This window comes from Limanda limanda, chromosome 1 (assembly GCF_963576545.1).
Source record: "Limanda limanda chromosome 1, fLimLim1.1, whole genome shotgun sequence".
NCBI lineage: Eukaryota > Metazoa > Chordata > Actinopteri > Pleuronectiformes > Pleuronectidae > Limanda > Limanda limanda.
In genome coordinates, this window is record NC_083636.1 from 29,293,854 (window position 1) to 29,354,801 (window position 60,948).

The following is a 60,948-nucleotide window of genomic DNA, read 5'->3' on the forward strand; positions in this document are numbered from 1 at the left end:
GAGACGGCATTTCACCTGTACCTGCATCTCTTTTCTGACTTCCAGTAAAATATAGGATTCAGTATGAGTGTCTTTTATTTGTTTATGAAGCTTTAAGCCTCCCAGCCACCTCTGACAAGTTCTTCCAGGCTGTTTCTTTGTTAAAGCAAAAGGCCCGGTCGCACAGACGCTAATGCGAAGCAATCACGTTCACTAAAAATGAGCTCCACTCGAAGCTACACTGCGATTCGCTCTGCGTCAGAAATAGTTTTATTCGGCTCATCTTAAAAAATGATTAATCAATCAATCGAGAAAGTAAAATAAATTAATCTGAATTAAAAACCATTGAAGAATCATCTACTAACCTAATTTCAATCTTTTTTTATTGCTCACATTTATCTTGGATCTATCTCGGTGGCTACATTTCCCAGAGATTAGGAATGTTACGCTAGCGGCTAATGCTGCTAATGTAAACTCAAGCCACCTTCAAGCAGAGATGAGGATAGGGTTAAGATAAAATAAGATAATCCCTTATTAGTTCCACCATGGGGACAATTTGCTATGTTACAACAGTAAAGGGGTTAATAGAAATAGGAAAAATAAAAAATAAAATAGGAAAAAAACTCCGTACCATTTCCTTTTCAGCCAAAACTTAAGAAGTGACGTCAGAAAAAATCATCACATTCATGCAAAAGCTTTGAATTACTTGCACACACAGACTTTGATATGTCAAATTGTCATTCATTTGCTTTAACATCATCTAAATCGCTAATCGAATCACAAATAGCTGCCGGACAACTTTATATTGATCATTTAGCCACGTTCACTCAAGCCTGAAGAAGATGCCGCGTCCAGGACCTGTGATCTCTCGCAACGTGTTGATGCTGTGTCGTCTCACTGGTCTGACTTCCATAGAAGGTTGTAGCTGGGAAATTGAGGCGGCGTGCGCAAGGCTCATGGTTGTGCTCTGCTCAGCCGTACAGTCAGTTCCTCAGTGAGGTCTGATAAACACTGGACTGTAATCACTCCCATATGTGGCTGCATAGCTCAGCGAAACCCGGCACAGTTCAGCCAATGCGCACAATGCAGAGCACCAGGCTCATTTAGACAGAAAAATAGACTCAAATTACTAGAAGAAAAAAAAAAAAAGCTTGATTACAGCCCTATGCAAACTTTCCCTCTTTGACGGGAACATCTGCTTCCATTTAGGGCTTTAAGACACATACCTTTATTAAAATGCACTGTGCCTCGCTTTGGGAAAACTTGGAGGCTGGAAAAATATTCCCCCATTATAGTTGGCTGGAAGAAAGCCAGCGTGCTGAACTGGGTATCGGCTGAGATGTGGCCAGCTCCAGCTCGGCCACATGTGTACAAGACTCATACTGGCAAAGTGAAAGTGAGTGTGTGTGTGTTGAAGTGAGTATGAAGGTTCAGAGGAAGTGTGTGTATGTCTGTGTTAGTGTGTGTGTGTGTGTGTGTGTGTACAGTGTGAGCTGCTTCACACCAGCCCACTGCCCCCGTCATAACCTTCATGCGAGATCCAGGAGAGACGCAGGAGGAAATGGAGCCCGTGAAGGGTTACTGTTGTACATTTTTACCCTGCGGTTTTTTTCAGGGAGGCCGGCCAAAAAAAACTCCCCTCGGTTTAAGAGAGGGAGCAACATAAACAAGTCGTGAAAGAGATGGAGGAGCAGTTTAAAAGTACCTGTGGAGGAATCAAAGACGGAAATAGTTTCAGTGGAGGTTGTACTGGCTCCAAAGAAGTTGTCGATGTGGAGACTCTGTTTTGGGAGTTTCACCAACTGTACACAGGCCTGCGGCTGCAGTATAGTAGAGGGATTATGTTGCATGCTGCTATTTGTCCATCTACAGGGTTTACTTTGGCTAAGAAAATGCAATGCAAATACTGTATAAGATACAGGTGCACACACACACACAAAACAAACTAAACACACTTTCCATTTTTCCACCAGACAGTCTTTTAATTCCTCTCACAGTTTTTTATAATTTATCACAAACTGTTCGAAATGCCTCGGATTATTCAGATAAAGAGGAAGAGCTTCAGTGTAACGTCGCCTCTCAGTGTGGGAACACCCGGTTAGAGAAGCCGCGTCACACATGTAGTAGTGTAAATATGACTCAGATATGTGTTTTAGATCAACATAACTTGTTAGAACAATGAGACTTGAAGCACGTTTCCAGAGGTGTGAAGCTGTGCTGAGGCCAGCGCTTCTTCCGGTGCCTTTTAATGGTGCCTGGTTAATGTGTGAGAAGGTTACTTTATTTCAAGCTGCTCAAACAGTTATTGGTGACTTGATTTGAAGGCGTGATAGATAAAACAGTGATAGATAATTATTTGACAGTTGTCTTGTCTGAGATAACAATGGGCTGGTTATGGCTGAGGACGTAGAGCAGGAGGTTGGTTGTTCAGTCCCCCAGCACTGAAGCACCTGAAGTGTCCTTGGGCAAGATACTGAATGGTGGCCAACAGTGTATGAATAGAGTTCTAGGAAAAGCGCAGTGTAAAGAACCGTAGAAGCTGTATGAATGTGTGTGAATAGGTGAATGCAACTTGTACTGTAAGTGCTTTAAGTGGTTGATAATAGAGGTAAGTGCTACATAAATACAGTTTCCATTTACACTGTCTCACAGGCTCAGCAATACAATCAAAATGATACCACTGTGGACTCTTATTGATTTGAAGCATGCGTCCAGAAGTGAATTACTTTTTTATGCAGTTACTACAATAGTACCTCAGTTGAAGGAAGTAGCTGTTAACTGTACCTAATTTCAAATTTTCAGTAACTTGCCGAAGCCAATTTTGCGTATAGTTAAAGGATCAATGTGTAGAATTTAGTGACATCTAGTGGTGAAGTTGCATGTTGAAGCTGAAGCCCCCTCACCTCACCCTCCCCTTCCGAACACGAAAGAGAACTTGTTAGTTTGTCCATAAGGGGCTACTGTAAAAAACATGGCGGCCTCCGTAGAGAGGACCCGCTCCCAAAGTAAATATAAAGGGCCCCTTCTTGGGTAGAGAAAAAAACAATTCATACAATTTAGACTATTACACACGAGTGAAAACATCGCTAGGATAATTTTATATTTAATAGATCTCTTTACCTAAATCTTACACACTGAACCTTTAAGATACTTGTGAGGACAAGTAAATGCCCGGTGATGAAGGAGTAAAATGAAGGAAAGCAGCAGAAGCTGAACTTTTAACATTCAAAGTTCACATCAGACAATGTAGATCATTTTGCAATTATTTCAACAATACATTGTAAATCTGCTATAATGGTGCAACACAGAAAATAGATTTGCAGGTAGCAGCTCTGTTAGCTCTTTACTTACCAGTGAGAAATATTACATCTCTAACAGATATAGATTGTTTGATGAAGATGTGGATTTCTAAATAAAATGAAATGAATAAACCAAAACAAAAGACATGTATCTGTGTTTTCCTACTGCACCTTGTAAAAGTACAATCCTAACAAAGCAGACCATTTATTTGATAACAGCTGACTGAGGGTCTGAGGTCTCAGATCTTAGATGCAGTTTTGTATGTTTCATCATTCCACAGCAAACACATAGTTTCATGTGGTCTTTATACAGTGTCAGAAAATGTAGTTCTCTGTTTCATGAACTAAAGTACTTGCTTCACACAGAATGATAATGAATCATACAATTTATTTTTTAAATTATTGAATTACGACAAAAATAAATTGAAATTGATTGTTTATATATTTTTAACAAACAATGTTTTAATACATTTAGTTTTATTTATGAGAATTACTCAAAAATGTACTTTATACACTTATGGCACCCAGTTCAACATTAAAAAACATTGTTAATGCATTAGAGGGTTAATGCAATTATAAATAACTAGAAAGTGCTTGTGGACACTGTTTAATAAACTATTTTGTTTCTCATTTAACTGTGATAAAAGTTCTACCCACAAGAGGGCAGACACTCCCTGTTTAAACACTATTCTGACTATATTGTGTCATACATAGATAAAGTGGATATAAATATGTGAATTAACAAAAGGTTTTGTCACTTTGGACCTTTTCTATATGTTAGTTGGAGCTTTGGATTTGTCAAATAGACCAAAGTGATGAGTTGCATAAAAAATACAGCAGTTCAAACAGTGAAGTAATGAGACGCCTGTTGCTCTGGTCATTCACGTTTCCACTAGGAGGAGTAAGCGCTGCAACATGTGTGGATCCAGTGCAGGGTTTCACTCAGACACAGACAACAAGCTCACTGTGTTTCCTTGTGTCCTGCACGAGGAAAAACCAAGTGGTAACGTGTACTTTCATCTTTGTACTCAGCAGTAGTCAGGACAAACGTGCACTGTCCCAAAAAAGTGCACATGAGCACATGCATTTGGCCGGAGGGCAGAGGGCAGCGTGGTGTCCAGGGCCGCTCTGGTCATCTCAGACAAAAGGTTAATTCACCTGATCACATTTAATGAGAGCGGCATCACACATGACACCGTGACATTTCACAGAGGCCACATGGTGACCCGCTGGCATTTGGGGCGCACTGGAAACAAAGGGGCCAAGGTCTGAATCCAAATCATCTTTTTGTGTGTTTGTTTGTGTGTGTGTGTGTGTGTGTGTGTGTGTGTGTGTGTATGTGTGTGTTTAAATGAATGCCAGTACAAAAACTAACAAAGCAGGACAGCTGATTGCTTATACCGTAGAGTACTTCTAGAGGTTTGAACACATCTGAACCAGTTGTAGATCAGAAGGAGTTTAGTGATCCCATACTTACTTAAGTACCTACACAGCAATGTAATAATACTTCATTATGGAGCTGTTTGTCTCAATTATTTCCATTATTGATGTTTAATCTGTTGTTAATTATTTATTAATTATCAGTATGCTTGTTTTATCAGACCAACATCTCTAAACTAAAATATATTCACTTTACCTTGTACATATGATGACAAATTCATCAAATCGTGACATTTGAGGAGCTCCAACTCCTGAATATTTAGCATTTTTTGTTGATTATTAACAAAGATTAGAATCTGTGTTTCTATGTTATTTGAATATTAAAATAATCCTACAATTACAACTATCATATCCTCAATCTCCTACGTAGGTCATAGAACAGGCTATCCTACATTGTAGGCAAATTTGTACTTTGCAAATACGGAACAGATAGATTTAACTTTTATTTTGCATACAGTTATTGTAATTCAGTGTGACTGAACAAGATCAATCTGTGAGTTTGTGGGACGGTTTCTGATCCTTTTTATGGGAAATATTGGATATTTTTACCCATGTTGGGAACCTTTGATTATATCTTTTACAAAGTATTTTATAAGCTCATTATTGGTCAAGTCTTAACCAGTAGCTACAGCTGAAATAAAATAGTTATCTTTAAAACGTAGTGGAGTGGAGTTGTAGGCTACTGTGTGATTAAGATCAATAGTTTATTTTTTAAACAGGTCCCAACAGTCTTATTAATCCAAATATAAATTCAATAGATCCAAATTTGCACTCATAAATATCAGTCTGCTAAAGATGTCAGATTCAACATTCATAAATTATTCTGTCAGAATTTAATGAAAACTTTAATAACGCTTGATCTTGCAATGTTAACTAAAGTGAAAAAACATTCCATGATCTGCTTCCTGATCGAAGTCTGACTAAAATGTTATTGGTTTTTCCATGAGGCATACCTTAACCTTCATCAAGTTATCCATCCTGATGTTTTGGGCATAATACAGGCATACAAATTCAGGTCTCCCATAAAAAACTAGTGTACTTGAGTAAATGTTTCCTTTCAGCTCGTTCACACTTTAAACTAAAAATGCTCTTGAACTCACCATAATACTGAGAGTCATTGTTATTTCTATAGTCCAAATCACAAATTTCGGACTCGGTTGAATCTTTCCATAATCAAAAGAAGTCATCTGTATTGACTGCAGCACCCCCCAGGGACAAATTATCCAGGGACAAATATTCATCAGAGAGAAGTGTTATCATGTCAGTCCTATTTATTTGCATGTTGCACCTGAATGTGTGTGACACGCAAAACCCCTAATGCGTTCACACTGCTAGTTTCATTACGCTGTTTGCAGCGTTGTTTATACTGTACGTGTTGTTTGCTCATTTGCACTCATCTCTATTTATAGCGATGACTACTGTCAAGACCCAGTGCGATATAGAGAAGCTGCACATCCAATCACGTCATACGCTTTCTCACACACACACAGTAACAGAGGCCTTGTTTATCCTACGCGTGGGAAAGGTGCTGTGGTCAGACACGGCTTACGCAGTGAGACTAAAGGGCCGGAGCGGCAGCTGACCACAGAGATGGCGGCGCAGCTCCGGGGGATTAGCGTGCTATTGACCAGGGGGCCGAGGATAACAGCCGCGAGGGCTCATGCATACACACATGCAGTTTGTGCACCTGTGCACCACAACAACCAATACTGGCACGGGCACATGGATTTGTAAACCCACACAATATAATGCTTACACCCACATTTATACCCTGAACTTTGAAGTTGCTGTTGTCTGGGGAATGCAGAGCCTGGGATAGTCAATCTTTGTCAGGTCTCACACACACACAAACACAGACACACACACACACAAACGCACGGGAATATTGAGGGCTACTGTTTAAATTCCACCTCCTAACTAATGACGAAGCCCTCGACAGTGAATGAACACTTTCAGCCTTTAATCAGCGAATGGTATATGAATCACACAGCAAGTTCTTTAAGTTAATCCAAGTCTTATCACAATGTAATTTTTGCTTTTCGTGCTTTTTAATTAGCTCTTATTTTACCAACCTAACCTGACTCTCCCTTGGACCCGAACAAAACAGCATTTAATGTCCAATGCTTGAAATGACAAGCAGAGAAATTAAAATATGAAGACATGACATGTATAATGTCCTTAAAATGGCTGTTTATACACAAACCCATGACGTCACATTGACCCTTTAGAACCAGAACAAGCACCCAGCAGCTTGGTGACACACTCGTAAATGGTGGTTGGTCATACGATGACACATAGCCATGTTGTCTAAACTGGGTTTGTCCATGAACAAATGACACGAACATGAAAAGGTCACGTCAAGTATTGTCGTATTATTTTGATGACTACGTCAGGAATCCTGCTGAAGTACTAGAAACTAATCAAACAAGTGGGTATGTTCAGATTTTATCTAAATCTTAATATCTGTTTCTTACCAGAACATATTTTATATCAGAACCAATCAGTTCCTGTTGTTTGGATGCAGGAAAGTAAACCAGCTAAAAGATGACTGATGAAGGAGATTTATTAACGGAGGCAGTATTGATCCTGCTGAGCCTATTTGACAAAGAAATCTGGATTTCCACTCTATCAGGGCGGCACAGTGGAGCAGTGGTTAGCCCCGTCAACTCAAGGCAAGAAGGTCCTTGAACCTGTCGCCCAAATTGGGTCTTTCTGTCTGAGGGTTGCATGTTTTCCCAGTGTCTTTGTGGGTTTACTCCAGATACAGCAGCTTCCTTCCGACAGTCCAATGACACGCAGTGTAGTATAACAATGGAGACTCCGAATTGTCCGTAGGTGCCGGACATTTGCCGGCGACCGGTCCAGGGTGAACCCCACCTCTCACCCAATGATTGGCTCCGTGGGATTAATTAGCCCCAGCCCCTGACTACTCTCAAAGGATTTTCATGATAGATGATGGATGGATGGACATAAAATAACAATCAAAGTCAGATTCTGTCTAAGTTGTCTTTGCTCAACTATACTATACTATACTACAATACACTCTACTCTATACATCTACTGATAGTCAACTTACCTTGCCAAGTCCAATATGGAATATACAAACAAAATTATATTTATTTTTTATTTTTAGATTCATTCATTGATTGGTTGATTGATTGAAGCCATCAGGAAACAGACACAAACACAAATGGCAAATCTTGTTTTCCATTGTGACGAATCTTCACCTGGACCAGTCACATTACACAAGTTCCTTCTCTGATAACAGTTTGGTTCTGCATTCAGGTTAATAGCTCCCAGGCCTCATCATCAGACATGTGTTTGAACAGGAAGTCTATCCTGTTCTAACTTCCTTTGTTCCAGGCTGACTTTAGAGGCGAAAAAAACCCAACTGAATATGCAAAGGGAATAGAGCTCAGTGCGTGTGTCAAAGTGTGACAATGGGAAGGTGTGTGACAAAATTGAGTTCATGCAACATGTATGAGTTTTGTGTTAGTGTGTGTTTACGTGTGTGTGAGATCAGCCTCAGGGCTCTAATTTGAGGTGGGGGTGTTCAAGTATCTCATCCTTGTTTGTAACTCGATACTGACGTGTGTTTGAAAACCCAGGTTTTATTTCCAGTGGTCTCTGTAGGGAACACTTTTTACTTTTCGCCCCTTCAGGCTGTAGCAGATTACCGCTGAATTTCAACGCAAGCTATTTTCAAGGGTAGTGTACGTTCAGAGAGAATAAGAGAGAAAACGCGTTGGGTGTCAGTAGCTTGAGGTGTTTTCCTTTAGCGTGCCGTGTCACAGAGGGGGGTTTCTGCTGATTAAAAATTGATGAGGAGCTGAGTGTCGTGTTGCCCGAGCTGAACATTCCTGCACTCTTTATTGTGTGTGTTTGTGTGTGTGTGTGTGTGTGTGTGTGTGTGTGTGTGTGTGTGTGTGTTTGTGTCTGAGCTACAGACATAGGCTGTGGCTGGACTGTTGCGCAGGTATCAGATTTACCTCAGCTCATGTTTCACCTGCTGTTCTTTGTGTGAGTGAGCAGAGAATCAAGAATTAGCATCCCTCCCTGACGTGTTAATACCACATTTCTCTGTTTCCTTCATGTGTCCTCCTCTGCACACTCATTACACATACAAGTGACAAGTATTACACCCTGAATTTTGAAGACCTTCAAAGACTTTCTCATGTCAGTCTGACATCTATTTGTACTTTTTTGGATTCTACCATCGATCTGTACTGAGAGGAGATCCCTTCTTTTTGTAATGTATGTGAACCAAAAGCTAACTAAGATTCAGCATTTCAATTTAAACATTAGTTTCAGTTTTTTTGGGATCAAATTTGGGACTGTTCTTGTTCAAAAATGCAAAAAAAAGGTAAAGTTATTCGAAAAAACCCCACCTCATAGGAAATACACACATCAATGCATTTTTGTGTAAAATTATCCCCCATCACTTACATTGGATTCTCATAGGGGTCTTTTCAAGATCCATCGATAAGAAGATTTACAGTGGCCTAAAACTGTTTTGGTGTTTTGACAGGTGGATAAGTGAATATGATTTTAAGATGAGCTTCAAGACATGTGTTCTTCTTGGGGGCCCTGGTAACAGGGTTTCATCTTTACCTGCACTAAAAACACATATTTGTAGAACGGTTTTACACATTATAACACCTTCCACATCCTAAATAACCCTATTTGTATTTCTGTTATTGGATGTTGGAGACAAACAGGAAGTTCGGTGACCCTGTGGTCTGACACTAAACTATCTCAGATAATATAACGTACATTTCTTTGTCTGTGAATAACTTTCCGTTGATAAATAGGAAGCTGCGTTTGTTCTACATGATTCATATAAAACAATAACCATTTCCTTATTTGGGTGTCATTACCACAGACTGAATAAATCAGGAAGCTTATTTTTATCATTGTTTTTATACTTTTACAAACAGTGTTTGTGTCTGTGCAATCTCACACAGACGAGTTTAGGTTTACAAAACACAAGAGTGGATGTTTCTATAATTCTGTTTCACTATGATGAATGGATCAGTGGCAGCAGTGTAGTAAATGCAGATCTCTGTGTATGCAGCTGTTTTTTTCAAAGACTGACCAGAAAGTGAAATAAGCAGAGAGTTCAACACTAGAAGATAAAAAACAAGATATATAAAAAAGTAGAACTCAACTGATGTATCAGTTTTACTTTCTTTTATCAGAATCGGCCCCCGAAAGTCCATATTGGTTGGGCGCTATAAGAAAGAGACAAGGAAGAGGGAGGTTATGTGAATGAATGACCTCATCACTGCACCGTCCTCCTGCTCAGTGGGATTATGGGTAAACCCCTGGGAGCACATAAGAGTGATTGATTGGTGAAGATCAGAGAGGCCAAAGAAAAGCAGAGAGAAACTTGGCACCACTCTCTACTGCATCATTTATGGAGGTTTATTAATCGTAATTAAAGACTTTTATTTATCACTATTTACATTTACATTGGAGACTGGATGGATTAAAACCTTTTACTAATTATAAATACAGAGGTGATATCTCATTAGAGCTCAAACCTATAATTATGAATGGTTTGATTACCAGCATTTGTAACTTAAATATGTTTTCGCTTCACTGACAAAAGAAACTTGTTAAACAGTTAAAGAAAAAACATTTTAATTGGTAATGCACAAATTAGTTTTTTTTCTTATTTTTTACTTGTTTATTTAATTTGTGTGTTACAAATTGAAGCAGTTTTTTTAAGTTGGTATATATGGTTGTGTACCTGGCAACCCCAATCCTCTTATTTATAAGTGTTCTAATAATTAAGCCAACATCCTGTCAACAGACGGATAGATAGATAGATAGATAGATAGATAGATAGATAGATAGATAGATAGATAGATAGATAGATAGATAGATAGATAGATAGATAGATAGATAGATAGATAGATAGATAGATAGATAGATAGATAGATAGATAGATAGATAGATAGATAGATAGATAGATAGATAGATAGATAGATAGATAGATAGATAGATAGATAGATAGATAGATAGATAGAATATCAAAGCTGATTTGTTTAAGATAATAAATTGCCGTGGAGGTTGAAAAGCTGCAGGCAAGTCTTCCTCTCGCCTCACAGGGGCGGGTCCAGGGGCGGGTCCAGGGTCAGGGTTGGGCACTGACCGCAACTGAAATTTAATTGGCCCCTGAAGGGTCTTTTTTTTTTCTTTTTTTTTTTACAAACTACTCACTTACAAATAATAACAATAATAATTGACCATTTTTTAACGCATTGTGCTCGAACAAGGAACTATTTTCAAGATATATTCGATGATGTGTGGCTTTGCTCAGAGCTGTGGCGCTATAACAGTGAACAGGGAATGACTTAAATATGCATCTCACTGAATCAGGAATTGTGCATCCTTGTTGGACTTGTAATTGGCCCCTCTGTGTAAATTCTGGCCCCTTGGTGGCTCCCAAAAAAAATCCTAGATCCGCCACTGCTGCCTCCTGACATCACTTAGAACCGTAGCTGCAGGAGGCTTCGCGTAATTGACGGTGATGTAACAGCAACTCAAAGAGGGGGACAAAAGACGATAAGACTCCTCTGCTCTGAATGGTGCCTTTTACTCTGCAGAGCCCCGAGCGACTGAGAAAAAAAAAAACGCGGTGACGTGTGTGTGTGTGTTTGTGGCGAAGGGGGGGGGGGGGTGGATAGAGGAAGTCATATAGGAGGAGAGAGGGAGAGAGGGGGGGGACAACTCAATAAGCACACAGCTCCGCTCCACCATCATGCTGTGGCTGTGACCGGTTGCGCGCAAGAGAGAGAGAGAGAGCCAGGAGGAGCCCGTGACGCGTCCGAGCAGCAGCCGCGGTCCGATCAGCTGTGGTCGGGGATGAACCTGCGCTCCTAGCCGGAGGAGGAACATTCTGCAGGAGGGACAGAAGAGGAGAGAAAGGGAGAAACAGACGCCGGCTTGTTGTTGTCGCCTTGTCCGCTGGACTGACATCGCATGGGGACATGAACAGTGTGGATCCAGCCTCTAACAAACTGTTGACTTTCTATCAGCGGTAAAAAAAAACAACAACACCACTCATGACACCCTGCTCTTCACCCTGTGTGTTTCCTGCATGATGCCACATCTCATCTGTTGAATGCAAAAGCTTCTCTGTCGTCGCTCTGTCATTTCCCTGCAGCACGGGCACATTTTACGCATAGACAAAAAAAGCATAAAGGCTGATAACACCTGCTCCTGCTTTACGCAGCGTTTTAAAGTGCAGTTATTACCCCCCCTGCAGTGGCTGTGCAGTGTTTACAGTGTTTGTGTGGAGTGTCACACTTGTGTGGATGTGCATCAAGTGCATGATTTATTGATCTTTATTTTTTCCATTTACTGCGGGAAGGCTGGCGAACTGAGCCGCCACTGAATCCACAAGTCCTCAGTGTGGAAGTATTGACGCTCCGCACAGACTCTGTCAGCCACAGCAGCTTTTTTAATTAAACCACAGGAGCTGCTTTAGTTTGATTCAACTGTTAAAACTAAATCATCCCTGAGCTGAGCTGTCTTCTTCTTCCTCCTTTTTTTTTTTTTCCCGGGACATTACAGTACAGCCTTTATGGAAAATCATGAATTATTCATGGCGTGCTTTTCAGTCTGAGGTAGACTGGAGGTGCAGGCAGCTCTGACAGCAGCAGAATATCGTGTACGAGGCAGAGCCTCCGGCTTTAACTGTGCAGTGGAGTTCAGACTTGGTCCAAGGTTCCTCTGCTGTTGCTCATTCAGCCTGTTTACTTTTGATGGATCTGAAAAGTGCCACCACTGCAGCAGCTCTTTGCCAGTTGTAAAGCAGCACCGTTCACTTACTGGGCTGCAGCGATACTTAAACACAGTCAGTGATGCCTGGAGCTCAGGTGCAGGTTTCCATGTTGTAGAGAGACGAGCCAAAGAAAAGTAAATGAGAATGAAATTCATTAAATGCTCTCGCCACGTCGCTCCCATGGTGGCATGATTTTGTTTTGGTTATTTGTCACTAAATGATTGTGACTTATTAGTTAAGTTGAAGCTGCAGCAGGAAAGCGGTGGCTTGGTGTTTACTGTGCATGTCGTGCACCCAGCAACATGTGTAGCTGTAACTGTGTGTGTTATGCGCAAGTTTTGGTGCATGCATCAGCAGAGTTTGACTGAAAATGGTTTGAATCCCAAATTGAACGATTATGAAACAGTTTTCATCTGCATCATTTAACATGTGAAGCTCGCATGTCTGCAGTGTGGGAGCTGCTGCAGAAAACATTCCACTGACATTTGAATTATTTACACTGTCAGATGCAGCTGCCAGTTGTGGATGGACTATATGTGTGAGGTAATTCTGTACGAGTTGAGGGGCTTTTTTTAAGCTTTTCATCGTCGCTCTCTGCAGTTCTTTTTGTTCTCCTTTTGACACAATCTCATAAAGAGCCACTTTATGGAATGATCTAAGAGTTTAAACTGATGAATGGATTGGCTTTTTCTTTTCCTGAGCACGAGGAGGTTTAGTATGATGGGCAGCAGTGTGATTTACTGTATACGTCACTTTTCAGTGGATGTGGAGCCTTTCAGTGGCCACTGTCCATTGCCTTATGTGACAGAAACCACAATTTGTAACCTTTCCCGTACTCCATTATCCCGAATATACATCTTTCCTCTGTCTGTTTCAGAGCTATTTATCTTTGGTCAAAGCTTTCAAAGTCTTTTCTTTTTTCTTTGGCTAAAAGCCATTATGCTACTGGAAAGCAAATATCGGAATTGTTCAGAGTTCGAGTTATGATTTCCAAACATGCGGCCATAGCTTTGACTGCAGGATAATGGTTTCAAGTGTGTTACATGTCACCACAGGGCGGGCCTGTGATATATATGTATTTGTATGTAGGCACAGTGTTGTGCTAAATATGGAAGTTACAGTTTAATCTGTGGGAAACAACGTTTAATGGCCAGCTATAGCTGTTTAAGGATATTATATATAACAATTCTTCATTTAAATGTCTGAAAATGACCTATGATATATATTTTGCTGACTTGACATTCTCCCAAATTTGTTATGTTCAAACGGATCCTGTTATATTCGAGGTAGCGGGACGTTTAATTTTAGTGGCCTTTTAATTGCGTAATATGAGCTTGACCCGATAATTTTCCCGTCTTTGCTGTAACTTCTTTGGCAAATGTTGTAAGACGAAAGAATAACACACTGCTAGCCAGTTAGCCTATTGTTGTTTTTATTCCTTATTTATTCCTTATTTATTCATTGCCATTTGTTGTATAACGTGAATAAAACATTATTACATTACCTCATCCATAGGGTGGCACAGTGGTACAGTGTTAAGTACTGACCTAGTTCGAATCCTGGTTTGGCCGGACTCTTTCTGTGTGGAGTTTGCATGTCCTCCCCGTGTCCGTGTGGGTTTTCTGCTTGGATCCGGGCTTCCTCCCAAGTCCAAACGTCTGCAGATTGGGGTTAAAGTAACTTTATATTGAAAGTTAGAGTGAGTGTGAATAGCTGTTTGTCTCTGTTTGTGACCCCAGCTCCCCCCCGCGAACCTCACAGGATAAGCATTATAGATAATGGATGGATGGAAGGCCCTCATCCATGAGCCAAGACTTGCGCCATAGTCTCCTCAGGTTTATTTTCATTGGCGGTAGTGGTGAAGACAACACCTCCCATGATCCCACGCTGCTTCATGACGTGAGGTCTAACTATGTCTTTAGTAACATTTACTATTTTAATTGGGCGACCCCTAGCAGCCATGTGAAGTTACATATTGTTAAAAGTCTTTAATTGAGTAGTGGACAAACAGGAAGTTCGGTCTGGAGTCGCTCCGTTGGCGAGAAATTATCTCCGAACAGAAGCTGTTCGGACCAATCAAATGGTCAGGGCGGGCTTTATACGATGATGGACAGATGATCAACAGTTACATCATCAAACAGCGCTTGGGTTGACTTTGTTTTCCACAAACATGCCTGCCGCTGGAGAGCTGAGATGTGTAGAAGCTGCCATTGAGTCTGTAAGTTCTCCGTGTATCCTTCAATTATTTTTACAACACCGGCAAAAATCGTTCTTCATCTTCTTCTTCTACTTCTTCCAGCGTGCGTGCAGTTGAGTTCTGTTGACAACAACTATGCGTCGCTCAACATACGTCACATACTACGTTGCTCTGATTGGTTGTAGATCTATCCAATTGAGCGAAGAGGCATTTTTTTTCCTGGTGCGGTTGAAACACGCCACAATCACAGCCCAATGGAGCGGTCTCAGACTCATATTCTGACTAGAATCATGAGTATGACAATGTCAGGCTGGGACAAACCAACATCATGTCTTAAAAAAGAAAAAAATATAAATTGGATATAAAATAGTATGATATCACTGCTCTCTGAGATTTATAGTATGAACTCAGAATTTACGTTTCAGTATTTGCAGTAAAAACATGACTGGTACAAATTTTAGTCCTTACTTTGGTTACAGTGTCACACTGATTATACATTTTTGAGTCTGCGTACACCGTACTTTACTGTACTTGAAGTCTGAATACGTCAGCCTCACTGCCTCACTGCCAGAGCTCTGATGACAGGTACACGTTCCTCATCAGAGGCACTCTACTCCCTTGGCTCTTTCACTTCTTTAATGGGTGTTAGCAAAGCTTGACTGCTGCTCTTCTTTTTGATCTGACAGACACTATCTTGTTCACCACAGACTGCACCTCCTGCATGTGCAAATTACCATGTGCACATGTACATTTAAACATCAACCGAAAGCCTCACACTCAGGAGAGCTTTCCAGACGAGCTTCACCGGGAGATGATGAGGTGGTTTTCTTTAGGAAGGATCGCTGGGTGCTGCCGCTAAATTATCCCCCTCCGGTGTACACCCCTCTCATCACCCCCCCTCAAGGCAAAAGGTGAAGGGTAGGAGAGATAGCCACCTGAATGCAGAGAAGACAAAGTGGGCACGTATTAAGGTAGAATTCTGTGATGGAGTCCAGGTTGTGATGGGGCTTCAGCAGACCCCACCCAGCTCACCGAAGCCGGCGGGCAGCGAGCAAGGAAGCGCTGATGGATACATCCTGCAGCACAGACACACTTTAAGATGTGACCTTTAAGATTGAGTGCACATTATGTATAAACAGTCCCGCAGAGAGGCAGGGAGAGAGAGAGAGAGCAACCTGACCAGAGAGGGAAGAGCTGGGGGGAGATGGCGTGGAGTAGGGGGATGTGGTCCAGAGAGGAGGAGGAAGCAAAAAGCATGCAGGTCATTTACACCCCTCAGACAATCATACACACATTAGATTCAAACAAATACACAATATATACAAAATAAAAACGTCAAAAAGCCTTTTTAAATTCTTCTACTTGGATGTTGGTTAAAAAGTGCCACAGGAATTTGTGACGGACCGTTACAGATTGCCTTGTGAAGTAAATTCATCCTCATCAAATTGTGTTGTGCCGTCAGAAACATTCACAGCCGCACATGTATGGCGGTATATCTGGGTTTTGTGCAGCAGAATAAGCCTGCTGTAGTAATGACACATAATCTGCCTCGTGTCTCTGTTCACGTGCGTGGGAGAGGCAGATGTAACGGTGAGGAGCGGGGGGGGGGGGGGCTGTGCAGTGAGAAGAGATGGCTGAACCAAGCCTGCGACCCGGTGGGTTTTGGCACGTTAAGATTTAGGTGCAATTTGACGTTTCTGCTCCAAATTTTTTCCAAAGTGAGCTCCAGTGCACAACACCTGTAGCTTTGTATCATTGTCTTGCCTTCTTAGAAACCTGCTGTTTAACTAATCACTCAAACCACCTTATTTTTCTTGACATTTTTCCAGTTTAACCAGCCTCCTTGCATGGTGTGAGAAATTGCTTTGGTGTACTGTACCTCTTGGCAATAATTCTGTAGATTTAAGTAGATTGATATTGCATTTAGTGTTAAAAAGAAATCAAATGCTACCAAGGAGCTGTGTGGCTGTGTGTGGATCTTTTTTTAAAATAATATCCCAGCTTGTTCGTTCTGTTTCTTCTTACTCTAAGATTTTATACTTTTTACAGTGCCATCTACTTAGATCAGGCTGGATCAATAGTAATAGAATCAGCATGACCGAAGATAAGAAGTGATATATGGGTTGTCCAGTGGTACATTGTTAACGTCGACCAGTTGACTGTCACAACACTGAGCCTAGACTCTCCAGAAAAGTGGGGTCATTGTGCTGCAAACTGCTGTGGTTGTAGCTAGTGTTGCTAAACGCCCCGTAAAAGATGTCTTCGTTCCATATTTTCACACGGGCGTCTTGTGTGACATAGATGTGGGAAACCCTCCTGCTCTGTGATCCCTCCGCCTGTCTCTCAAGGCACACGTCACAACCTACGAGAAGCATAGGTGATAGTGCTGCTTACAACGGTGGGATATACAAATTTTTGACTTTCGAGCGCAGTCCGCTGGCGAAAAAATATGAAAAGATTGCAGAAAAGCAGAAGATAGTGGGAAAATAAGTTTCAATGGCTGGGATCCTGAGGGGACGATGTCTACAAGGCCAACTGCAAAATCTGCCGCCGTTTTTTTTCTATTTGTCACAGAGGAATTTGTGACATTAAACAACATGCATCTGGAGAAAATCACAAGAGGAGTGCTTGGCTAAGGAGCACACAGGCAGCACTCTCAAAAAATTCTTTGTACCTCTGACATCTCAAGATAATTATTGTCATTCTTTGTGTCTGCATGTTTTGCACTTATTCAAGTTATATAAGTTCATGCCAGAGATATATATTTTTTTGCTTAAAATATAACTTAGCTCCTTATTAATGCATAGATGTAAGGCACAGATCTTGTCCCATGACAACAAGGGGGTCAACTGCTGTTTTTCCCAAACTATCAAACTTTACCGTCATCACTGCTACAGAGTAGGTTGTGTTTCCCCCTTGTCCGCGTTGTTTGTTGGTTGGTTTCTCAGCAGGATTATGTAAAGTCTACCAAATGCATTTCTACGAAACCTGGTGGAAGGATGGATCAGGTGCAGATTCAGATCAGAGAGACAGATCCAAGAATTATATATTATCTTCTTTAACATTGTGAGATTGGGTGTTTTTGACACTTTCACAGATTTCCCTGATTAGTTGCAGTTTGATTGATTTAAAAGGGAATGTTGGGCCTCGGGCGGATGTGTGCTCTTCTTGTTCTTAGAAATCGATTTGACAGAAAGGGATCTGTGTCTTTATTGTGAGCTTTTCGACAAGCAACTCAGATAAATAACAACGGTAATAAAGTGTTTTGTTGTAGAGATTTTTAGTGCAAATGGAATTTCTTTGTCAAGCATTTTATTCAATGTGACCCCAGAGAGAATTAGACTTGATTTGAGATTGTGTTCCTAATATAGATCTACGCTGCAAGTGGCTTTTAGGCCCATGTTAATATTGATATTTAGTAAAACGCCTAAGACGACTGTAAAGTTATTGTATTCCATTTTTAAACGTATGCATTTTGCATGTGTGCCACTTTCTTTTACATGTGATAGCGATTGTAATCACCCTGTGTGTGCGTTTTACTATTCGACCAGCAGTCAGCTCTCCCAGCCGGTCTCCATCTATCACTCGGCCATAATTCAATCAGGACCCACATCTCAATCAGAACTGGGTTGGCCGCCACTCCCAGCCAGTCACCGTGCCACCGCTGGCCCCGCCACGTCAACAGACACACAGACAGGAGGAGGGGGAAGAAAGAGAGAAAGAAAAAGAGAAGGGAAGGGCAGAGGGAATGAACGTAGCGTGAAGAAAGTGGTCATGAGCAAGGAGACGAAGTGAGGTTAAGGGACGGGAGGAAAGCAGATGCTGCGACTGCCCCTCATGTATGAGTGATGCCACAGTTTACCGTATATGTTTACGTGGTTTGATGGAGGCCATGTGTGTGACCGTGTGTGTTTGTTTTGCAGCTCAGCCTCGGAGGACCTGGGCTGCAGGCGTGGAGACTTCAGCAGGAAACACTATGGGTCGGTGGAGCTGGTGAGTCCCACCCACAACGCACTCAGCTGCTTGTTGCTCTCTTTGTGTCTCAGCGGCTCTGTCTGCTCATCTTCTCTCCCCTCCTCCTCCTCCTCCTCCTCCTCCTCCTCCTCGTGACCCCCCCCCTCCCGTTGCGCTCCCATCTTTCTCTGTTGACACTGGGTGGTCATCGGCGGAGGGGGGGGGGGGGGCTGATAAGTCATGACGTACTGGGCGTGGTCCAGAGATGTGCTTTTGCCAGAGATGGATCACAGCGGGTGCTCGTTCAGCGCCTCCAAAGTTCCCGTGTTGCTGATGTGAAGCTGCTGCTGCTGCTGCTGCACAGTGTGTGTGTGTCTTTGTGGTCGGTTACAAAGCTGTTGAGTCACTGTTGGTTTGAGGGAGCGTGCACGACGAGTGTTTATGAGCGTGTCGCTCCTCTGAGTCTGTACATCCTGATAGCCCAGAGGAGCAGGAAGTCCCGGAGTTGTGCGCTGCGATCGTACTTCCTACCAGAGACATATTATTGGTTTGTCGGCGAGTGCTTGCTCACTGCTTGTCCGACAGATTAGTGTTGAGGAGAAACCACATGCCGCCTATCAGCGCCAGCAGACTGACACCACACACTGTACTGCTGTCTGTGATGGGGGGTGGGGGGTGCAAGATAGAAAAAGAGAGATAGCAGTATCCAAACATTGTGGAGGGTGTGAGCCAGGATGAGATCAGGACTGTTTCCTCGTTTACACTTCACATGCTGTTATGACTCGGTGTATTCATGAGTCATGTAATGGATGAAAACACGATGATCACAGGTGTAATCATCCCAGGTTTGATGCTAGTTTCCCCACGTCTGTGTGGGTTATCATCAGGTTCTCTGGCTCCCGCCTCCCACAGTCCAAATATTGGGTTTAGGTTAATTGGAGACTATAAACTGTTCATTCATACGTGTGAATGGTTCTTTGTTTCTGTGTATTGACCCTGTGGTACAGTGACTCCATCTTCCCACGCCACCCTCAAAGGTGAAGAGGAATAGATGATGGCTGGATGGATATGAAATACAGCAATTAAAAACACATTATATAGCGTTAAGTGAGGCAAGCAGTGATTAATGAAAGTGTGTGAAAGAAATTTCTGTTAGATCTTAGACAAGTTTGACTCCAGATCATGTTTTGGATGTCTCAAGTCAAGTGGGAGATAGTGATTCAAAGAACGGTCTCCGTTATAACAGAGACTTTACAGCATAAACCAATTACCTATGACATTATAGACCTGTAATATGTAATCACATTTGAGTGTATGTATGGAGCGCTGCCAAATTTTGAGATCCATACTCTGTTTTAAGTCATTTTGATAATAAACATTTGCATTAAGAGGTTGTGTGGATCAGGAACACTTTGGGAAAACATATTTCGGTTTTTCTTATTTAAAACAGATAGTTTCTATCGGGTTTTCTTTTTGATCACATCCGCGTGCTAACATGCTCACTTTAAGATCCGCAGCGTGTTGATGTTTAGTTAATACTCCATTTACTGTATACATCATTTTTTTCTTTTCAAATTAGCAATAAAGGTTGGAATATCATTAATTTTGTACACATTCAAAACCAATGAGAGCAGAAATTTGGATGTGACGGCCAAGAGAAAAGTCAGAGGATGAAAGTTGTAACGATTTATTCTCTTCAGACAGTTTTTACTAAATTTCATCACAATCCACCAACAACATTTACATAACTTCAATGGAGAAAAATGTATGACATCATGGATGCACAAGAGGAAAAGCCACGGAGTCGGCCAAGTCATTAGGCTACATCATCAAGAGACTATAAATATCTCTATTTCCTAAGTAGGAATAAAAGCTATGTAAAATTCCAAAAATACAAAAATAAATAAATAGATAAGTAACATCCTATTCCTGATTCCTATTCTTGTTACATGGAAAAAGTCAAAAACAAAGTAGGAAGTTGAATTCACTGAATACACAAAGGAGTAAGAAAATCAATACAGTGCTGCTGCACACTCACACACTCACACACATTGGCCATCAGCCCATATAACATGCCCAACTCACTTCAGTCAACACATGTGAGGTTCCCACTCACGTCAGCTCACACTGAAACACACACAAACCCTGCATGACGGCCTCTGCTCTCCCAGGTAGAGACAAACAGCACCAACACACAGGCATCTCCCGCCCTGTGTGGTCTCCTCTATCCTCTCACACCTCCGCGGCCCACTCTCACAGGCTTAATTGTGCATTGCGCACTAGAGCTGAAGCCGACAGCAATTAAACCCATTTAATCCTGACACAGCAGCTCTGAGAGAGTGCTGGTGTTTTCCCACTGAATTGAATTGTCTTTACTCGAGGCCCAGAGAGGAAGGCGGTGACGAGTAGGGGGAGAGGTGGGCGCCAACTGGGTCTGAAGCTGTGTGCTGTGACACACAGGAAAATAAAGGCATGTTGATTCTGTAGCTCTGTGTGTGTGTTTGTGTGTGTGTGTGTGTGGGTGTGTGTCTGTGTGTGCTTGTGTTTGTGTGTGGTTTACTTGTACTGATACCTTTGTGAGGACCATTTTAAGAATAGACCTTACATATTTTTGATGGTTAGGAGGCTGGCAAATGCATTATCCTCACAAATATATAAGTAAATGCGTGTGTGTGTGTGTGTGTGTTTGTGTGTGTGTGTGTGTGTGTGCGTGTTTGTGTGTGTGTGTGTGTGTGTGTGTGTGTGTGTGTGTGTGTGTGTGTGCGTGCTTCTTTGCATGCGTGTGTGTATGTTAACGATTATTTGTCTCAGTTTTGTGTTGCATTGCATGTCGCAGTTTACAGCAATAACTGCAACTAAGACTAGTGCGTGTGTGTGTGTGTGTGTGCGTGTTTGTGTGTGTGTGTGTGTGTGTGTGTGTGTGTGCGTGCTTCTTTGCATGCGTGTGTGTATGTTAACGATTATTTGTCTCAGTTTTGTGTTGCATTGCATGTCGCAGTTTACAGCAATAACTGCAACTAAGACTAGTGCGTGTGTGTGTGTGTGTGTGCGTGTTTGTGTGTGTGTGTGTGTGTGTGTGTGTGTGTGTGTGTGTGTGTGCGTGCTTCTTTGCATGCGTGTGTGTATGTTAACGATTATTTGTCTCAGTTTTGTGTTGCATTGCATGTCGCAGTTTACAGCAATAACTGCAACTGAGACTAGTGCGTGTGTGTGTGTGTGTGTGTGTGTGTGTGTGTGTGTGTGTGTGTGTGTGTGTGTTGTGTGTGTGTCAAGAGGTTATAGCTGTCAGTCCTGCACAGTGACTGGTGAGCAGACGGCTCCTCTCCCACCTGCTTACCAGTGTTACTGTCACTGCCTCGGAGGCTTTTCTCTGCACTGTCACACCGAGTTTATTCACACTCTCGGCGCGGCTGCGTCTCATCACGCGTGTCGCCGCCTGTTTGTGTTTATTGACATCAAAGTGAAACTGTGTAACTTTTGCTGAACAGCGGGCAACGTGGCCACACGTGGTTATTACAAGATAACGGCAAACTGCGTTTTCCTTCGTGAGGATTGGTGCGTTTGATTCACATTTTGTTTTTGGGATACATCTGTTACAAATTATGAACTGTCTCTGTAGTTTCTGCTACACAGCAACAACATGTAAGTAAGCTAAATATTGGCCACTTTTGTATCTTTTTATCCACTTGAATGCAATTTTCTTTTGGGCTCAGTTGCTTGTATTTGACACTTTCCTGTATCTAACAGAATCAGAGATACAACTTTATATATTGTCTTGGTAACGTGGTGCAGTGATGCTCAGTAGCACTGCTGACTAAACATAGGGAATTGAGTATATAGCCGCCATTGTTGTTGTTGTTTCTGGTGCATCACACAAAACAGTAAGAATGCGTGAAGAAAGCTGTGATGTCATCGTTTTCAAAATGCTCTGTTCATCATGTACACAAGGATACACAGAAACTAGACTTTTTGGAAAGTGCACTATTGAAGGTGAAAGGCCCAAATGCAAACGAAATAGTTTATTTTGCTAAATATTCCCGTAAGTGTGGACAGGGCGTAAATCTGTCCTGTGGAGACAAAAATGTGCATCCTTAAAAGTAATTGATTTTAGGCATATCATTGTATCAGGATCTCTGTCTTACTAGAACATTATAATGTACTGTATAGCGGAATAAAGGTTCAGTGCCCTTTCTGAGCATTACCCCTGTCACATGTACGAGAGCATCACTCACCTCTTTAAAAGTCATTTGAAACACCTCAGAGTGTTTGGTTACTCATCCGAACATCCTAGAATCTGAAACTCTCTCCCTCTCTCCCTCGCTGTTGTCTCTCACTCTGTCCCTCCTGCTCGTCTCTTAACTAATCGTGTTTCACGGCAGCTGTGGCTCTGCTGCTGTGCTGTGGGATCCCGGGCTTCGCTGCAGCCTTCGAGGGCCCTTGTAGCTGCTGCACCCATCCCAGCGTGTCTCCTGGATGGGGGGGTGGCCCACTGGCTTCAGTCCTAGTCATTAGTTCAGTCATCCCCAGTGTTGCTGTGGCATCAATGGGCAGATATCGACGTGGGGCCGTTGTTATTGGTCCTAGCCACAGGCAACGTCGATGCTAATCCGGGTGCAGTTGATGGCTGCATGGCAAACAGCCACATTACAGACGTTGTTAGTGTCTGATTTACATTCTCACCTCTGATTCTGCTCTTTTGTTGTTATTGCATGTCTACATATACGTTGTGCAGTCGTTAGTTTGTCTGATATCAGTATCACAGATCATAAGGTATTCATTTAACGAATAATATATTTATTTTATTTATCTAAATGGTTAACATGTATTTAACAGATGAGTCGCTTCATATTTTTTGTTTTTCCTTCTCAAGTTCTATCAAAAAGACCAAAACCAACATTGTGTTGCTAAGAAGAATAGTCTTTGTATCCACAGTAGCGTGCTCCTCAGAACTAAAGAGCTCCATTGTTGTAAAAAAAAACTATTAAAAACACAATGGGTGTAGGTGTCACAGAGGAATCGGGCTTCACACTCCATGTTTTTTGGATTTGGTCTTTTCATGGGATTTTCTGAGGATAAGAAAAAGACAGAACATCATCAGATTTGCCTTTAAGCCTAGATACAGTTTATATCCATGATTGACACCAAGCAAAGAGACTCCAACAGAATAAATAATCTACCCATGAATAAACTATGATCATATAAACTTAGCAACCCTCACTCACATCTGTGTCAGTGGACTTCTTTCATTACACACAGCTAATGTTTTGATTCCAGACTCTGACCCACTTAGACATTTATTTCAAACCACTTGAATTCTGAGTTTTATTTTATCAGCGCAGCATTTATTCATAGCTTTCCTGAACTCATGCTTCACCTTCTAACTGTCTTACATTAATTAGACCCACACACAGAGACACACATTTAGATTTCCACACAGTATTCAGCTAAATGAGGCGTCTGAGTTGTACCTGATGAATGTAGCGTGTTAAATAACAAAGCTAAATTTGACTTTATCAGTTACAGCCATAGTTGATAAGGTAGAATTCATTTTGTTACGGTATTTCACCTAACTGACTTAAAGATTGAGATTTTAATGTGTCACAATGATTCACACTGTTTGATTGACCTTCACTTTTCACCCACTGTTAGAAGTAGCAGAATTGGAAGCTTTGCAGTTAGATGTCTCTAGTTGAAAAGTTCCTTGAGTCATAGCTAACTTCAACCCTGAAATTGTGATTCCCTTAAGCTTGTTCCTTTAAAAAAATCACTGATATTTTTGAATGTGTTTGTTAATCTTTGGTTCTGATGATTTAGCCGGGATGATCCAAGCTGTAAAACTGAGTCACATAATATACTCTGTAGAGACGTTAATGAGATATTTATTTTTTATTTTTGTGAAACTCAACAGTGGTGTAATAATTAAGAAAACCCACATAACATTTCTGCACCACCTTCCCTTCGGCCGCTCTGTTCAAACTGCCTCCTCCCGCCTCTATTCCTTTTTTTGGCTTTTTCTGCCTTCTCTCTTCCACTCTTGATCTCCTTCATTTTTCATCTGTCATTCATCCCTTCCCTCTGACGGTGCACCTCCCTCTCTCTTCACCCCCCCTTCTCCTCCTCCCTGCTACTTACTACTTTCCTCCTCACCCCTCTGCCACTTCCTCTCCTGCTCCGCCGCCCACGCCTCCGTGTTCTCTGCCTTCCAGGAGGATCGTGAGTGTGCATTAACAGGCCCACTGATGAGATCAATTATCTATCAGCATTCACAAAACGATTGATTTAATACCCCAACAAACACACACACACACACACACACACAGATACACATCTCTCCCTGCACTGCAGCGCTCCTTTTGTCCTGTGGGCCTTGGGGAAATCGGACGCTCTCTGAGTACGCGCTGAGCCTGATTGTGTTTGTGAGATGCTCAAGTCGTGCCCTAAAGTGGGAGCTGTTTAAGTGTCCGTTGTAAGAGAATTTGTGTGCGTGTGTGTGTTCCGTCTATAAAGCTAACCCCTCGTCCCAGGGGCTTACGCAATGGGGAGAAGGCTATTATTCTTTTATCATTCGGCTGTTTGTTGTCACTGCGTCGCCCTTTGACTTGTCTCCCTCTTAGCCTCATCCGTCATTCCTTCCCTCTCTTAATACATTTGATTTTTTTCTCTCCGCCCCATCCCTCCACTTCTCTTCCCCGACAGCGGTGAGACGTTTTATGGGTTGTTTGTTAAAGTGTGGAGGCATAACCGGCTCCCCCTTCTCCCCTGTTTCCTCTCCTCTAACTCCCCTGCAGGCCCACAGGGAATCGCTGGGAGTGCAGCTTTTTCCATCTTTGCGCCTCTTCTGTTGCATGATTTAGTAGCAGAGGCTGCGTGAGGGTGCATGCATGTGTGCGACTGTGCTGCTAGACACACTCGCACACGTACATGCGCGCACACACCAGCACAAACAGACTCCCCAGGGCTCTTAATCTCTCCCCCTCGCCCCCTCTACCCCTTCTCCTTGTTCATTATTTTCACCCAGAAAACAGCAGAAAGCTTATTCACAGACAGCAGCACAAACATTTAACTAAACATGCACTTAATACCGAATGTCATCTTTTTCTCACATGCACACACACACACTAATAGGCGGTGCGTTGCTCTGTGCGAACACTGCATTGGTTTCCCCTCCATTATCCAGGGATTGGACAGTTGATGTTGCAGAAGGCAGGAGAGAGAGAGAGGTGGAGGGAGATGGAGGCCTGTAGCTCCAGCGTTTACTTTCCATTTCCTGCACGCACACGCTCTTATCCTGATAGAAGAGCGGCGCTCACTCACTCACACGTAAACACATGCAAATGCAAAGACTTACAACCACATGGGGAAACATGTAGATAATATATTTGTTTTTCATATATGTATATGAAAGGGGAGAAGGCAGTATTTTCTGCAGCCTCTCCTCAGACACCAATTACTGCACAGAGACCCTGTCGTTTATCAGAGGCTCCCACCTGCAGTAAGCATGCGTGGCTCTCAACCTAAGGATTATTGTATTATCTCTATATACAGTGTCGGGAGAAAATGCTGCTGGTGGTTTACTTGTGTGCATATCAGGGCTGAAATGGCTCATTCATGGGAATATTTAATATTGAGGTTTTTTATGACAGGATTGTTAAATAGCATGACTTGTGTTCAGTTATTATGTTTTAAATTAGACTAATCAAATCACGCATGTAAAACGAACCTTGAAAACAGATTGTTATTCAAATTTGCTCAAATACATTGATTTTGGCAACAGGGTTTTGTAAAGTCAGATCACTTACTACCTATTTCTTCACAATAAAGTCAATAAATCATCAAATTTAATTGAAATGATAAGTTGATCGAACAATGGATCGAAATTATTGGCAACTTTTATTTCAATCAAGCAAAATTCCAAATATTAGCTTTATTTTTTCCAGCTTCTTAATATGATGATTTGCTCCTTTTCTTCATTATGTGACGGTAAACTGTCTTCAGGTTTTGAGTCAGTCAGATAAAGACATTTGTAGAAGTCGTCATGGAAATGAAAAATGCACAGAGCAAGCAAGTGATCAATTACTTAAGGAACTAGTCAGTAGATTATTGATAAGAACAATTATTAGTTGTGTTTGGTAAAAAATGCTGTTTGACTTTTCCATTGTATTTAAACTTCTGATGAGAAATGGATATGCACCAGCAAGGTTGACTTTTACAAAAATACAAACAATAAATATACAGCATATGATCTATATAAGTTAAGTGTATACGCCAGTGGTCGGTATCAGACAGGTACTGCAGATATAGTTTAATATGAACATTAAAGTGAGTGTGACAGTTACTAATGATTCAAGTAGAAAACCTTTGATTCTCACTACCAACAGGAATGTTTTGAATAGAGTTCACCCCCCCCCCCCTCTCTCTCCTTCCATTATAAGCGCTCTCTCATTGCTCTCTCATCATCGCTCTCTCATCATCGCTCTCTCATCATCGCACCGTCTGACATGATCTAATGAGCTGTCGAAGTGGGCCACGCAGCCACTCTCCAAACTGGTAAACTCAGCTATTCACAAAATGAGTTTAGTTACTGTACTACCTCATTTAAGACACGTCAGAAGTTATATCTAGGATAATGAGTGTTAACTTGCACATTAGTGTCCTGGTTTTTATCATATTTGGGATCCATTGTTGACATGATGCAAAACCTATATGCAGGCTTATTCAATTCTCTGTTAGAATACATGCTCAGAACAACAAGAATACTACAAAACACAATTAGTAAGTCTGTGGAGTAATGAGTCTATCAGAAGAAATTAAATGAAACGGTTCAATTGCTATTTAATCATTACTTCCCCCAAAGAGGGTTTGATTTCACTGCTGTCTGGTTGGTCATCGGTTGTTTTTTCTGTTTGTTTGTGAGCAAGATTAGACGAAAACAGGTGGACCGATTTCCAGGAAACTTAGTGGAATGATGAAGTGTTAGCCAGAAAAAAACACATTTTGGTGTGGATCCAGATCAGGTGGCTGATCAAGGGTGTTTTTTTCCAACATTTTCACCAATTTCCCAGGGAAACCACGTGTTAGCCTCTTTTTTATATTTACATGTCAACAAAACAAAGACCTGAGCTGAGGGGAGCAAAATACAGCACAATTAAGTCAAGACAGTCAAAGAGCAGAGGGCAAAGACACAGAGAAACAGGAAGACAGAGATCAACAAGGGAGGGGAACACAAGGCCAGGCAACACAACATCAGTCACTGTGTTGGGTTTGAAAAGGAAATGAGGTTGTGAATAGTAATAGTATGAACCTGGTTTTGTCCAGTAGGATGAGAGGAAGATTGTAAATCACTCAGAGTCAGATGAGCAACACTGACTGACCAAACACTTGACTCCTTAAATTGGGTCGAGCAATCAATATGTAACATGTTGGATGTATACAGACACTAGTTTTACATCAACTTACATCACATTTGCCTCATAGGGCACAACAACATCCTTTGCTTTAAACCGATGACTCAAATGAGAAAAAAAACTTTTATAAAAAATATTTATATACTATTTTACCTGCGGGAAAAATGTAGATTCCTCTCCAGGAAGTAAAGAAGTGCAATTGATGTTGCCTGTAGCAGAACATGTCAACTAAATATTTACAACACTGATGAGAACTGGGTGACAGCTCTACGTGACCACAGCTGCTATCCTGGTGAACCTTAATGATATAGCTGTTCTAAAACATGTTCTAAACAGTGACATGTCAAGATCTCTGCAAAACTTACAAAGATTTACAAAAATGCCCTGGTACATGTTAAGAAAGTGAACAATAAATTCTGGACTCACTTTAATCCACATCTTCAATTCAATGGCTTCTTCCCAAGCCGAGGCCAAATCTCTCCACCAAAGTTGGTGGAAATCACTTTGGAAGTTTTTTCGTACAAACAAACAAATAAACCAACAAACAGACTCAGGAGAAAACTTACCTTCCTCGACTGAGGTAATTATTGTTTTATAGGAAACACTATGGACACATTGTAACCGTAGAGTGCTGTGGAGCCCACAAATGGAAAGAGCTGGCACCCAGTTCTCCTTTCAGCAAGGAAGCCAGAAGAAAAGCATTTCTTTAGGGTTGTATGTTCTTCCACAGTATACATTCTGTTTTCCACCTCCTGTGTTGCCCTCACATCGCTCACTATCATTAGCTGGAACCATTTCACTCCCGTAACGGCTCCTCTCTCAGAAGAAAGAGGTGAGTCAGCAGGAGACAGAAAATTGGAGCAATAAGTAGAGGGTGGCAGATAAAAAAGAACATGAAAAAGGCGTCTTTCGAGCAGAGGGAGGTTGGACCAATCATCACAGACTTAATTATTGTTGATTAAAGGACTGTGGAGATGTTGATAATCCACAAAGGGGAAGGGATTGTTCATGGAGAGGACTCAGGGCCACTGTTGTCACACAGAGGTGATGTGTCCGCCATGGTTCCTCTTCTGTCCGCGATGACAGCCATCTCTAATGTATTTATGACCTGCTTATTACTGTCTGCCACAAGTCATGATCTGTCATGATTTTAAACGTGTCTCCGTCTGTGTCTCTTCTCTCAGCTGATTTCCAGTGACGCAGATGGGGCTATTCAGAGGGCAGGACGCTTCAGGGTGGAGAATGGCTCATCGGATGAGGTACACAATTTGGTATAATACACTTTTGTGCACACATGCCCAATACCCATTCACTTAGCGAGGTAACAAATGAACAACACCAATTTATGCGGTAAATGATGCATGAGGGTTTTTTTGTTCCATTTTTAAAAATTGGTTAAACATATTCAAAACGTGATTGCATTTGGTAAATCGATTTGAGTTTATGGACAAAGAAAAATGATTGCAATTATAGTTTTTCCTGTTGTATCTGTTTACATCATACAGAGTTTGGACGGTTACATTTATAATGTATTTAACTACAGATTACTGAGTGTTATGTGTTTGGTATTCAGCTACATTACTCATAAAGTGAGGTATTTATTATTACATGGGACACTTGAGTAACTGAACCCAGGAGTAACTGATGGTGATTTTATTATTTTCTTGACCTCGTATTATTTGTAGAGAATTATGTAAGATTGGAAAACCCAAATCATGTTAAAAGGACGAGCAATTGTTTGAATATGTACATCTCCACATCTCCATTTTTTCCTCATTAAATATTTGGCCGTCTCTGGATTTAAAATATTTAAATAAAAAAATTAATTGCTGGTTTGGGGCCCATGTTCAGACATATTCCACTTGTTATTAAGAGTTATAGGTTCTAAAAGTTTTGATTCAACAAGTGACAAACGTAAAATGGAGAAAAAGCTAAATACTGCTTTACTGAAAGAGCTGCATTAATTTCAAAACTTTTAAACTGGCCAGAGTTTTGATGTTGCATAATGCATATACAGTATATGATTAAAAAATATGGATAGCATACAGTTTATCTTGAAGAAGAATCTCTGCTGACGTGTCTGCCACAGATGTAATGATCTCATCTAGACCCTCATTATCACCGTCTATAAGACACTTAACCTGTATTTTATATTGATAAATGCATCAATATTCATCGACCTGCCGCTCATGATGGTGAATCTGTTCTTAAATAATGTAGATGGTAAGCCTATACTATAACCTCCTCCTATTCAGCATTCATAGGTTATATATTAACATTTAAAAAGCATATTATAACACTGTAACTCTGCTCGTGCTCTCCAATTACCAACAGTATGAATACATAATTAATGACTATAAAATAAAACCCGGCTGTGCTAATATAAAATGTCTTCACAGGATATAAAGGTTCTTAACATGAATAGTTTTTTCATGACCTGTAAACAATGTACAGAATATTCTTTATAAATAGGGCTGGACATAAATAAATAAATTTTCATCAATATAAATTAAAAGAAGGAGCAAAAATTAGTGTTTGAACTTAAAATATATAATAATGTAGAATGTATTGTGATATTTATCGATACCGACTGATATAAAGACATTTTTCTTGATATTTATTTTTAGCCATAGTGCCCAGCTAGACATATAAATACTGAACAGATAGTGTAATGAGTTCCCACTGAGGTCAATTAAGTTCTTCTAAATATCTTGCCACCAACTAAAACTGCTGCATCATTGGTCTCACTCACTGTAGATTGACAACATTTAGCCAGCTTCCTGTCCTATGTCCGTAAAAAGTCATATTGAATTCCCATAATACCAGCGTCCTGCCAACATCATGCTTAAAAAGCTCTGGGGAATAATGTTCTCAGTTATGTTTCATGTTTATTGTAACATCACATCTTAATGTGATTCCATCCCATGCCTTTGTCTTGCATAATTGCAGTTTCTAAGGGGCATATTATAAAAGACAAAAGGTTCATCCACACTGTAAAAAGTCACACCATAGCTCATTGTGTCTGTGCTCTGTGTGTGTCTGCTTCCCTGCTCTGTATCATGACTGACCATCCTGATGACAACGTGGTGTGTGTGTCTGTGTTTGTGTCTGTGTGTGTTTGTGTTTGTCAGACTTCGGACTTCACTCCAGGAACCTGGAGGAGAACCGATGTCCATCTGGAGAATCCAGAGTACCACACCAGATGGTTCTTCAAATACTTCCTGGGAAAAGGTGAGTCCTGCATCGCTGTGCTCTGTTGGTGCTCACACACGGCGTTAGTGTGAGATAGAGGGAGAAATTAAGGGGCTGAGGTCGAGTAAACCGCCCGTCAGTTGCTGCAAAAATACAACATCAGCTAAATGCATTCCCCCGTTTCACAGGATGCTTCTTATCTTATGAGGTCAGCCTCGTCCTCATGCCGCACAGCTCTTCATTCAAGGCCACAACTTGTTAGCATCCAGTCATATCCCCACTGAGAGTCTCAACTACACTCTAATCCCACACGCCACCAAGGGAGGACGCCCGTGGAGGACACGCAGCCTCAGCACAGGGAGCAAAGGCTTGCCTCGAACAGATAACACATGTAAGGTCTGACTGTGAGCTTCTGAAACCATTGAGAGAAGCCAGAGATCATTAAAAACATAGAAATGGTCATTCCATCATTTCCCTGCTGTCATTAACATCTTGCCTGTCCGTGTTGACCTGCTTTGGCTCAGATCAGGTAGCAGACAGGCGGGGATAAAGGACAGAAGCTGAGATCGATGCAGATAACTGCGAGGCAAAGTTTGGCTGCAAAAAGTCGACAAGGGGAAGAAAAGAAATGCCCCCTTTTAGCTGGGGTCATGTTGTGATCATGCTGTACGGCATGGGCAGTTTACAATGAGCTGTGTCCCGGCTCTTGGCTCAACCTGTTGGACTGCAGCTGAGCCATCTGTCTCTCGCAGCCTGAGTGGAGCGACTGCAACTCACGACACGACACGTTATATACTCCAGGCCAGTTATTCTAACACGAGAATATCCTTTCTGATTAAGCACCCAATACAATGGATGGATGACTGGGGATCTTCATTTCAGACACCCAATGATCTGACATTGGAATGATAAGGCAAAGATCAGTCACTAAATCCGTATTATATCTGGGTTTTCTGCTTCATCAAATTGCACACTCTCATTAATATATTTTTCCTAAACTTGCCTGATTATATTTTTCATCAAGACATGAATGAATTATATGAAATGCCGTATTTTGCAATTTTGAAAAAAAATCCTGAATCCACCCCCTGACACAGGTCAAGACCAAAATTGAATCTGTTCTGAGTCAAAGAATTTCTTTTTTACATTTTGGCTGATCTCAAAGGGAATAGTTCATGGATGGTGATTAAAAGGCACATTTAGGTAAGTGTGTGAAATAAGGTGCAGCTTGATTGAATTTTAGGGGATTGTTTGGCCTACCCTGCTGGGATCTACTTCGACCAATACCGCATCCTCCCACCAAGCTTCATGGTGATTCATCCAGTTCTTATTGCCTTATCCTGCTAATTAACAATCAAATTCAGATGAAAACATAACCCCCTTATTCATCTGTTCTCTTGCATATGCATAAACATATAAATGCATATAAATGCAGCTCAACCTCACAAAGTAATTTCTTTCCTGCAGCATAAAAAAAGAGCTAATGGCAAATAAACAGAGCTGGAAACCTAATGGAGAGAAGGAAGTGAGATTGTGGTAACAAGGGAACATTGGAGGAAAAGAAAGAATTAGACAAAGGAAGAGGAGTTCTGCAGGCAGACGTCCTGCGTCTAATTGGGTTGGCGGGACTGTTCAGGCATTGTTTCGGAAGATGTTACCCTGTCAACCAAAGAGGCAGAGGCATGAATGTGTGACTCTGCTGTGGCGTCGTCAGGCGATCTTTCTTTGTGCCAGTGTCACACACACACCGAGAACTGGACATAGGGGGATGAATAAAAGGGAAGACAGGATATAGAAGACAAAAGAAGAGAGACAGCAAGGGGATGAAAGGGAGAGTTAAATACCTGAGGGAATATACATTAGTCGTTTAGAACATGAACATATAGAAATCATCTATATGTTCAATATCCAGTGTATATTTGTAATTGAACCTAATAATATTATATTATTTCTTTCTCTTTCAGTCCACCAGAACTATGTGGGTACAGATGCAGACAAGAATCCCTTCTACCTGTCAGTCGTCCTCTCAGACCAGAACAACCAGCGGGTTCCTCAGTACAGAGCCATCCTCTGGAGAAAGATGGTGAGTGATTCCCAGTACTCTTTGCTATTTCATTTCTAAATTTAATAATGGATGATTTTTTTACCTGTTGTACTTCAAACTGTTCTGATCTCCATCTGAGGAGATAAGAAAGGAAATATTTGTTTGGTGGAGCTACAGACAAATCGCACATCTGAAACATGACAAGAGGCCTGAAGTACAGTCGGAGTAGTGGATCCCAAGAAAAAATACTCAGAACTATGTTTGCTCTGAAAGAATTAGTTTTATCATGGAAAAATCGTAATCTGAAAAGTAACTTAAGGAGATGATGCTCTTTTCGTGTTTATCTTTTCCTCTTTTGTTGTATGACGTTGTTTGTGAAAGGTCTTCAAATTAAAAAAGCCCAAGGTCTGTGGGAAAGTGAGCTCCCCTCCCCCACAGAAAATACTCAAACTCCTGAAATGCTTCGTCAATAGCGCGGACGATACTTTGATCAAAATTCCCCACATTTGCCTTATACACACATAGTCGCTATTCTGACACCCAGGTATAGTAAAACTAACAAAGGATATTAAGTTCAGTAGAAAATATACATAATTACTTTACTTGACTCCCCCACAGGATCTTTCCATATCAGAAAGGCAGGTAGTGAAACTTCTTTTTCTCGGGGGCACAGATTAATCTTGAATGTGAGCATCTTCAGCCGCAGCGTAGGTGGTATATCTTCTGCGATCTAAATATAAGAAATGCACAAAATGTCATCTTGAGGGATTATGCTACTCCAATTTGAGTCACTGCGTGTGTAGGTGTGTTTGTGAGGGAGGAACGTGTGCATTGTTGTGTGTTGGTAGTACGGTGACTCAGCTTCATAGCTCGGATCTAATTTTGGTCACCAGACTCATCTGGAACCTGATTAGGGTGCTGCACCTCCGCTGCCTGATCACATTGATTTGTCTTGTTTCTGTCAGACTCTGGAACCGGTACAGGATGTTGTTGTCGTTGAACAGAACAACTTTGTTTGGCTTGAACTTCCCCTGATTTAATTTGTTTTCGCTAATTGAAAAATACGTTGTGTGCTCTGAATATCCCTCAGGGTATTACTGGGGTCGCAGGGTATTGTTTTTATATTGCGACGCGAATCTGCAGCAGGTTTGTGGCTGGGTAAACTTTTAAGATCCCACGTCCACAGCCCCACAAGTCATTCTTGAGACACATGTTTTGACAATGAGTCACTCCTCAAGGAAAAGGCCATCGAAGCCCTCAGTGCAAACAGTCCATAATCCCTGATCTATGTCATCCTTGTCAGGGGACTCTGAAGATCAGCCTCCCGTACAGCCCGACCAAAACACTATCGGTCAAGTCCATCCTCAGGTGAGAAGTGCAGCCTGGAGCTCCACAGTGACACACTTCACTCTCGACAATACATGTATCAGACTTAATCTTGTCATTCATAATAAATAAATCTAGGCCCTTGTACCCCTATTGGTGTATATATCTTTTTTTATTTATTGTGAAGAGGGTAGGAAGACACATTTGAATAGCTTCTAACTTTTTATAGGTAAAAACAATCTCAGATATGTATGTTGTAAAAAAGACATGTCTTCTGGTCAGTCAGATCTTCAACAATAGTTTAACTGTAACAGGATGAAATAAGAAACATGAGATTAAACCTTCCCCAGGCTGAGCAGGGTCACTGCTCAAGCTCTGAATGAGTACAAGCAGGAGGAGAAATCCCCTGTGTCAGGTGTCATCTTTCTGTGAGAGCCCCTTTGGGCTGTTCATCTTCCATTAATCCCTAAACACCTGCTATCTGTTTTCATCACTACTTCCCTCCCTCCCTCCTCCTTCTCCTACTCTTCCTCCTCCCTCTGTCCCTATTCCCAGTGCAATGAACATGGACAGGTTTGAGAAAGGCCCCAGGGAGATCCTCAACCCTGAGATTCAGAAGGTGAGAGCATCAACCTGCTCCTGGTGAAATGTTAGCACTGGTCTGTTTCATGCCAAGTCTGCTCAGCAGCACCTAAACCATATGGGAACCTCAGGCTGTGTCATCTGTACCTGCAGTGCTGGTTGAGATTATAACAATAATATGAATGTCTTCTTTCTTCAGGATCTGCTGGTACTGGAGGAACAGGAGGTATGGAATGACACTGATAAAATGTGTTAGGCTACATGTTTTTTTGTTTTGTTTTAAGTATCATTTTCATTTATAAGGGTTGGAAACTACTTCTTTTGTTAGGTGTTAGGTTCCCAGACATCTTCACACGTCTAGATATCACAACAGATACCCACATTGTTGTGTTTTTATCTGGGAAAAGAATGTTGTGGAGATGAGGTGGCTGAGGGAGAGCACCTTCACCTGAACCAGAGGATCAGTCAGCGCAGTGAGAGCTGTTAGCTGATTGATCCTCAGCTGCCTCAAGGGAGACCCAGACACACAGGACATGAGAAAAGGCACGGAGAGGCACTGAGACTCTGGGACACAGAGGACAGAGACACTGAGCTGCAAAGACCTTTTAGTTTAGTTTAATTTACGGTCGCTGATGTGTGTGTTAAAGTTGCAGTGTGTAGACTTCAGTGACATAAAGTGGTAAAGTTGCATGTTGCAGCTGAACACACCTTTAAGTTTACATAAAACTCAAAAGGTGTTTAGTTTGTCCAGTCTGGGCTTCTACAAGAAACCTGGCGGCCTCCATAGAGAGGACCCCCCCTTATGTAAATATAAAGTATTTCAATATAAAGGGCCCATTCTAAGATAAACAAAACAACAATTTGTATAATTTACATGATACACACTTGTGAAAACATTTTATATTAAAGTTCTGTCAATAGATCCCTTTCACCGAAGTCTTACACTATGGAACTTTAACAGAAAATAAAAGAATGTTAAAACCAGAATGGTTTGTGTCTGGGTGCTGTGGTGAGAGCCCAGTGACATCGTCAACTGCCACAAATGTTCTCTTAGATTTGCAGGAACTACAGTTTTGTTTTCTTCCTCATATAACATAATCTTTACTATGCCGCTGATGTAATTGCACAACAAATATATTTAAGTCTATTAAGTCTGTCTTTAAGTCGAGATCTATCTTTAGCCTTATTTGTAGGGAAAAAGAATCATAAATTGTTGATTACTATTTTTTAGGGTTCTGTCAACTTCAAATTTGGTGTCCTGTATGCCAAAGACGGACAGCTCACAGATGACGAGATGTTCAGCAACGGTAACTCTCCTTATACTCGATGTTCAAACCCATTGCAGGGATTTTTTGACATTTTGGAAAATGTGTTTTTTCTCTTTCTTGCCTAGAGTTACTGTAGATGAGGAGATTAATTCCAATCTTGCATATCCATGTCCAATATGAAGCTTTGGTTTTAAATGCTAGCCTGGCTGTAAGCTCCAACTGAATTTTTAATAGAGAGAAAAGTGCGTTATTAACGTTTTTTAATCTTCTCGATCTTCTCCAAGTCACAACGTATATTGATAAATATCTTTCCAAAATGGTAAAATATCCCTTTACAATAAAAACTGCAGCACAACAGAAGATAAAGCCACCTTGTGTGTTTCAGAGACGGGGAGCGAGAGCTTTGATAAGTTTCTCAATCTGCTTGGTGAAAACATTACGCTGCAGGGATGGGCAGGATACCGGGGAGGGCTCGACACCAAGAGTGAGTGAGCGCACATCGTCAGAATTGCAATAATTATTGTCATCATTTAAAATAAATATAAATAAAAAAGGTTATTTGAATATGCCAATGTTTACTCTTTGTCATTGTCTTGTTTCTTTGTACCTGCAGATGACACTACAGGAATTAAGTCCATCTACACAGTGTATCAGGGCCATGAGCTAATGTTCCATGTGTCCACCATGTTACCCTACTCCAAAGAGAACAAACAGCAGGTCAGTGGCTGTGGAGCTGTGCTTTCTTTTCTATTGGCACATTTATTGTTTTCATTTTCTATTTTCAATTTAAGTCTTTGTTTAGTTCGTTTTTATCGACAACTTTCATTGACATGAAATTTTGTAAATACATTCATGATCCCCAGGGGATGTGTTCTCATGGCTTGGTGATCCCTGATTTACCTCAACTATTACATTTTACTGGTTGGATTTCTATGACATTTGGTCCATTTATTTTATGAATAATTGTTATACTTTTGGCAATTCATTTTACTTTTCCTCTCATCTAGCACCAGCATCAGGTCTGAATTGAAATGTGTTAACTACGTGCTGACCAAATTCCAGCAAAATTCCCTTTTTGCTTTGTTTTGTGTGCAAATTAGCACAAATCTTGTTCAAATTTTATCATGCGAACATGCTCGACAAAGATGGTGAACTTAATAAATATAATACTTTATGCACTAAATGTCAGCATTGACTTATTAAACTCAGTGTTGGCTCTTTACCACCTGTGTTTGAGGGGTTGTTCAAACTTTAGATACACATCGGTCACTGGTAGGAAATCTTGTGCAATGTCAGTCAATGTCGTCGCTTCGGGGAGAAAAGAGAAGAAAGGATGAAAGATCATTGCTGTACTGCTGAGCCCTGTTCTGCAATGTCAATATTATTGAGTATGATTTAAAAGGCCCGGTGCTCACCAGATCTGACAAGTGGTAAGTGGATTTCTCCCTAAGATATAAAAAGACATTCTGGCTGTCAATAATTCCGAACAGTCTGTGCTTGTAGAGCATTTCAAGTGTGGCTGCTGGTCTGGCGCTCGTCTACCATCCACCTTAGTTCACAGGAACTGCAGTCATATGGAAGAAGATGACTGTAGTTCTCATCTGAGTTTCTCTGCAATGTCAATTCAGTTTGCCTTGTGGAGTTCTACTGTTAAAGTCCTCGACCACGATTCGAAACATTTAGATGTAAGGTGACCGTTTATATACTCTTACCAGTAGTGGGGCTAAATAAAGTTTAACGGATCTTGGAAAAGTCTTTATCCTCTTTGGAATATGATTGTGCAGGTGATCTCAGAGCAGTTAGTCTCTTAGATAGTAAAAGCTTGTGTGCAATTTGGCATTTAAGCTAGGTTGTACCCGGTTGGGCCCCTAAACGACAGCTCACAGTATCCAAAAAGGAAAGGGTTCTTCTATTAGGAATCAGGAATATGTGTATTAAATTTCAAAGAAAATGTTTTTATACATTGTACTAGTCTGTAAGTGGAAATTATGACTGGATGGTTGTGCTACTAAAAGGTCATTGACATATGTGGCAAGGAGAATATATAAAATATAAAAAACAAATCGGTGAGACATGATTTATAAAGATGTGCTTGATGTTGCTGCTGCTCTGAAGTTATGAGATCAAAAAGCTGAAATTATCCCTGCTCCTCAACGTGTTTATGGTCTGAGAGCTTGGAACATGTTTGCTGTATGAAGGAGACACCCATCCTCCAAACTTATGCACATACCCGCAACAACTGTAGCTGGTTTTGAGGCCTAGAACTTAACTGCAGATTTGTTCTCTTCGCTCTCATCTGTGTCAGTCCCACATACTGCAGGCAGCTGTTTGAGTGAAAAAGCCCAGAAACACCCACTTGAAACTATCGTCCCACGACTTAACAAAGTTACCAACTTGCTGGAGCATTTTGCATTTACATAAACAGATATTTCCCTTAACAGTTTGCATTGTTCGGAAGTTTTGACTACATGACTAGTGTATCTGAGATACTTTAGCTTTATATCTGGATAGTGGGAGGAAGTGGAGACGCATCGTCCATCTTTATTTACAGTCCATGGTTCCAGCCTCAGACTTGTTCATCTTATCAACACCATTATAAGTCGGATATGCAGCAGTGGTGCTACACACAGTTCATAGAGGTAGTTACGATATTCAAAAGCTGCCTTGCACTACTGACTGTCACAATTTGTGTGAAACATGTTCTTGAAGTGAGAACTCAGATTCACAGCAATTCACAGTTTCCAATGGTATCATTATATCTGAAAGATGTTCTGTATAACTCCAGCACTTAATTCCTCAGGTGTAAAAAAATCAAACTGTGCTAATTAGTTCCCCTAACAACTTTATAAGGTGAAAATGTATGAATGTTGCTTTTGAGGTTTGTTCCTTTGCCCTTGTGTGATTATAACATCAGTAAATATATGTACACAGACGATCCCTGTCTCATGAATCACAGAATACCGAGGTTGAGTTGCTTCTTCTTTTTTTCTTTTTTGTCGTCATCCGTGCTCTTTCCTCTCTGGCAGGTGGAAAGAAAGAGACACATTGGAAATGACATTGTCACCATCGTATTCCAGGAAGGGGATGACGCATCGTCATCCTTCAAACCATCGATGATCCGATCGCACTTCACCCGTATCCTTCACACGGACAACCGCTGTCAGAGAAATGAACTGGTGACCATCAGCGTCAGCTAAGAGGATCTTCGCCTAATGAACAGAGACCACGTCAGCCCTGTTTATCTGATGAACTGTGCGCCTGCTGTTGCGTCTCCTACACAATCAATGTTTCCTTTACTTCTTCCTCCAGATATTTTTGCATTAGTTAGGTATAATAGCCAGAATGACAGTTACAGGTGAGTGGCCTTGATTCATGGTGATTGCCTTCGATTCATTCATTATGGTATTTCATTCAGACATCTTTTCACCCTTAATTCTGCTCATTAGGTTGTTTTAATTGTTTTCCTTGATTTGAAAATGGTGCTGACTTGACTCTGCCATACTGTGGGATTTACTGTGACTGTACTGTCTCTATCACAGGTTGAAGATTTTCTCAGAGGAGAGCGTTCCACTGTTTGGACCCCCTCTCCCATCTCCATCTGTATTTACTGATCACCAAGAATTCAGGGACTTTTTATTAGTCAAATGTAAGAAAACCACATCAAAATATGTCCGATATGTCTGCGTCTTTTTCTGAAACTAATCTTTCTTCATCTCTGACAGTAATCAATGGAGAGAAAGCCACACTGGAGACGCCAACGTTTGCCCAGAAGCGTCAGCGGACCCTCGATATGTTGATCCGCTCGCTCTACCAAGACCTCATGCCTGACCTGCACAAGGTACACCTTTGTTCCTGCCCTCCTTCTTAGATGTGTGTACTTTTTTTTCTAAAATGTACGTACACTAGCGCACACTGCAGTTCTCCATCTCCAACTTGTCACTTCACTCACTGGCAACGACTGTAGCCACCGCGGAGCTGCGTTCTGCTGTATTCCACTGCAGCCCTCTGCACACTGCACCATTCCGACTGGATACTACTGCAATGCTGACTTTCTCACCAGGGCTCTCCCTCCTCACATCAGCCTTGTTCTTACTTATCTTGTTTTTCCCTCCTTTCACTGTTGCTGCTCCTAACACAACTAAATTCTCACTGCGTTTCACTGCTGCTGTTTTAACCCCCCGCCAGGGTCAGTTTCTAAGACCCCTCTCTTCTCTCTTTTTCTGTCTCTGTCTGTGTGTTTTTGTGTGTGTGTGTGTGTGTGTGTGTGCAACATGTGGGCTGTCGATGGTTCCATGTTTAGGTTCCTTTTTCTCCCCAGAACATGTTAAATCGACGGTCATTCAGCGACGTCCTGCCCGAGTCTCCAAAATCAGCACGCAAGAAGGAGGAGGCACGGCAGGCTGAATTTGTCAGGATAGGGCAGGTAAGAAAAATGTACTCAAGCACACACACGCGCACACACACACACACACACACACACACACACACACACACACACACACACACAAACTCATGAACACCAAACAACCAGAGCACTGCAGTAAGCAGCTCGAAACACTCAGATGAACAGATGCATTAACACCTTGAAACTAGGATACACACTGACAAAGGTTGGTATGGGCACACACACACATTAGCACACACAAATGACATACATGGACAAATACATCCGATCACCTAAGAAACCAAGACACATCCAAAAAGATGTATTGATGTCATTCATTCATCGGCCCGTGACATTCTCTATTATACATGAACACAATGACGTTAGTAGAGATCGAATGAATAGAATAAATAAAAGTTATTGCGGAACTAACAAATTAAACTGCTTGTTGTATAATTAAGGTCTAGCAAATACCAGAGATGCTATGTAAACCTCTATATTGTAAATCCACTTGTTGTTTTATCTTCCTTTATACATTAATAATATATGAATACATATTCCTTTCACTATATTTGATTGTCCTTGGAAGATCTTTTTTCTTGCATCTTTGATACAAGGAGAAGAGTTTCCATCTTCTTTTTTTTTTTCTCATGTCATTTTTAGGACAATATTGTTTTTTTAACGTACAAAATACAATGGATAGCCCTGAGTGGTGTCATATCAGGCAGCATATTGACCCAACAACGTCCAGCAATAAGGTGAAGCAGTATGACTCTAGCCTGAGAGGGAAAACCCAGGGCAAGAAATAAGAAAGATAATGTCTCACTGCTGCTCCTTAAGGTTGTTGCTCTGCACACCCAGCAATAACTGAAGGTGACCCAGAGGATTGTACCAAGCCTTTTATCAACTCAGATCCTCTCTCACCTGCTTTACAGTGGCTGGACACAGATCAGAGTAAGAAAATCTACCTGAGAAAGTATATTCTAAAAATTAAGAGGGATGTGTAGAACCATGCATAGTTTTAACTTGGGAACACTAATGTTAAGTAGAATGACAATTGCAGGGGGGAAAAAACATATCAGGAAAATGAAACATATGTCTGTGTTAATTCTCCACAGTATAATATCCACATGAAAATACATATCCACCTCATTTACTGAAGATAAAAATCTGTTTGCCATCTAGCTTATTTGCATCTGCAGTCCCTGGACAGGAAAATATAAAAGCAAATACTGATTGTTACCCTAATGAAAACAAGACACAAATAAAAGTGTAAATTATTTAGCAACTCATATTTTGTTCCGATGAATATTTCCTTATGTTAGAAATAGTAATAGAAGACTTGGCTCGGTGTAAAATATAGAAATGTCCACACTGTCTAAGAAGATATATAATTCCTGCTCAAATAACAGAATGTGATTTAGACAGATGGTTATCGTGCATTGGGAATGTGATGCAGGTTTTTTGTTGTGGAGAAAATGTAAGATTTGAGCAGGTATCATTCAAAAAAACACATTGCAGAGATTTTTGGACACACACACTTATCTACCAGTCCTTGAACTCTTTAGATTTGACACATACAAACCAGTAATATGAAGAAACCGAAGAAACAAAGACCTGTAAGTGCCATGAATTCATTTAGCAGATTTTCCTCCTGACAGGCAGCTGAGTTAACTGGACACTATGATACCATGATAAGAAGAAGCCTCTGTGCCACAGTGCAGTAATTGTTACCAGGCTGATGTAATCGCCATTACACCTCCGTTCTTGAGGCTGACGTAGCAATTATATAATTATATAGGAACAAAATCTGAAAACACAAGTGGTGTCTCAATTCAGGTGATGCATCCTCTGGATGACGCACAGTATACCAGGCTCACGAAGACGCCTCCTTCGTGGGCCACATAGACCACGAAGGCCAGACCTGATCTTGGAATTACTCTATCTGGTCAGCAAAGGAATTCCAGGATCAGCGTCACCCTTATTGCTGTTGCCTAGTAATAGAGCTGAAGTTGGACAACAGAAGATTTAATGTGCCTTGGTTATTTTAGCATGTGTACTGTTTGCTGGCACCATTACCTCTTTGAAAAGCAGTTAGTCACCGAAGTGCAATGGATCCTCGGATAGGTTGGAGCAAGGACGCATTTGAAGAACCCCTTCGAAATGGTACAGCCCAGTCTACCTCAGTCTCCGAAGGATTCAGCCCCTGAATTGAGACACAGCGTCAGACATGAAAAGAGCCAATATCGTCGTCTATAGTGTTGAACCGACGTGATCTCTGGCATTTTGGAAATTATTAGTTTCATGGTGTTTGGCAGATATAGCTGAAAATGTCTGGCCTGTTGTGGTGACAACTTGTAAAGTCCACACTTACCAAAATGTTACGACAGCATCGTAATTTTTTCTGTAAATTGACCCAAATTAAGGCTGATGGATGTGGAATGAAAAGTGTCTGTGAAAAAAACAAGTACACAAAATAAGAAAATGGTCTTTCTCACCCACACCGCCAGGAGATATAGCAGATATAGGATATAGGTCATCAAAGTATGCACCTTTTTTTAAAATGAGCTCTAAAGATACATATTTATGCCTCTAAAGAAATTCTGTCTCTTTTTTCATTTGTCTGCCGACTTCATTTGCCAATCCTTGTTCTTCTTTGTGTCACCATTTGAGTTTTCTACCTTGTTTCCCTCTTGTTTCCGTCGCTCACTGCTCGTAAACACTTAGATAACAAAGGAAGTCATTGATTATCCAGTTTTGTAGAGGCGAGGCGTTTGTCCTCAGCTCAACCGACTGTTCGCTCGACATGAGACGCACATTACACGCTGGGAGTTCATGTCTCTCTGGGAATGCCTGATAAGTTAGAATATATATTTATTGTGGTTATGTTCTGAAGGATGGTGAAGGCACGGAGCACAGCAAAGCCATTCTGCTGTGGCCTGGTATTGATTTCATTATCTCCAGATTGCCTGTTTATGCGGATTTGTAAATTGAAAGGGCTGACAGCGTAGCTTGGATTGGAATTTGTCATCTGATGAGATGCTTCCTGATTTGACATTTGTGCAAAATATTTTCCATTTGAATGATTTTTTTTTAATTTAGTTTTGCTTTTCCCCCCAGTGAGCTGTCCCAGTCGTCACGGCCTAAATAAGCATGAAAACCAGGAAACACTAATGACAGGCCAGTTAGATATAAGTGATGGAATAAAAAAGGTGCATAATTCAGCGGGCTCATTTCGCCCCCGTCCTCCGCTTGATGCATTTATATGCATGATTCACATGCAGCGCACACTCATTAATCCTGCACAGGGTCAGAGATTTAAAAGGCTTGTCCAGACATTATTTAATAACTGTGACATTATTTCATTAGAGGAGTTTCATAGGGGAATCTGGAAAATGCATGCAGCCTCAAGTGGTACATGCTGTGTAAGCTAGCAGCACATTTACTTAAAATAAAGTGGTTGCATACAATATTTAACAGCTCAAATTGTCTTTTTTAAATGATTTTTTAAAAGGAGTAAAATGATCGATGAAGAAGAGCAAGCAGAGATAATTAGGGTTCATTTGTGAAGCGGAATTTTGGTTCTTCTTCTTCTTTCCTTCCCCATGAATCATCTCATGACCACAGATTTATCTTCTGACCCTAAAAGTCGATGCATTGATATTTACAGTCTAATAATATTGCATATGTTGATGTATGCTGTGTGACGCAAAGGTCATTTTTCTTTTGATACTGCACTGGTGGGAATTGAATATAGGGCTTTACTTTTACTGGACTTTTTTTTTTTTTTTTTCATACATTATATCTGAGTTTTGTGTTTAACCTGATGCCGTTTGTTCTCTATAGGCCCTGAAGCTGAAGACCATTGTGAGAGGAGATGCCCCGACCAGTCTTGTTACCACAGGCCTGTGCAGAAAAGAGGTGAAAAGTCTTTGTGGGTCTTTGAAACATTTCACTGCACGACATTTTCATCTTAACAAGTCATTAAGTTTGTTTATAAGCGGCAACTCCAGGAATTGAACTTTGCAAAATAGGATTTAACTGATTTCCCAGAAAATAGTTCATGGAGCTTGACGGAAATAAACTGTCTGATTTAGGCAACAGATATCTATGAGTGTGTGCGACTTGATTGCATTTAGGGCTGCCACTAACGACTATTTTTCTATCGACTAATCGGACGACTATTTTATCGATTAGTCGATTAATCTAAACGACTAATTTTCCTCCAAAAAAATCAAATTGACCATTCATTTCAGTTAATTTTATTTTGACAACAACAAACTGTATGTCATCGTATAATGCAGCACAAAATGTAAAGAAAGGCTCAAATATTAAAGTGCAAAACTGTAGGTTTAAACTAGCAACTCCAACGTGATAAAAATAAATAAAAAAGAGGGCTTATAAGTTAAGTCAGCAGTGCAACTCAAAAAGATATCAAAGTTCCTATTTAACCCCTTATCAAAATAAAAAAGTTATGTCTGCATATTAAATGGATTTTTTTATTAAACAAAGTGCAACATGTTTAAAGTATAAGAAACAATGGTGTCCAGCTCAAAATCCGACTCAAACGTCATTTAGACATGTGTGTTGTAATGTAAGAATGTCAGCATGTCCACATGTTCGGGACTCAGTCTAGCGCCCCCCCCCCCCCCCCGCGAACGGAGGCCTCCCCCCGCGGGCGCCGTAGCTGAGGTGACGCGAGTAGGACCCGACCCGCGCCGGTCCGCCGTCCACACCTGCGACGGACACCGGCCCGCGGTCCAAGAGAGAGGAAGCCCCCGCACCAGCGACGCCGTGAGGCGCCCCCCCCCAAAAAAAAACAAACAACTTGAGGCGGGCCGCACACCGAGCCTCCGGCTGCGTGGAGGGGAGGGCGCCGGGGCGACTGCTCCCCCAGCCGCGGCATGCATAGTCTATGGCGGCATGTGCCCAGCGGTTTAAAAAAACAATGCGTCGACGCATTTTCAGCGTCGACGTAATCGATGACGTCGACGAATCGCGGCAGCCCTAATTGCATTTAAGGGTTCTTTTGGGCTTTGGCGTACAGTGTTCTTTTCTGAGTGCCATTCTGGATCTTTTGAGAAATAAGTGAAAATGACATTATGCTGGACCGGCCCCCTGATCCAGATCTGCAAACAAATATACTGGATTCCTATTGTTCCCGTAGCTTTGGCTTAATCTTGCTTACAACAAACAAATAAACAAACCAACCAACACACACACAGGGGTGAAAACATGATATTTAATATATTATTCATAATTTTTAATCTTGCGGTTTATTATATTCTGTCAAAACAGCTGGATCATATTTCTAATTGTACACCCACACATGTCTCTGTGTCTTTACCCGCCGCAGCCATGGGAGTCCCAGTCGTTCTGCAGCACGTTCCCCTATGAGATGGTGTGCGCCGACTCCTGGGGTCAGTCTCTGCTGGGCGCCACCGACACAGCGGGGGTCATGCTGCTGGACGGTGAGTTCATCCTAATCAATATCGCCCCATGTCCTCTAAAACAAAGCCACCCATCCATATCCATTCGATACTGTGCTCAGCAGAATGCCAAGGCCAACAGCTAACATGATGATGATAATGATGTTGTCCATGTTTCAGGCCCAGATCCAGCTTCACCCAACGCTGGTGAGTGTGCGATCAATACTCCCGTTTCTTTTTCCTGCTCAGAGGATTTATTTTACATATATTTCAACCGGTATGTGTCAGATTGTACTCGTCTTTTTGTTAATGTATGCATTGTGTTTCAGAGACCCAGGCTCTGCCTCCGGTGCAGGTGTTCGACAAAACCATGGTGGTGAAGCAGATGCACGTTCTCGAGCCTCAGGACCTGCTCATCACCAGGGCCGACAAAGGTAGGACTCAGACGACAGGGAGCTCAGCACTTGTCGAGTACCTACTTACCCTTTCCACCTCCGCTGGTCCAGTGAACACATTGATCACTCGCTGTGATCTAAGGAAGCTGACCTATAGAGAACCAATCCCCGTCAAGTGTGTGTGCAAATGTGTGTTTCAGAGATTGTGTGCACGTTTGTGTGTGTCTGTGTTTATCCTCGGGGAAGGGCTCGACTGTGAGTGCAGCGGGCTTTAACGATAGATATGCAGACCAACAGACAGATAAAATGAAACCTGCAGACGTGAGAAGGATAGAAAAGACACAAACTGTATACACAGCAGGTTGCTGTGTAATAACACACATCTGTACAATTTGTCGCATGTTAGCTCCGACCAAAAGAGCATGTAATCCAGTACCCTGCTGATGATTAGCTAACCCGGCTATTGACAAACAGGATTGACTCGGTTTTGATAGCGATTATGTGATAGAGGTGGAAACGTTTGTCACGGCCCTGCATGTGTGTGTGTGTGTGGCGAGGATTTACATTTCTGGGAGCACGAGCCCTAAGAAGCCATATCGTAATCCGCCTTGTGCAGTGAAGCACTATTGTCTGGTGTCTCGTGGGCGGAGGCTCAAAGCAAAACCAAGTGAACCTTAATGCAGGACAGCAACAATGTGGCTCTGTGTTTGTTTCCAGGGAAGGACGCTCGGGTCTATGTGTTCAGACTCAACACGCTCAAGAGAGGCCTGGAGGAGAAGCAGCTGGTCAGGAGCAAGTGTGACAGTCGGGAAAATAAACTGGAGAAAACTAAAGGTACAACACGAGGCGCACGCTGCGAAGGAATCCCTGCAAATGCAAAGAAAAATATCCTGTAGTCTCAGGAATCCTGCTTTAATTCAGGGTTTAAAAATTGGTCTTAAAACAAAAGTCAGTTTCATATTTTATCTTGGAAACAGGTTTTGCCTGATGCAATCATTTCTCTTGTTTATATACTGCACAAGTACCCCCTCCTATCATCTATCTAATGATTCCACTTATCTTTTCTGTAGTGGCCTCGCATTTCCAGAACTGTTCATCTTATAAGCTTCACACGTGTCTCTCGTATTGTAAAGGGCCCAAGGAAGTGCAGTGTTGGATTTGGTACGATAGGGACACACAATGTGTTCAATATTAATACATTTTGAATAAGCAGGAAATCAGTGCTCTGCTGCTCCGGTTACTGGGAATGATGAACGAAAGTGACGTTGTTGATAACGACAACAGCAAGTTCACAACAAAGGAGACGACAACTGATCCTATAGCGTTTATTCAGTCTGAAAATTCCACGCTCGCAAATGCTCACCACGACCAGTCACTTAAACATTTGACTTTGTAGGTGATTTTGGCATCATTAGAAGATAAACACAGGCACAAAATGTAATAGGATCAATCTAATTTGTGACATTTTTATCTTGAAATAAGCAATCCATTTAGTTTCCTCTAAATAGATGTTTGGAAAATCATTTCCCACTTTTGTTTTTCAGATTTTTAAAATCAAATCTGAACAAACTACATCAAGACGAGTTCCCGTGCAACAAGTTTAATATTGTAATGCAAATGGTGCTTGACAAGTTTATTTATATTTGACAAGACATAAAACACACGTACTCAGCCTGAAGCAGGATATTGTGACCTTAATGAAAGTCGTTTCCACTGCTGGTGGTGTGATGCCAGCTGTTTGTGGAAGCATCGATCTGTGGGATGATGCCAGGGAACAACACCTACAGCACAACACATGTCCAATGTACCTCCCGCTCTCTCTCACCCCCTCCTCCTCCTCTTTGTCCCAGGCTGTCATTTGTACTCCATCAACACCCACCACGGCTCCGAGCTGAGGATAGTAGCAGCCATCAGGAACAAACTCCTCCTCATCACCAGGAAACAGCCGCGCTTCGAGGGCCTCAGCGCCGTCTCCGCGGGACCCGACTCGCCAGTGGAGGAGTTCCAGTACATACGGGTACAACCAATGACAAATGAGATAATAATGAAAAGAAGGAAGGAATGAAATTGATAAATGAAGATAATTTCTCACTGAAAGTTACATTTCTTTAAAATGCATATTTCTATCTGGAGTGAAGTCAAAGGCGACACACAACATAAGGAGATACTTCACATGGTTTTAAAATATAACATCTCCCACAATTTGAATCAACGGTTATAAGCCCACAGTTAATGATTCCCATTTAGATTCTACATGACTTCCTGAAAATATCAGGGCAAATTCAATGAACGGTGTCCATATTAGATCAGCACCCAACAGATTCACCTAGAAATCAGAAAATGTTTCCTACATTTGAGAATCTCGACATTGACGTTTCTTCAGTATAAAACTTAACTGGTGATCGTTGTCTCACTATCTGCGATGGGTTATGGCTAATAGCTGATTCAGCAGACTTTATAATGCCACCTAATGCGAAAAAACAGGAAAAATGTAAATAATATTCTGATATCATATTTATTATTAACTCGCTCTTTTTTTTTTGGTTTGTTTTAAGTGCAGCCCTGACTCTAAAGGCTCCTGTCCTAAGTCTATGAAAACATTATGTACAGACAAACGTACATATGTCTGTTAAAGTAATTAAACTGTGTGTGTGTGTGTGTGTGTGTGTGTGTGTGTGTGTCTGTGTGTGTGTACCATCCGCCCATCAGGAGATCTGTCTGTGTGACCCTCCGATGGTGATGGCGCTGGTGGACGGGCCGACGGGGGAAAACGACAACATGATCTGTGTGGCCTACAAACACCAGTTTGACCTGATCAATGAGAGCACTGGAGATGCCTACCGGCTCCATCACGTAGACGCCAACAGGGTGAGGCTCACATGCACACGCTTATAAAACGCCGGGGATTTTTCATCGTCCTTTTTATTCATTTAGCTTTCACGTCGAAGTGCTCTGCGGTTGAGCAGAATGGAGACCTTCAGTTGACCCATTTAGTCGCTTTATTTACCTCTCTGATGAGCAGGCTGCTTTGGTGAATCAACACGTTGTCATTTACAGAGAGCAGCTGGGAGGAGACGTGAGGGATGAGGCTGCTGGGGGATGAACAGCTGCTCTAATTAACGGTCTTATTCTGCTAGAACAATTTCTCATTCGACAGAAACAGCAATAATAATAATACAACAAACTCAAGCAGAAACATCAACTAATCAGTTACAACATTATTATTTCCGCGAAGGACTTTATGTTTTCTTCTGCATTTGTTTCAGAATCAAAATCAGGTATATTATTATTATTTGTTAGCAGGATAATCAATCAATCAAATTTTTTGTGTATAGCCCATATTCACAAATCACAATTCGTCTCGTGGGGCGTAACATGGTGTAACATCCTCTGTCCTCAACCCTCAGCAAGAGTAAGGAAAAACTACTAAAAACCCTTTTAAAGGTAAAAATACGTAGAAACCTCAGAGAGAGCCACATGTGAGGGATCCCTTTCCCAGGACGGACAGAAGTGCAATAGATGTCAAGTGTAAGAAAACATCATCAGGATTTAAAGTTTTCAGCAGCATTGATGAGGGTAAACATTTTGAAGGATAACTTCAACACTATATGTCAAGCAGGATAACATGAAAACTAGAAGACCGATAGACAGGTAACAGGGACCTGGGGGGTCTTCTTCAAACCAAACTCAACCAACTCCCCCGTCCAAGAAACATTACACCAAACCTCATCATTCTAATTTTTGACCCATTCTTTTATTATCAAAATTATAAACACAGTAATTCAAAGGTAGCAAAGAATGGGATCTCGTAAGTTTCTGAGCGTGTTGTCGTTGCAGTCTCTTGGTCAATAGCCGATCTCAGAATTTAAAGGGGTTCGCACAAAGTTGTTGTTGTTGTTGCTGTGGACTCATGTAAGGGGCCGTTCTCAGGGGCCTCCTCTCAGCTCTGGGCCCCAGGCAGTCGCTTGCTTTGCCCACCCTTGTTGCAGCGCCCCCTGCCCTGAAGGTTACCCTTTACTTTAATCGTATGCGACCTGACATTACTTGTTAAAAACAGTGTCTCACACCCGACCTTTGAATCCACTAAACTGACTCCTCTCTGCCTGCAGGTAAATTTTGTAGCAGCCATTGATGTGTATGAAGACGGCGAGGCGGGTCTGCTGTTGTGTTACAACTGTGAGTCTCCTTTTATCTCTGAACAGTTCATGAGTTGTCTGATTCAGGTCTATTAATGTCAAAGCTTGAACCTTCATGTTTTTTTCTCTGCAGCTGAAAACCCCAAAGCTCTAGAATATTTAGGGTCAGAGACATTCTACTGTTTAGCTTTAGTCTAGATAAACAACAAAGTGGTGCTTTCAATCCTTTTCCAACGTGCAGATGATACAATCAATAGTAAACAGAAGGAACTACAATCTTTAATTTGAAAGTTGAATTTGTTTCCCATCTGTGTTTTTACAGATAGTTGTTATTATAAGAAAGTTTGTCCGTTTAACGGCTCCACGCCCATGATCCAGTCCAACACCTCTGACTTCCACTTCAGCTGGAACCAGATGCCCAACGCTATTGGTAGGTTACCACGGCAACAACTATTGAACCCCACCCTGCCCATGCTGCTGGCCTGACCAGAGCTTGCTGTTGCCATGGGAACACCATGTGTAGCCACAAGCATCCAATTGGCTTGCCTGATTAGTGTGTGTGTGTGTGTCTGTGTGTGCGTGTGTGCTTTTGTACTTGGTTTAATTAATGCAGGACATGATGAAATGATGCAAACACAATTGGTACAAAACATGAAATCCTAAGCCTGCTGAAAACAACATGCTGCTGCTCTAGGCTGCCGTGCATCCAATAATGAGCCCTGCTGTGACACATATATTTACAGTAGCTTCTACTTTCCAAGCTCATTATAACCGTTACCTGTTGTACAGAGTCAGAAACTGAAATGCATCCGCTATCGGCTTTTTCATTTATCTGCATTCATATGAATCTAAAACCCTTACAAAAGTTTGTTTGTGTTTTGTGTTGAGAAACGCTGATGAAAGAAATGAGCTCTGATATCCAATGTCTCCACCTGAAGCCCCAACATGTTGGCCGCTGCCCCCAGAGTAACAGGATCAGTGATGGGTTGTAGTGTCTATTCGTGGCAAGTTGTATCATATCTTTATGTGCTCTTTGCAGTTTGTGCATTTCCTTACATCCTGGCCTTCACAACGGACTCCATCGAGATCCGACTGGTGGTAAATGGCAACCTGGTGTACACCGCAGTGGTTCCAGAGCTGCAGTTGGCTGCTTCACGGGTCAGTACAGTCGACACTTTCTTTTCAGGTTGTTTATTTAGTTCATTTAAATTTTTAATTCTATCTTAAGCACTGGTCAGAGGTCAGGTAATTGTGTAGTAGTAATGCATTAGGTTCACTCTTCCAGGTTGTGAGTGTTTTCAAGTGTTTTCAGGCCACACTGCGTTCTAGAAGTAGCTGTCTCAGCTCCCTCATTTTAATCAATCTTTATTACCCCAGTGGGAAATATGGCTGGTGATATGCATGGCTACAAAGCAATAATACACTCGTAATTCATACAGGTAGATAATTTAAAACAGACCACAGCGCACCTGACATCATATAAATATTTTTGTCTTTCTCTGCTCTCTCATCCAATCTCTTTGTTTTTTCATTTTTATTTTTCATCATTCACCCACTGCCTCCATCATTTCTGTCCCCGTCCTCTTAATATTTCCTGGAAGGATCTCATTTCCTCTCTCTCTCTCCCTCTCCCTCTGCCCCCCTCTCTCTCTCTCTCTCTCTCTCTCTCTCTCTCTCTCTCTGTGTCCGTCTGTTTTTCCGCCCACAGTCCGACATCTATTTCGTTTCGTCGGCTCCGGTCAGCTCGGCCTCCAACTGCAGCTCGAGAGAAACCAGCTCCCAGAGTTCCCCTCAGACGCCCACCGGCTACGAGATGCCCGTGTTCCCCTCGCCGCTCGGTGACGGTAAGCACTGCGTAGCAACCGCAGCAGAGGAGGAGGAGATTAGTGCCTCGACGTTACAGGTCTTTGAAATGTCAGAGTTGCCTGCAGACCTGTTTGACTTTGGGATGTTCTGTTCGCCCAGAGCTCGAGTTCTATTTACATAGACTTGTCTCAGCAGAAAGGTTTATTTAAGCCACAGCCACTCCCCCCCCCCCCCCCAACCCTCCCAGAGTTAACATTACTTTCCCTGATATGAATTATTCGTGAGATTTAATTTCATTTATATCTCCAGTGACTATTTCCTCATCTTTCTCACTGACATGAGTCTTATGAAAGATTTCAAAGTATTCTTATTGCTTTTGCTATAACTTATATAACCAGACAGTTTTATCATAACAAGACAAAATCAAATTAAAGCAACGAAACATCTCCAGTGATCGATCAACAAATTGATTTTGATGCAATATTAAAATGACTGGAGGCAGACGGACGCAGCAAGGCTGGGAACTGATTTGATCTGGAACTTGACTGGCACTTGCGTGAATGTGATTTGCAGTCGGAGGGTCGAAGCATGCAGAGGCATCATCTTTTAAATTCTTATTAACCGCAAATTACAGAAAGAGGAACCGACTAATGACCCAGCGCCATTCAAGGGACACAATGCATAACCTCCGAGGCAGAGCATGCTTTCAAGGATGATTAAGGATCGATACTCTGCCCCCTCCCGTCCACTCTCCAGCCCACATCCACTCCCCCCCCCTGTCTTTTATTGTAGATTTGACCATACAGCCCCCCCCCCTCCCCCACCCCTGACCTCTTCAGATCTGAAACTGAGGTGTTGTCAGTGCAGGTTTGTCATTCAGCGAGAGAGCCACCAGAACGATGGCCGATGGCCGGCGGCAAAGTCGTCTTCGTTAGGCTCTATAGCCGCAGCACAGAGGACACCATGTCTTCCTCCAACACATCCACGTTATTCAGACGGCTGCAGCGAAGGACAAAGCTTGAGGAAAGAAATTATTTTAAATGTCCTGCTCGTCTAGCTGCTGCTGCTGCTGCACCATCAGGGTGCTCTTTTCCTGAGGGGGGGTGGGGGGGTATTAACAGGTCCCATTAAGGCTAACGCGTGGAAGGTCTGGCTGTCGCTGCTGCAATTAGCTGAGGAAAGGGCTTTATGCTTTTAGGCTGGTCCGGGCAATCATTTTCTCTCGGAGGGATTCTCATTTTTCCCTCCTGTTTTTCGGCATATATGATTGTGCATCACTGGGACCCGATCATCTGCTGTGTGCGCCTAAATTGTATGTACTGTGTGTGGTTGTGGGTTTGTGTGTGTGTGTGTGTGTGTTCAGTTTGTGTAACCCTCTTCTTCATCCCTGGTTCAGATTCAATACGGATCCCCTATGGTACCAAGCTTTCCCTGTACATGTCTAAGGATGCCGAAGGTACTGCAGGATTCTCGTCCTCCAGCTCATGAAACCGCTCATACCGCTGCAACACTCACATGCACGTGCTCGCCGAGTATATCACCCTGTCTGTTCCAAGGCGGCATGTTAACTTAAACGTTGGTTGAATGTTAAGTGAACATTATGTCTTCCCCGTCCCCACCCCTGTGTGTCTTAGAGAATGAGAGGTGGGGGGGGGGAGGAGGAGGAGGGGAAAGTTAAAAAAATAAATAAAAGTGAGGCGCAGGAGATATCAGGGATGCTCTGAGGAAGAGTAGGATGAGGCGCAGGAAAGGTATGCATGAGTATGAGGGGGTGGGTGGGGAGAGGGAGGGGTTGTGTACAAGCCGGAGGTGGGGAGAGAAGGAGAGAGGAGGAGGGGGGGGGGAAAAAGGGAAAGAGGGAAGAAGAAGAAGACACGTCTGCCGCAGCATGATTTACAGATTGCACTGTCGCCATGGAGACTTTTGTCAGCCCTCTCGCTTCGATTCCAGAGTGCTTGTCTCCAAACGGCGGTGCCACAATCCGACGGTGAGGCGGCTAGGTGGGGGTGGTGTAGCAGGAGATGCGGTGGGTAGGAGGGAGGGAGGGAGGAGAGGGAGAGGTGGAAGGGGTGCTGACAAAAATCCCCATCCTCCGACTGCCTGTGCACCTGCTGTAGCTGCTCCTTGGGGAGGGGGGGGGGGGGGAGGGGGGTTCATCTGATGTAATTGCATCAGTAACGCCGACGAGATGTTGTTTCTGATGAGAGCTGCAAGACGCCGCCTGCCTCCGCCGGCTCAAACGCACGCCACAAGACCCCCGACAGCCAAACCAAAAGCATGCTGTCCAGGAGAATTCAACTTCACTTAGTGCCCGAAAACCCTCACATTCAGATTTATTTTTTCGTTTTATGCCAGTGTGACTGAGCATGACACTTCCCCTGGTCCAGAAACACACGTGGAATATATATCAATCGCTTGTGGTTGTATATTCCAAAATAACTGCATGCTCCCTCCTGCATTTTTGCTTTTTTAGTATTGCCCTGTTTTGCCAGCACGGGTGCAGGAGGCTGGATGGGGAACAACACTAACACAGTGTACCTGTCAAACAACAGCACTGACCCTCTATTCTCCTCCGTGGCTCCTCAGTCACCTCTTCACCCGCTGACATTTCAGATGAGACGGTGCTCTTTGTGCAGCGCTCAGCCTCCACATTGACTCAGTCTCATCCATGTTTGTCGCCACCCAGCCGGTCTCGGCAGAGCAGTCCGCCGCTGCTGAACTGCAACACTGCTCCCGGATGGCACAATTGGGCACTGCAGGTTGGCACGCTGCAGCATCGCGAGCAGTGTGTCCCCTTTGTCAAACTCCAAACATCCATTTAATTTGTCCCAAACAGACTTCAAGCACTTAACGTCTCTGCGGAAATAGATGGTCTGCTCTAACTGGCTAAGAGTGAACAATTATATTACGGCTGATTAACTTTTAGATCCCATGCTGTTTCAGTAAATAGGACTATTAATCACGTTAGTCTTTATTTGAATACGGGAGTTTGTATTGCATCAGTCTGTCACCTCCAGATCTTGTTAAAACGCAATATGAGTGTGAGTGCGAGAGAGATTTTGGATTTAGGACGTTCTGCATATTTGAATTCATAATCTACCAATCCCATATATTTTATACAAATACCATTATCACACCACATGTTGCCACATGTGGTAAGATCAAGCTGTTGCAATCACGTGTGTGTTTTGAAAACCTCTTCCGATGATGCAGTTAAGGACTTTTTCTTAGTTATTGACATGAACCCTCCACAATAAGATTTTGACATAGACAGAAGGTATTGCTTGCCGTTGTCTTTGTAAATTCGATTTTCTGACAATACAGCAAAGCTTTATTCAGTCGAATGTCGCAAGGTCCTTTAATGCACCACTGAGAGGAATTGTTCAATGTTATGGAAAATAAGTTTATTCACTTTGTGGCTGAGAGTTAGAGGAGAGGACTGATACCACCGCTCATGTCTGTGATCTAGTACGCTCTATGATAAGGTGGTAGGTTGTTAGCTGGAATCCACTTACCTAGTTTAGCTTTTTCCCTTTAAGCTAAGCTAACCACCAGCTAGCTCCATTTTTATCATACAGGCATGAGACTGGTATCGATCTCATTAAACTCTGAGCAAGAAGGGAACTAAGCAAATTTTTCCAAAATGTCAAACAATTAAAATTGTCATTGCTCCTAACACCATTACCATGCCAACGTAATTTTGACCAAAAATAATCAAAATCAAATACGCAAACTATTAAGCAGCGTTGGGTCTCAAAAGATATGGTAGGCTTTAAATGCATATATGCATTTTTGTAGCCAATGAGCTATGACATGCAAAAAACGATTTGGTGTTTCATTGAAGGAGTTTCATCCATTCTTCATTCACTGCCACATGTTCGTCTTCCTTTTTGTCTCATTCTACGCCCATCTTTGCTCTGTTTATGTCTGGTTTCATGTCTTTTCTCATGATCTGCCTTGTCCTTGTCCTGTACTCTCCTGAATCTCCTCCCCGGCTTCCTCCTTTTCCCAACCTTCTCTTTCTCTCAGGTGAAGCAGCATGTAAGCAAATGTTCAAGATCCCTCTGTGTAACTTGGTCGGCCGCAGCATCGAGAGACCCCTCAAGTCCCCGCTGGTCAACAAGGTTATGACGGCGCCGGCTCCCGCCATGGTGCCGCCGACTCCCCTCATCTCTGCAACACACTCACTGTCCCTCTCACGCATGGAAATCAAAGAGATAGCCAGCCGCACGAGGAAGGAGCTGCTTGGTAAACTGAAAAACTCTATTATAACTCTACAATACATATATAACCCATTGTCAGAATGCTAAATGTATGGCTAAAACCAGCAGCCAGGCTATCTTAGCTTAGCATAAGGAGTCTGAACAGACTCAACTTAGCTCACAAGGTAACAGAGGACCACTGCCAGCACTGCCAAAGGTCACTTATCAGTGTGTTATGCTTTGCTAATCCTTGACCAGGAAGCACAGGAAACTCGTTAAGGTCACTGCTGCTGAACAAGCACAAAAAATACATCTGTGGTTTTGCCCTTTGCGAACTGTGTTCAGTCTTTACACCTGCGCCACACGAGAGGATTAACAAAATACCAAAAAGACACAAATATAACTGTTTTATTAACAGTTAACAATTCATATTTTAATTGTGACTATATACTGTTGTCACAATTTTACAAGTTTGTGCTCGTTTTCTACCGTCCAACTGGTCCTTAAAAAAAGTATTATTTACTCAGTAGAAGGGCTATTATGGGTTTCTGATCTACCGCCCAATCACTGTTCTTGTCATACAACACAGTACCCCTTATTTCCAATCATATTGATATTTACATTTTGAAATCAATGAGATTAAGGTTATGTCTGTGAACCCCTCACACTACAGTATCGTTTGGCCAGATAATATGTTCAGACCAGCCTCAAATCAGCAACGCCCCATCAATTGAGGCCTTATTCTACCTGAAATATGTCAGATAATCCTCTGTTGTACAGCCGGCATAAACCAAGCGAGCTGGCTGTAGCTTTGCTTTTCCCGAATGTTGTAATATTCCTTCAAGTAGTGTCCATTTTCTGTTACGTGACACCAATGAAGGCTTGACAGAGGAGCCAAGTGGGAAGTCGGACAGTGGAACAGTCAAACAGAGGAAGCTGAGCAAGAAGAACACTGAGGAGGAGCCCAAAGCGCGAGCACTGACGTCAACACACAGCGACAGGTGACAGAGACAGATTCCGCAGCAGCCGCGCATTTAATGTGTTATACGATATCTGAGCTTGAGTTCTACCTTTCTGTGCACAGCAGGTTAGAGTCAGAGTCTTTTGACGCCGACCTGGACGTCCAGCTGCATGGTTCGTCCAGTTCGGAGGCGGAGCCAGAGAAGGCGCTGCTGCTGGGGGAGAGCCCGCCTCTCGCCAGCGCGTTTGCCATCTCTACATCCTTTGAAGAAGATGTCCTGGACCTAAAGTGAAGACAATCCCATCGTGCACTTCTCTGCCCACCCACTCCTGTACTGTCACCATTCTTTTTATTGTTTATCGTTTTGAATCCTTTGTTCTTGTCTTGTTTTTTTGGTTAGTTTGTTGGTTTGGATGTTTTATATCTACGGTCTCACCAGTCGTTGGACAAGATGGGTGCATTGGGAGTTAGAAGCTGTGTCCGTGAGCCTGTCAGTCTTCGTGAGCTGTCCCTCAGCCGCTGCGTGTTGGGTGTTTGTGTTGCCCCGCACGACAAATACCCAAAGAGGCGATGAGGTCATGTCAGATGCCGTGGTTTATTCGGAGTTCTGCAATGTTTTTCGAGACAATGTAAACGGTTTGATCCCAAACCTCAAACTGAATGTAAATCTACACATTGAGGCACGGCTAAAGCCCTCGCGTTCACAATGCCCTCGGAAGTTGCTAGAGCTTAATATGTGTTGTATATTATGTGATTATTTCCAACTCACTTTCAAATGTTGTAAGATATGCATATGTGTGTGTGTACATCTGTTTATACATGGAAATGCATACACAGTGACAGGCATGTGTGCTTGTCATGCCTGTGATGCATATTTATAGATATATTATAAAAATCCATTTTATTCCCATATTTAGTAAAAGTATGATGTTTTATGCTGTCTGCACATGTTAGTCCTTATTCTTCTCCTCAGTCACAGCACACAGGTAGACAGGGCTGGAGGCAAAGTCTCCCACAAGTGCCATTTCCCATCATCCTTCACTGAACTACACCTCGAACAGCCACCGCACTCTGGTGTCTGACAGTAGCAGCCATGATTGTAGTCAACGTTAGTTTACTACTGTGACCCACAGCTCGTTTCATTCTCGATACCGGAGGCACGCTCGCAAAGTCACATGTGCTAAACATTTCACGCCCTCATAAGAAGGAGGCGACATTTTGGAAATCATGTGGTCTGCAACATGATACCAAAAATAAGAGTGTGAAGCAAAACACAACCTGAGACAACAAAAAGGCACAGGAAGGGAATAAGTTTTAGAAAAAAATCTAAAAGATATGATAATGGTAAAAATGCTATTTTGTTGGAAAATAAAAGAAATTAGTCAATACTAATCATGACTAATTATGATGCTTATGTAGAATTAAAAACTATAATTGGTAACTATGACTGAGAAGCAAGTAAAATTGATAAACTTCATTAAACAAATAACCATATTTGGGATCAGCACTCCATAGGACCAGGCATTTAGAATAAATGTTTTCTGTAATTTGAATTCTTAGACCTGCTGTTTTGTTTCTAGACGTCCTGTAAAAGACCAACTCACAGCTGGAACCACTGGTGTCCAGCTATTGGTCAATTCTGCCAACATCTGTGCTTTTTTATTTCTCCATTTTAACCATTACATGTCCTTTGACAAGCAGCTTAACGTGTCTTTAAACCCAACACAGACACATGGTTAAAATTACTGATCAATAACCATACATTTGATTCATTATACTCACATGTTTTTGTGCAGATCCTGGTTTGGACTTCCAAACTGGTCATCATTCATTCAAAATCAAAGTCATGAAACAAGTTTAGTGCAAGTATTTAAGTTTAATAAAGTTGGATGAGACAGATTAAAGAGATTAAAAGAGCAGCACAGACTAAAATATTATGACTTTTAGTAATAAATGGGTCCCACATTTCCCATTATACCCCTCAGTAGATTTGTTCTCTTGACCTCCTCTGCCTTCTCAACGCACACATCTTTCCCAATTCTTCTTACCAGTTTGTAATGCAGGCTTTCTCTCCAGTTATCGTAATTATGAATTTCTGACTAGAGATAAAATTCATCTAAATACAACTGAGAAAGTCAGATTTCTCTCAAAGTTCCAATATATCAGACTTGTCATTTATTAATACATAAGTACACAGGTATCTGAAAATAGAACAAATAACGATGACTCACATCAGTTAAAGACCATTGTTGTGTTCTTAACCCCAAATTTAAAGGACATAGAGGTATCTTGTCAATAAACAGTGTTTTAGTCCATACACAATCAACTGTTAACTCATATTACCAAATCTTTCCATGACGTTCCATTCACACGTTGTTGGCAGAGATTAAGAAAACATCCTTTATTCTGACCTGGAAGTGCTCACAACTCATTATTTACATATTATTATGTGGTGCTTTTCTCTTCAGAAAAAATCCTGTAGTGTCACCAGATAAACAGCTTTTGTTGTGCTTCTTATTTGTAGCAGTTTGTTACCAGTGAAACCAACAAACTTTATGGATCCATTAAAACTACTCTGGATCTTATTTTTATCACTAAATTAGAGATACCAGCATCAGACTCCTGTTATCTATGACAGACGTGAGCCTTTTTGCCCCCAGGCCGCTCCTAATTACAATTTAAACCATGTGACGTCAGCCCGGCACAAGTCTCGAGCTCAAACTCAGATAACCCTCAGCCCTTTATTACGGTTATTTTCTTTTCTTTAACCACAGAAAACATTATCTGAATTGGTTTCCACAGGCAGAGTAGTGCTTATCATGGCTGAACCGGTGGAGGGCACTTTTAAAGTGAAAGGAATTATAAAAACATAAAGTTAAACATGACTGAAGCCATTATTACCAGGTTTGTTAGAGGTTTTAACTATCATGTGGCTCTGTTTGAGCAAACAGCACTGCAGCCACACTGGTCACATGTAAACAGTTCCCTGAAATCACCTCAGAAGTGGCTGAAGCTCCAAGAATTTAGGATTGAAAAGTTTGTTCTCGGTCTCAGATCACTCATACAAATACACGTTTTCTCCACTGAGAGCGTTGAATCGGTCGTGTGTGTCTGAATCTAAAGATGAAACTCTATTTTTTTGAGTAAATAACAGAAGG

General features: G+C 41.9%; 1 protein-coding gene across 3 annotated transcripts; it reads left to right on the forward strand.

The window, feature by feature from the left end:
• The first annotated feature begins 11,490 nt into the window (after nucleotides 1-11,490).
• Nucleotides 11,491-59,239, forward strand: garnl3 (GTPase activating Rap/RanGAP domain like 3). 3 transcript variants are annotated; one of them, XM_061080661.1, is made up of 31 exons: nucleotides 11,491-11,763; nucleotides 18,631-18,700; nucleotides 29,250-29,324; nucleotides 31,197-31,296; nucleotides 33,222-33,340; nucleotides 34,605-34,669; nucleotides 35,183-35,246; nucleotides 35,409-35,435; nucleotides 36,441-36,516; nucleotides 36,863-36,961; nucleotides 37,091-37,194; nucleotides 39,504-39,612; nucleotides 39,787-39,832; nucleotides 40,017-40,123; nucleotides 40,200-40,315; nucleotides 40,796-40,900; nucleotides 44,708-44,782; nucleotides 46,218-46,332; nucleotides 46,471-46,497; nucleotides 46,620-46,724; nucleotides 47,403-47,519; nucleotides 48,536-48,702; nucleotides 49,395-49,553; nucleotides 50,795-50,861; nucleotides 51,144-51,251; nucleotides 51,861-51,979; nucleotides 52,530-52,665; nucleotides 54,024-54,083; nucleotides 56,657-56,875; nucleotides 57,710-57,830; nucleotides 57,917-59,239. In XM_061080661.1, the coding sequence occupies exons 1-31, from the start codon at nucleotides 11,714-11,716 to the stop codon at nucleotides 58,080-58,082; spliced, it is 3,093 nt and encodes a 1,030-aa protein (XP_060936644.1). In that variant the 5' UTR covers nucleotides 11,491-11,713; the 3' UTR covers nucleotides 58,083-59,239. The 3 variants fall into 3 exon arrangements, with proteins under 3 accessions (XP_060936644.1, XP_060936654.1, XP_060936662.1); XM_061080671.1 differs by lacking the exon at nucleotides 54,024-54,083 and having other exon boundaries at nucleotides 40,778-40,900; XM_061080679.1 differs by lacking the exon at nucleotides 54,024-54,083.
• Nucleotides 59,240-60,948: the final 1,709 nt, after the last annotated feature.

Coding starts and splice junctions, on each gene's coding strand:
- garnl3 (XM_061080661.1), top strand. CDS start 11,714: ATGAACAGTGTGGATCCAGCCTCTAACAAACTGTTGACTTTCTATCAG. Junction 34,670..35,182: donor TCGGTCAAGTCCATCCTCAG/GTGAGAAGTGCA, acceptor CCCTATTCCCAG/TGCAATGAACATGGACAGGT. Junction 36,517..36,862: donor TGACGAGATGTTCAGCAACG/GTAACTCTCCTT, acceptor TGTGTGTTTCAG/AGACGGGGAGCGAGAGCTTT.